At 38.0% G+C, this 72,089-nt stretch overlaps 2 protein-coding genes across 2 annotated transcripts; both read left to right on the forward strand.

The window, feature by feature from the left end:
- Positions 1 to 36,172: 36,172 nt before the first annotated feature.
- LOC145068678 (Protein kinase superfamily protein) lies at positions 36,173 to 40,025 on the forward strand. The gene is made up of 7 exons (XM_079015679.1): positions 36,173 to 36,509; positions 36,732 to 36,986; positions 37,582 to 37,739; positions 37,845 to 37,924; positions 38,134 to 38,269; positions 38,388 to 38,537; positions 39,643 to 40,025. The coding sequence occupies exons 1-7, from the start codon at positions 36,314 to 36,316 to the stop codon at positions 39,823 to 39,825; spliced, it is 1,158 nt and encodes a 385-aa protein (XP_078871805.1). The 5' UTR covers positions 36,173 to 36,313; the 3' UTR covers positions 39,826 to 40,025.
- Positions 40,026 to 47,501: 7,476 nt separating this feature from the next.
- Positions 47,502 to 48,452, forward strand: LOC145067230 (uncharacterized). Its single transcript, XM_079014416.1, has one exon. It carries the CDS (start codon positions 47,502 to 47,504, stop codon positions 48,450 to 48,452), a length of 951 nt encoding a protein of 316 aa, XP_078870542.1.
- Positions 48,453 to 72,089: the final 23,637 nt, after the last annotated feature.

The raw sequence follows: 72,089 nt of genomic DNA on the forward strand, positions 1-72,089 counted from the left end.
AAAATTAGGGTTTTGAGTCTGCTCATGTACACTGCGCGTACGCGCATCAACCCCCTGCATCCAATGCCATCACTGCCCCGTGTACGCCAAGCTTACGCCCATCATACGTCTTCAGTCCGCCCAATATACAACGACCCACTCACTAAGGCCCAACTCAACAAACCAATATTAATCTCATAGCCCAACAATTAATTATAAAGAAATTAAATAATTATCATTACCTCAAGTCACAGGTGTTAGAGTTCCCCCCCACTTGAATCAGACTTCGTGCTCGAAGTCCGTTGCCTTGAACTACTCTGGATAGTGCTCCCTCATCTCTTCCTCGGGCTCCCAAGTCCACTCGGACCCCTTGTGGTGCAGCTAATGCACCTTTACCAGCTCCACTCTCTTGTTCCTCAACTCCTTCGTCTTCCTGTTGAGAATGGCTACTAGTCTCTCGATGTAGTTCGGATCGTCATCAACCTGAATATCCTCTAAAGGCAGAATTGTGGAGTCATCCACTAAGCACTTCCGCGGCTGGGAGAAATGAAAAGTGTTGTGGATCTGGCTGAGCTCTGTTGGAAGATCCAAACGATAAGCCACCCGGCCCACCCGAGCCAAAACCCTGAGAGAACCGATGTATCTGGGGCCCAACTTTCCGCGCTTCCTGAACCGGATGACACATTTCCAAGGTGACACCTTCAAGATGACCATATCCCCTACCTGAAACTCTAGGTCTGAATGGCGCTTGTGAGCATAGCTTTTCTGCCGACTTTGAGCAGTCTAGAGCTTGCTCCGGACCTGCTGGATCTTCTCCGTGGTCTTGAGTACCACCTCAGGACTCCCCATGACTCTCTGACCGACCTCGCCCCAACATATTGGGGTCCTAAATTGCCACCCATAGAGCATCTCGAAGGGAGGTCGATCTATGGTAGCGTGGTAACTGTTGTTATATGAAAATTCCGCTAACGAAAGATACGTATCCCAACTCCCTCCAAAATCAAATACGCATGCACGCAACATGTCCTCTATATTCCGAATCGTCCTCTCACTCTGACCATCTGTTTGAGGGTGAAAAGCGGTACTGAAGTGAAGACGAGTACCCATCTTGTCATGAAACCACTTCCAAAATCTGGAAGCAAAATGAACGTCTCGGTCTGACACAACCGAAACCGACACTCCATGACGTGCCACTACCTCGCGTACGTAGATCTCGACTAGCTTCTCAGTCGATATACTCTGCTGGATCGGGATGAAATGAGCACTCTTGGTCAACCGATCCACGATGACCCATATCGAATCCACTCCGCGTGCGGTCCTGTGAAGCTTCGTGATGAAATCCATAGTGATATCTTCCCATTTCCACATAGGAATATCCAATGACTGCATCTTGTCATGAGGTCGCTGGTGCTCAGCCTTGACTTTCCAGCAAGTCAAGCACCACTCCACATACCATGCTATGTCCCGCTTCATGCAGGGCCGCTAATAATCAGGGCAAAGATCCCGATACATCTTTGTCGCCCCAGGATGGATGGAGAATCTCGACTTGTGAGCCTCATCCATCAGAACCTGTCATACACCGCCCCAGTAAGGAACCCAGACCTTATGATGCAGGTTCAACAACCCACGACTGTCATAATCAAATGAGTCCACCTGGCCTACGATCCACTCACACTTCCGGTGATCTTCCTTCAAACCCTTGACCTGCGCCTCTCGAGTGTGTTCCAGCAACGCAGTAATCACTATCATCCTTAGACATATGTCTCGAATCGGATCCGCCACTGCCTTTCTACTAAGAGCATTGGCCACCGCATTGGCCTTCCCCGGGTGATAATGGATCTCACAGTCATAATCCTTCACCGCATCTAACCACCGATGCTGCCTCATGTTAAGATTTGGCTAGTCCATCAGATACCTCAAGCTCTCGTGGTCTGTGTAAATGGTACAATGAACCCCATGGAGGTAGTGTCTCCAAATATTGAGGGTGAAAACCACAACCCCTAGCACCAAATCATGTGTCGGGTAATTCGCCTCATGAGGCTTCAGCTACCTCGAAGCGTACGCTATCACGTGACCCCGCTGCATCAACACTAAGCCCATACCCGTGATCAAAGCATCACAATAAACCATGAAATTGTTGACTCCCTCTGTTAAAGTCAGAATCGTTGCCTTGCACAACCGTTATCTGAGAGTCTCGAAGGCTGACTGCTGCTCGGGCCCCCAGCGGCATGTCACCGACTTCTTGGTCATTCGGGTCAAGGGAACAACAATCTTGGAGAAATATAGGATTAATCTCCGATAATAACCCGCCAGACCAAGAAAACTCTGAATCTCAGATGGATGCCTCAGAACCTCCCACTGCATCACAACCTCTATATTGGCCGGATCGAACAAAATACCCTTTTGGTTGACACGGTGCCCCAAAAATTGCACATCACGCAACCATAAATCACAGTTGGAGAACTTTGAGAAAATTATCTCCCTCCTAGGTGTCTCCAACACATCCCTCAGGTTCTCCTCATGCTGCTCCTGAGTCTTTGAATAAAAAACCAAGATATCGTCGATGAAGACTATCACAGACCGGTCCAACATCAGTCTGCACACGCGTTTCATGAGATCAATGAATGCGGCAAGAGCATTCGTGAGCCCAAATGGCATCACCACGAACTCATAGTGACCATAGAAAGTCCAAAAGACTGTCTTCGACATGTCGTCGTCCCTGACTCGCATCTGGTGATATCCCAATTGCATATCAATCTTGAAGAACCAAGATGCACCCTGAGCCTGGTCAAATAAATCATCAATCCTCGGGAGGGGATAATGGTTCTTCACCATTACCTTATTCAGCTTCCGATAATCCATACACATCCGATGTGACCTATCCTTTTTCTTCATAAACAGGATCGGGGCTCCCTAGGGCGAACTGATCGGCCTGATAAATCCCTTGTATAATAGCTCCTACAGCTGTGTAGACAACTCCTGCATCTCGGGAGGAGCCAACCTATATGGTGCCTTGGCTATCGGAGCCACACCAGGAACTAGGTCAATCCTGAACTCTACCTGCCTCTCGGGAGGTACCCCAGGCAAATCCTCTGGGAACACGTCTGGGTACTCCTGTACGATCAGTACATCATCAACGTTCGCCTTACCCTTATCTTGGGTATCCATAACATAGGTGACATAGCCTGCACAGCCTTGCTGAAGGTAGCACCTAGCTCTCGCTGTTGAACACAAAGTCGGCCCATGCTACGACTTCTCGCCCTGAATCACCAACCCTCCCCCACTTGGGGTCCGAACTCGCACTAGCTACTGCTCACAGTCGATCACTACCCCATCGGGGCTCAACCAGTCCATCCCCACAATAACCTTATTCCCTCGCAGGGGAATGGGGCTCAACCAGTCCATCCCCGATGAACCCTCGCAACCCGAACAGTCCTATCATCCGCTATCTCTACATCAAGTGGACAGTCCAGCTCCCCTAGAGCTCCCACAAATTGCTTGCTGAGTGCGAGCAACATAAAAGATCGGGTAGCCCCCGAATCGAATAATACCATAGTAGATATACCATTACAAGGAACGATCTTATAATGACACACATAAACATAAGCAGTAAATCAATATAAATAAATATATAAGGACAAGATACATACCCGTCACAACATCTGGAGCTGCATGTGCCTCCTCTACTGTCAGCTGAAAGGCCCTGCTCTTCGCCACAAGCGCCTCCTTCCGGCCTTGTCAGCCATCTATAATCCTCAATGTAGCAGGAGCGCGTGTCACCCCCTGTCATGTTGCTACTAAACTCGGGCACTGGGACCGCTTGTGTCCCCTTTGATTGAACTGGAAGCAAATTAGATCAGATACGGTCATGATGGTGGTGGTAGTAGTACAGTCACTGCTGACATGACCAATTCGGACGCACTTAAAGCAGGCCGAACTACCTGCCCTGAACGCCCCCTCATGCATCTTGCCGCACTTATGACAGTGGTTGCGGCCCTGCTGGCTCCTTGATCGGTGATCTGATACCTTGGGCTTCTTTCCAACACTCCCTGTCTGAACCCCCTCTGGTTTCCTCTTCTTCTCCATCTCCAAATCCAGCTCCCTTTTCTGAGCCCTAGCAATCATATCCTCCAACATCTTGTAGCTGGATTGACTCACAAACTGGTGGATATCACTCCGCATCATCTCATGGTATTGGTCCTTTTTCATCTCCTCGTCCGCCACGTACTGTGGAATAAGAAGGGCCCTATCCCTGAACATGGCGGTGATCTCAGTCACTGTCTTAGTAGTTTGTTGGAGATCCTGGAACTCCCTAGCAAGCTGTTACACCTCAATCATAGGTGCAAACTCGACCCTGAACCTGGCCGAGAAGTCGCTCCATGTCATCGCATCAAGAGTTGCATCATCTCCAATGGCATGCACAACCTCCTCCCACCAATCACACGCCATGTCCTTCAGAAGGCATGAATCAAGTCGGACCTTGTCCCCCTCGGGACAACGACTGTTGCGAAAGGCATTGGTGACATCAGGCAACCACCTGCTGCAAGCAATGGGGTCCCGAGCCCCATGATAGTCTGGAGCTCCACAAGCTCGGAACTCCCTGAATGTCATCGTGCGTGCCCTTATGATGGCCACCATATCGGTGCGGAAACCACTTAATCTATCATCAAGAATCTCCAGAATGCTCTCCTTGACCGTACTGAAGATCACAACAGTTTGGTCCAATATATTACGCGTGATCTCACATGAAATGAACTCCCTCATCTGATCATCGAGCTGTCCAACTCCAGAGCCCGAGCCTAATCCCTCACCGACGCCAGAGCTTCCAACTGGTCTAGTGCGTAGCATCACCATAATGAAAATACACCATAACAAACATCAGAATACTCATCATAACTTGAGGGATCACATACACTACAAGTTCCTTGGATTCATCTCTGCTCTCCTTGACTCGAGTATGGATCCTCTACTTTTAGTAGTACGGACCCATACTACCTTCCACATCTATCTATACTTTCCTCAAGAATTGCCTCAACTCCACCAAGTCCCTTTTACTACCGCTGCTCTTCACGCTAGTCTCATCTTAGGCTTGCCCTAGGGTAATCTCGGACCCACTCTCCGCCATCACCTGCATAAGAAGTCCTTGTTATCTCCACCTAACTAGCTCACAAATACCATTACATATCACTAAGACCAGATAATTCTTTGAATGAGAGGTCCTACCTTACAATGGTTAGACTCAAATAAGAGATGTGAAATAGAGCTAAAACTAACCTTCTGAGATTATTTAGTCCTCGTAATGTGTAACTTAACATATTCGTTTACTACTTAGTTAAAGATAAATAGAACTCCTAAAATCACAAAGCAAGCAACATTCGAGATTGAGTAAACAAAACCAAGCATATCCTAATTAGTCCATCATATCAATGACTAATCAGTACTAGCATGCAGTTCATAAAGCTCATATAGCAGGTATACAAGGCATCCTTCCTAGATCCTTAGCCCTAATCTAGCATGCAGTTCTCATACATATAACATGCATACAAGGCATCCTTCCTAGATCCTTAGCCCTAACTAGCATACAGTTCTCATACATATAACATGCATACAAGGCATCCTTCCTAGATCCTTAGCCCTAACTAGCATGCAGTTCTCATAATCATATCATAACAAAACAAACATGTATGGGTAATTTGGGAGAACTTACTTGATCTCGGCTGATTGTATGTATCACACCCTTTTCTCTTTTCAAAATATTTTTTATGAAAATGGTTTTCCTTTTAAAAATTTCATACCAAGTCCTTAGTTTGAGTTCATGCATACCCGAGAGTATGCCCGAATCCCTCAAACCAAGGCTTTGATACAAACTTGAAACACCCCAAAAATCATGACAAAAATTTTTCGATTTAAATTATTAAATAAACCATAGTAATTAAAATCAACTCATCAAAACATACATCATATTATCTCAAAACATCATATCAAAAACACATGTCAATATATCAGAGTAAAACGTCCCATGCTAAAACATCGTGGTGTGTGCAACGCAGTCATCCTGAGCTCTTCCCCTTGCAACCGGAACTACCTGAAACCGAAACTAAAAACTGTAGGCACGGAGCTTAGTGAGCCTCCCCAAACAACCACATACCATACACATAATCTCATAATAACATATCATGGGCCTTGCCTGCTTCATCGGGCCCCGCCTGACATCAGACAATGTCAGACATCGGGCCCCGCGCGGCATCGAGGAAAGCTCGATATACATATAAACATATCAACAAATACACATAAATAATCACATAACATAAACATATAAACATTCCTCGGGCCCCGCCCGACATCAGACCAAAATCCGGAAGCATAAAAAAATTCCTTGGGCATTGCTCGGCATCAAACCGTAATCTGGAAACATACAAAACAAACACATGCAAGAATCACGAAGACATCAAGCATACAAACATTCCTCGGGCACCGCCCGACATCGGATCGGAATCCGGAAACATATAAACCTACATCAGGCACTGCCAGGCATCGAACCTTGGTTTCGAACATACTAACATACATATACGGGCCGACATTGAATGCATAATCTCATGGTAAGGAATCTCTAATGGTTTCTCCAACGAATCCCTGAGCTATCATTACCACAACAACACTTAGCCAAAACTAATAATCCTTCTTAGGGTAAAATGACCATTTTACCCCTGATCTAATTTGGACCATAACCTAGGCCCAATTCCATAACATCCATGGTCCAATTCTATATAGCCTTTCCAAGCCCACTATTAGCCCACTTATGGCCTAATTTTCTAAATTGGGCCCAACCCCTCAAATAGGCCTTCCCTTAAGCCCAAACATGTCCTTAGCCCAATAACAGACTTTTGATGGCCAACTAAGGCCCAATAGCTAAGAAGTCCAAAGATTGGCCCAACCCGAGGCCCAAATGACGAAGAACCCAAATCCAGTGAGTACGCAGGGCGTACTCCTCTGTACGCTAAGCGTACAGGCTGCATGGCTTGTACGCTACGTGTATAGGCTTGTACGCCCAACGTAATACCCTGTTAAGCCATAAAATCCAAAAGGGCTTATTCCTTTAAGACCTTAAGCTCTAAACACATATCTGAGTCAACTAAAATGTCTTAACCCATAAAGTCGATTACTTGGTGGCTTGCAACCCACCAAATGGACCCAAACTTGAAATATGGAAACTAACTTCCATGGAAATGGCTAAAACTCATGCATGGTCACAAGAAGACCTTCAAGATGGAAACTTTTCTTTTCATGGGACTTATATGGCACTAAGGGTAGCAACCTCAAGCCTAGGAACGAATTTGGACCATAAAAATCCATTCTTGGGACCAAAAAGGTCTAAAACACCATTATCATAGATCAAAGCAAACATGAGGCAAATTGTGAGCTTTTTACCTCAAAAGAGTGCTAAACGGTGATCATATCTCAGATCCTTGAGATCATGCTACTCAAGTTCTTCTTTTTCAACTTCCTCTTTCTACTTCCAAGCTTCAAAATACCACAATGAGCTTCACAAGAACAAAATCACACAAAGATGAGGAATGGTAGGCTTTCTAGGGTTTTTGAGTTTGAGAGGCCGGTAAGGAGGCTAGGGTGTGGGACATAATGTGGTATTTATATGGCTTAAATCCTAAAAATTAGGGTTTTGAGTTTGCTCGCATACGTTGCGCGTACGCGCATCAACCCCTCGCATCCAATGCCTTCGCTACCCCCCATGTACGCCAAGTTTACGCCCAACGTACGTCTTCAATCGGTCCAATATACAACAACCCACTCACTAAGGCCCACCTCAACAATCTAATATTAATCTCATAGCCCAACAATTAATTATAAAGAAATTAAATAATTATCATTACCTCAAGTCACGGGTGTTACACATTCATATCTACATATAATCTTCATTTAGAAAACAAAAAATATTTACTAAAACTTTATCATGACAATGGTGGCATGTATTTACCTTTAGGGAGCTAAAATATTTATGCAATAAATACTAACCTTCTAACTGCTGGATAAGGTGTCTAAGTCCATAACTATTTCTGGTATGTACTTGACCCGACCCGGCATGGTCCATTTGGGTTGCATGGCACCATGCAATTGGATAAACTAAAATGAGAGAAATAACACTTATGGTTTAATAATATATTATAAGTTCTAATATATTAATAATATTTATTTAATTAGTTTGATCAAGAATTAATTATTTGATCAAAAGATAACTAATTAAATATATGGGTTAATTATGTAAATCATCCATAACTTGTATAGTGGGCTAAGAGGCTCCATGGATTATCAAGTTGGGTTAAACCCATAAGATACTGTGTGGATGCTCCATGGGAGTTACATACCCATGGGTCATGGAAATGAAGAGTCATGACACATTAGGGTTTACATGGTGTAACCCTAGATGTGTCAACACTATATAAGGAACCCATTCTACACCAAAATCGGCTACACAAGAACAAGTGAGGGCTAGGCCGATTTTTCAAGTGTGTATTCTCTCAAAAAGTTTACTCCTTTGCATTTGGTGTTGTGTGAAGCATTTGAGGCATCACACTTGGGGTGCTAGGCTCACAAGGTTTCAAGGATCATAAGCAACAACAAGGTATGTTATTCTATCTTTCATTCAAGTTAAAAATGTTCCCCATGTATGCTAGATAGGAATATAACCTTGGAATTCAAGTTTGCATGCTAATTAGACAAACATAGATCCAAGGTTATTAGGGTTGCATGTACACTTAGGAAGTGTTAGAATGCTCAAAACCCAGGTTTGTTTGTTGATTTTTTGTGCAAACTGTTGAAAAAAAATCATTTTTCTGTTTTCTGCTCGTATGAACTCACCGAGTCCATGGGGGGACTCGACAAGTCCATGAACAAATGCAAGCTACTCGTCGAGTCTGTTGTTGCACTCGATGAGTAGAGGCTGCAGTGTTCAGAAATTCGACATTTGTTGCTGGAAATGGACTAGAAACACTACCCTAAACTGTTTTGGTACTTGAAAACTTGTTTTAGATGGTGTAATGTTTATGCTAATCCATTTACAATGGCAATTATCAAAATTACAAGTTTTTAAGTGTAATTTTTTATTCTTGAAAGTGTTCATATTCATGTTCTTGAACTTATGAATCATAGGAATTGCTTGTAACCTTCATAGTAGTTTAATTCATGATCATAATGTGTTTTAATGGAGTCCATAACTTGTCCTCAAGTTATGGAAAACCAAAAGTCACACTTTTATTAAAGCCATTAAAAGAACACAAGAGTTATAAAAATGAAGAGTCTTCATTTTTATTACTCAATTAACTCATAAGTTATAAGAAATGAAAAGTTTTGAAAGTTTACAAAACTTGCCCTCAAGTTTTGGAACAAGTAAAGTCTTGATTAAAACTTTAGTTCCAACCCTTAGAATTTTAAAAGTTAAAATTCAACCCTTATACTTTATAATATTATAAGATAATATATATATATATATATATATATATATATATATATATATATATATATATATATATATATATATGTATGTATGTATAAGATCAAGTCGTCTTACCACTAGTACGCCTCATTCACGAAGCCGGTCTATAAGGGGGGTATAAGGTTGTTGCCTTTAAAATGGAAACTTAATGGGTGTCCACTCTCACCCACCGCTTCCTTGACCGGTGGAGGGTCGTTAGCCGAACGGGTAGGACAAGGACTTATAAATTCTCATTAAAAGTATGATGAATATTATAAAGTAACTAAATGTTTTATTAAATTCCCAATCTTAGTAACTTTAGGAAAAAATGTGAATAAGGTGCTAATCCATGAAATTACACTTTACACTTTGTTTAAGTCATTGGTGGTAGGAGTGTTCGTTTGGATGGATCGGTTTGATCCGATCCAATCAAGTAAATCCAAATTAATTTCGGTTTTCAAAACATGAATCCGAATTGTCCAAACTAAATTCAAATCCGATCCGATCCAATCCAATTACAATTCGGTTGGATCGGTTTTTATAATTCGGTTTTCAAAACCGAAACATTTTAAAACGACATATAATTATAATATTATCCAACTTTACACAAGAAGCAAAAACAAATAATTTAGTTGTGATATGAAATTTATAAACAACTAACAAAGATATATTATAGTTAAATATTTTATAGATATTGCATATTAATGTTTTTTTTATCGGGTGAAACATTTTGAACCTATTTAAAAAAATAAATTACAAAATTAATAAATAACTATAGATATATATTATAAATAGATAAATAATAAATCTTTATTCGGTTTTTTTGGACTATTCGGTTCTTATTTTAAAAACCAAAACCAATCCGAAATCCAAAATAATAATTCGGTTTTGTTGAAAACCAATCCAAAAATCCGAATATCCGAACCAAATAGTCCAATCCAAATTGTCCAATTGGATAATTCGGTTTTATCCGAATAGCGAACAGTCCTAATTGGTGGAGCGTGTGTGGTTAACCGACACACTAACTTGGACTTAACAAGGTAGGTAAAGGGTGACTTAAGGTTTATCATAGTATCGGTGGAGCGTGTGTGGTTTACCAACACACCGATTGAGTGATAAATTTTAAGGGTACCAAGTGATTTGCATGGTTACTTCACAACTCGTTTTGTGATCCTCGGTATCCCAGTCACAAAACTTGGAGGGTACACTCGAGATTGAAACATGCCTTTGAAAAGTTCCTTGAATCTCAAAAGAATCTAGGAATTTCTAAGAACCAATTAAAAACCTAATATTTATATTTCGTTTTTCATGGTGGATATTGGTGAATCGTCATTCACCTACCTTTCAAATATGTTATAGCTTAGATTACGACATACCTCTTTTAAGTTATAATGTATTGTGTTTGGATCCTAGCCTTAATATTACATTTGGGTGTTTTATTAAGGATTCTCTTAATATTTAAACTAATCTTGTTCTCTTCTTTCATATGTCTTCAAACAACGCTACTTCTGGCTCTAATCCTAATGGCTCATTTACCCTTATGAACTTGTGTGGGAAAGTCACTTTTGATGGATCCAACTTCAATGAGTGGGTCAGAAACATCAGGATGATTACCCGCTACGAGGACAAAGAATATGTACTTGACAAGGAGCTTAAGGAGATTGATGAGTCCACTGCAACTCCCCAGGAGATCGCTGACTTCCGGGCACATGAAAGGGATGCTACAAAAGTGGCATGCATCATGTTGGCCACCATGACAGCGGAACTCCAAAAGTCCTATGAGGACTTCTACCCTTTTGAAATGCACCAAGATCTGATGGAAATATACCATCAAAGTGCAAGACAAGAGAGGTATGAAATCATCTGCTCTATCATAACAACCATGATGAAGGATGGGGAATCCGTCATGAGCCACATGCAGAAAATGCAAAGGTATGTGGATCGGTTGCTAAAGCTTAATGTGGACTTCCCTGAGGAGCTGGAAATAGAAATTATTTTGCACTCCTTACCATCGTGCTATGATCAATTCCGCATGACATATCACATGAATAAGGAAGAGGTCACACTCAGCAAACTTCAGGGACTCCTCAAGACCGCAGAAACATGTCTTAAGGGTAAGTCGGTTGTTAACACTCCTACTCCAAACTCCGCCCCGGTTTTGGAAATCGGGAAAGGTCGAGGGAAGAAGAGGAATAGCTCTTCGAAGGGTACCAAGGCTAGGACCCTTGATGACTCTTCTTCAAGTGGAACCAAGAAAGGTTTTGTCACTCCTTATTCTGACCCAAAAGAGGCTGAATGCTTCTATTTCCATGAAAAATCACATTGGAAGCGGAACTGCCCGAAATACCAGCAAGATGTGAAGGATTGGAAAGTTAAACCCAACCATGCAGGTATTTACACTATCTTATCTAATAACTCACCCCATTCTAAATCTTGGGTCCTTGATACCGGTTGTGGTATTCATATCTGTTCTGATTTGCAGGGACTAAGAAGAAGTGAGAATGTGGAGCATGGAAGAATAAACTTAATCATGGGGAATAGGAAAGCTTTACCTGTCACCAAGATTGGAGTTTATACTTTATTTCTAAGTAGTGGGTCTAGTTTAGATTTGAATAAATGTTGTTATTCGCCAGAAATGGCAAGAAATATTATTTCCTTTCATGCATTGTATAAACAAGGTTTCACCTTTTCATTTGATAATGCAGTTGGTTCGATTAATGCTTTCTTTAATAATGTTCTTTATTTTAAAGCATTACCTTGTGATAGTGTGTATGAAACAGTATATGTGGTTGATAACTTAGGAAATAATGTATTGTGTATTGATTCTGTTAATGATAAAAACTTGGATAAAGCATCATTATGGCATTGTCGTCTTGGACATACAAGCAAGAAACGCATAGGCCAACTCCAAAAGGATGGAGTATTGGAGTCATTTGAACTAAAGTCAGATGATAGTTGCCAATCATTCTTACTTGGAAAAATGACAAAGTCACCCTTCACAGGTTCTTGTGAGAGGGGTGAAGTTTTGTTGGATCTTGTACACACGGATGTGTGTGGACCCTTCAAACATGCCACAAGGCATGCTAATCTTTATTATTTGACTTTTACTGGTGATTACAGTAGATATGGATATGTCTACTTAATCAAGAATAAGTCAGAGACTTTTGAAAGGTTTAAAGAATTTAAACAGGAAGTCGAGAATCAATAGGGCAGGAACATTAAGACGCTTCGATCTGATCGAGGTGGTGAGTATCTTAGTTCAGAGTTCCCCGACTATCTTAGGGAATGTGGGATTGTCTCACAATTGACACCTCCTAAGACACCGCAGTTGAATGGTGTAGCTGAGAGGCGTAATTGAACCTTGTTGGATATGGTTCGTTCCATGATGAGTCGAGCTTTGCTACCAATCTCATTTTGGGGGTATGCCTTAGAGACTGCCGCCCATATCCTTAATCTAGTCCCTACAAAGAAAGTTGCCAAAACTCCTCATGAGATGTGGACTGGTAAAGTACCCGAACTAGACCACATCAAGATTTGGGGTTGCGAGGATTTCATGAGACTCGAGACTCATGATAAGCTCGAACCTCTAAGTGAGAGGTGTATTTTCATCGGCTATCCATAACAATCCTTTGGTTACCACTTCTACAGACCTAGTGAAAATGTGGTATTTGTAGCTAGGAGGGCTGTCTTTTGAGAGAGAGAGAGAGAGAGAGAGAGAGAGAGAGTTCATAAGCCAAGGAAACAGTGGAAGGCAAATTGACCTTGAAGAAATTCAAGAGTCAAGAGGTGAAGGAACTTCAAACCCTAGCACTCAACTTGAGGCGGACACTCATGTTGAGCCAATTGACAAGTCTGTACCTCTGAGGCGTTCCACAAGGGTTAGGAATGCACCTGAGCATTACTATGGATTCCATATTACAACGGAAGATGATACACTTATCAGTGATGAGACACTGATAGGTATGGATGAACCTAACAGTTAAACGGAAGCCATGGCAGACCCTGAGTCAGCCAAGTGGAAAGAGGCAATGGACAACAAGATACTGTCCATGTATGACAATCAAGTTTGGAACTTGGTTGAGAATGTACCAGGTCGTAAGACTGTAGGGTGCAAATGGATCTTCAAGAAGAAGACCGACATGGATGGTAATGTACACACTTATAAGGCACGACTGGTTGCAAAGGGTTTTTCACAAACTCCGGGAGTTGATTATGATGAGACCTTTTCTACAGTGGCCAAGATTAAGTCTATTAGGGTTCTGTTAGCCATAGCTGCATTTCATGACTATGAAATATGGAAAATGGATGTCAAAACCGTTTTCCTTAATGGAAAGTTGGCTGAGGATGTTTACATGAGTCAGCCAGAGGGTTTTGTCAATACAAAGTACCCTAATAGAGTGTGTAAGCTTGATAAATCCATTTATGGGTTAAAGCAAGCACCTTGCAGATGGAATCTTTGCTTTGATGAGAAAGTCAAAGAATTTGGCTTTTCTAGGAGTGAAGATGAATCTTGTGTATATGTCAAGGCTAGTGGGATGTGACATCCCCAAAATCACGGCCAGAAAAGACCGGTTTGTTTATGCTTTATAAAAATCAGAGTACTTCATTTTATAAAAATGTTGCGGAATTTGTTCCCAGAAAAACACGATAAATACGTTATTAAAACATTTTCGAAGAAACGTATTTATTTCATTTTAAAACGTTTGGGATGTCATTGTTAATACAGAAACATAAGCATAAACAGAACTTACAATTATTTACACTAGTGATCTACATCTCTTTAAATCTCTCAGTGTAATGTCACTTCATATCGTCACCTGTGATGTAAATAAACTGAGTGGGTCAGGTTGGGAAACCTGGTGAGTACATAGGGTTTTCAACCCACAATAATATAGTTATTATGTTTAAACAATCAAACAATCAACCCAATTACCCATCCCCATTATCTTCTTTTAGTCTTCCCTAAAGATATTATCTCAAGGGTCATCTCCTATATCATATTTACTTTTCATCTCCTTACATCGTATTTCCTTATATGATTGTTCTTACGAACTTTACCTAAGGATCATCGCCTACATTGCATAGACAATACTAATCCGGGGATTACTCCCTCAATATGTGTCTAGCAAGAGTTAGGGTATCATCGCATGATTACGCAGCCACAACATCGCCTGGACTTGTAAATCATGATAAGGGTTAGTCTATCATCGCATGAATACGTAGCCACAACATTGCCTGAACTCGTACTTCATAATAAGGGTTAGACTATCATCACATGAATACGTAGTTACAACATCACCTGAACTCGTAATTCATCACCTACAGGTTGCTAGCCTGCTGGTGTTTCCACGGGGTTGTCTATAATAGTCTGTGGTCGCCATCTATACTCTGGTAGATGACTACATCTCCAAATTGTCGGACAAGGTTGTAGTATCCTACATCACCGATTCATAATCACCTATCTATCATCACCTTCCTATCATCACCTATCTCTCATTATTTTATTTCATCACTCACCAACTATTTCATCTACCCATGTTTTATCCCAACATATTTGTAGATATAAAATAAATATACAGTTTAAATCATTTAAAACATGTATAAATCATTCATCCAGCATAGACAACAAGTATTCAAACAATATGCACACATAGCACGTAATTTATATTAAAATACTTCATATCTATGTGTAAGATGAAAGGGACTATGCACCCACCTGAGTAGGTGGTGACTCAGCACTCGGACAGCGCTTCGATACTCTCAAAACGATATTCCTTCGATAAAACCTAGTACCGATACCACTAGGGTTTAGTTTAACGATAACCGCGACAAATTAATTAGTCTGACTATTATTAAGCGTTAATAATACTCGATATAACTCATAATAATAGCCCAAATAATTATTTTAAGGACCTAATAACATTCCTATAATTATTTGAAAGCTATATTAAAAATTGCGTAAGCGTAGCATACTTACAGCGAATTTTATCGAAAACCGGAACTTAATTGGAGCAGCGTTTCGAAACCGAAAAACTCCTTTTTCTTGGGACTCCGGGAGCCTCGGGGCTTCCCTAGGGTGCTAGGGGTTTAACTAGGGCTTAGGGGAGGTTTGGAACTCTAGAGAGAGAAAGAAACTAGAGAGAGAAGTGGAAATTGTGTGAAAAATGTGAAGGCCCTCGCCCCTTTTTATACCCTGCGAGGCCTCGGACTACGCTGGGCGTAATCCTTGGCTACGCGGGGCGTAACTTCGGATGGGGCTGCCACATCGAATCTAGCTGTCTCGCACTCGGAAGGGATAAGACCGAAGGGTACGCTGGGCGTACCGAACTCGGACGCGGGGCGTAAGGCGATGCTTCGTGGCATGATCCGAAGCGAGATCTGAGACTTCATCGGACGGCCCACAACGCGCCACGTCGCCAGTCTCGTATCAGATTTCGCAATTTGCACCCTCAACTTTAAAAATTCGTAACTTTCGCGTACGACCTCCGTTTTCGACGTTCTTTATATCCACGCGAAGGTGGGAACGTACTCTACAACTTTCGTTTAGACTCCGTCGGCTAATTTTGGCTCGATTTTAAATTTTATATTATTAACGGGCCGAGACACGATTGGTCCGTTAAATCCTCATAACTTCTTCATCCGACATCCGTTTTCGCCCATCTTTTTCTCGTTACGCTACTCTCAACGAGATCTTCGATTCTCGTTTAGGTCGTGTCGGCTAAAAACCGCTCGATCAAATATTCGAATTTCGGGCTGTACACTGCTAGTCCGAAACTTCGAAAAATCATAACTTCTTCATACGAAGTCAGATTTGGGCGTTCTTTTTATCAATGTTCTTAGTTTAACATATTCTACGAATTTCGTTTAGATCGCTAAGGCTAAATCTCGCTCTATCATAAATTCACTATTTACGCTTCCCGGTGTCGTGCCGGTTTTGCCGTAAAACTTCGACGGGCCATAACTTCTTCGTTATAACTCGGATTTCGGCGTTCCTTATATGTACGGAAACCTTGTGACATACTCTACAACTTGGTTAAGATTATTTATTCTAAATAATCTTTTGTCGAAAAGTCGTTTTCGACCCCTATTGCCTCTAAATTGACTAGCCCGGATTTGCGGGCGTTACATGGGAGTATAGTTAGCTTTTTGGTATTGTATGTGGATGACATAGTATTCATAGGAAATGATATCCCAACTCTGCAGGAAGTTAAGTCCTGCCTTGGGAAGTGTTTCTCTATAAAGGACCTAGGAGAAGCTGCTGAAGAGTACCTACTTGGATAAGGTGCTGAAGAGATTCAGCATGCAGGACTCCAAGAAAGGAGAGTTATCCATCCAGAGTAACACCAGATTGAGTAAGACACAAAGCCCTAGTACTGAGGCTGAGAGAGCATAAATGAGTCGAATACCTTATGCTTCGGCTGTAGGATCGATCATGTATGCTATGACGTGTACTCGACCAGATGTAGCCTTTACCTTGAGCATGGTTATCAAGTATCAGGGGAACCCTGGCAAGGCACACTGGACTGCGGTAAAGAATATCCTCAAGTACCTACGGAGGACTAAGGACTGGGTTCTTACCCTCGGTGGGAGTGATGACTTGAGAGTTGTGGGGTATAGTGATGCTAGTTTTCAGACTGATAGGGATAATTTCCGCTCTCAGTTAGGCGGGGTCTTTACCTTAAACGGAGGAGCATTTTCTTGGAAGAGTTCCAAGCAAGAGATAGTGGTTGATTCAACTTGCGAATCAGAGTATATAGCAGCTAGCGAGGCAGCAAAGGAGGCTATATGGCTGAAGAACTTCATTGGAGACCTTGGAGTTGTACCAACAATTAAAGAGCCAATGGAAATTTTCTATGATAGTGAAAGTGCAGTTGCCTTGGCCAAGGAACCAAGGGATCATGGGAGATCCAAACACATCGACAGAAAATACCATTTCATCAGACATCTAATAGAAGAAGGACTCCTCGTGACAAAGAGGGTATCATCGGATGAGAATCCAGTAGATCCCCTCATGAAGGGACTGACTCGGGTTAAGCATCTCCAGCATGCTCGGAGCATAGGGATGAAGGATGATATTAGATTTAGTAGTTAGATAACCTTGAAATTTGTAAAGTGTAATTGACATTAGATGATGAATAAAAGGTGTTTTATTTAGGAGTAAAGTGTTGCTATCTCTTGTCGATCATTTACTATATTTCTTTTGCATGTTTTGACTTACAAAATAATTATGTTTGGTATATCATATTATTCGAACCTCCACAGTCGGTCATATGTTGGAAGTAAGTATGAATCAAGACTGTCATGATTGGTTGCAGAGGTCTAAGTTGTTGGACATGGCTACAACATTCATGAGTGCTCATAAGTTCTGAGCATTGGACTCAACCCACGCTCACTGGAATCACTTCATGGAATTTATCTCGAGTGATCGTGAGACGGTAATATCATATAAGTCTTCAAACCTAGAGATATGATTTGTTACTTATGAGTTGGTTATGCATTGATTATACGAAAACGCATTGGTAACTCGATGTTATAAAATGTGCTCTTGTGTATAATTCAATGAGTAGTAGAACAAACATATGAGTCAAAGTTTATCTGTTCCTCTTGGATTAGAAGCTGATATCCGGGCCCCTCGATGATTTTGTTTTGACCTATGTACCGGGCCCAGTCAAAACTAAGTTGATGTGTTCAATTAAGTTCTTTGTCAAACAAATCGGAAATTGGGAAACAAACTGCTGGACAATAAGTAAGACATTGTTCCATGTAATTGTCCGGCTAATATCTAGAACAGAGGATTATATGATCACTTATCTTAAATGGTGTATCAACATCTTCTCAGTTCTGAGAGACCTTGAAAGAGCTACGATTGCCGATTGGTTCCTGAAGTCATACTTGCAGTTATATTTATTAGACTTATCCAAGTGGGAGACTGTTGGATAAGGTGTCTAAGTCTATAACTATTTCTGGTATGTACTTGACGCGACCCGGCTGTTGGAATAGTGTCTAAGGCTGTAACTATATCCGGTTGTGCATGGTCCTTTTGGGTTGCCTTCATCATAGCAACTTGATAGGATGATTTATTAAGAGAGAGTAAATATTATTAATATATTATGTGAATAATATAATGAATAATATATTGTTATTTGATTAATATAAGTCATAGAATTAATTAGAATTAATTTGGTGACTTAAAGAGATTAATTAAATAAAGGGGTATAAACTGTCAATTGTTTGATAGTTAAGCTTTAAACTGTAAATCCATTTGGATATACTTTGGACGGATTCTAAGAGCTTTAGGAAAGCTAAAATCGTCCATATGCTTATCTAGGAATGGATTTGGATAGCCTTAAGAGAAGATTATCTGATAGGGACTTATCTGTAATCATTAAGGAATCTACAAGTATAAATAGACCCCATGGCATAGGGAATTCGACACTTCTGAAAAAGCAAGAGAACTCTGGTCGAATTCCTCCCCTCTCCTCTCTCCCAAATCATCCTCCTTGCTTTGGTGTTTGTAAGCCATTAGAGGAGTGACATTTGTGACTCTAGAAGCTCCAAGACCTCAAGATCAACAAGGAACTCAAAGGTATGATTCTAGATCTGTTTTAATGTTCTTGTTTAACCTAATTAGTAAATTAGAAGTCTTGGATTCAAAGCATGTTTATTAGAAAGCCTAGATCCAAGCAATAGGGTTTTGCATGCGCACATAGGAAAGTTCTTATGGCTAAAACCCATCAGTGGTATCAGAGCCAGGTTGGTTTTCTGTAAATTGTTGCTTGATTAACTGAAACAAACCTGCAAAATTCGAATTTTTGGTTTCTGAGTCATGGACTCGGCGAGTCTCAAAGTGGACTCGGCGAGTAGGCCTGACTCGGCGAGTCCATTTGTGCACTCGGCGAGTCCAGGCGTCAGGAATGGCCAGATTCGGGATTTCTTTGTGTTTATCTTATCTTAACTTACCATAAACTAATTAGATCAACATTAATTCGTTTTTCTGATAAATATGACTATTATCTTGATCTAGTTAAGGGTAATTATCAACTAATTAAATATTTAATTTCCTTATATGATAATTAATTAATTATTTTAATTATTTTGGTAATTATCTTAAAAAGAAATCTTGAATAAATCAAATATAGATAATTAGGATATTAATTGTTAATTGGAATTATTTGTTATTTGATCCTCCATGTTTTAAATGTTTAAAACCTACCCTCATGTTTTGAAATTTACTTTTGTGATTAAAAGCTTTAATTTAGACAACTTAAATTTCAAACCCTAGATTTTAAAAGTTTTAAAATACAACCCTATACTAATATGATATTACTAGAATAATATATATGTATAACTAAATGCTAGTCTTACCGTTAGTAGGCCTCATTCACGAAGCCGGTCTATAAGGTGGGTATAAGGTTGCGGCCTATAAAATGGCGCTTAATGGGTGTACACTCACACCCACCGCTTGCTTGATTGGTGGAGGGTCGTTAGCTGAACGGGTAGGATAGGGAAACCTCATCCTCTCATTAAAAGTATAATAAGAAATACAAAGTAACTACACACATTTAAAAAAAAAAAAAAATTTCCCAATCCTAGTTACTTTAGGAAAAGTGAATTGATGCAATCCCATGAAATTACACTTTGCACCTTGCTAAGATGTTGGTGGAGCGTGTGTGGTTTACCGGCACACTAATTGGTTCTAAGCGAAGGTGGCAAAGGGTGATTCGTTGTTTATCATAGTTCGATGGAGCGTGTGTGGTTTACCGGCACGTCGAATAGGTGATTGTTACAATGAAGGCGCCATGTGAATTTGCATGGTAATTCACACCCGCTTTGTGATCCTCGGCATCCCAGTCACAAACAAGAGGGGCATATCGAGATTTAAACATGCCATTGAATAGATTCAATGAATCTCATCCGAACCTAGGAATTCTCAAAAAAAACACTTAGGACTAATAGTGTAAGCTTTTGATGGAGAATTAGTGAATCGTCATTCACTTACCTTCAATTTATTTGCATGTTAGATTACGGCATCCCTTTTCTAGTATGTAAATGTTATTGTTGGATCCTAGCCCTAATTTTCTTATTGGGTGATAATTAGGGATTCTTATTCTAATCTATCTTTGTCCTTTTCTAATTGTAGATGTCAAACGCAAACAACGCTGCTGCTAGTTCTTTCACATTGATGAGCCTTTGCCAAAAGGTCACCTTCGATGGAACGAACTTTAGCGAATGGATAAGATACATTCGCACCATTGCTCGCTATGAGGATAAGGAGTATGTCCTCGATGAGAATCTCGAGAAAATCAACCCCGAAATTGCTACTCCCGCCGAAATCACCGCCTTTGAAACTCATGAGCGAGATGCAACGAAGGTACATTGCATCATGATCGCCACCATGAACTCCGAATTCCAAAAGTCCTACGAGGACATGTACCCGTACGAGATGCATCAAGACTTATTGGAGAGGTACCACCAAAACGCGAGACAAGAGAGGTACGAGATTTTCACTAACATGATTTCCGCGAAGATGGGTCATGGAGAATCACTTACCGTGCACTTGCAAAAGATGCAAAGGTATGTTGACCGCCTCCGCAAGTTAAATGTTGACTTCGGTGAAGACTTGGCGATCGACATGGTGCTTCACTCTTTGCCTTCGATGTACAACCAATTTAGGATGACCTACCACATGAACAAAGAAGAGGTCACCCTAAGCAAGCTCCAAGGTCTCTTGAGGGTTGCTGAGAGCAACTTCAAGGACAAGTCTGTTGCACCCACTCCCAATCCGCCCGCTGCTCCTGTCTTGGCTATTGGACAAGGGAAGGGAAAGAAGAGGAAAGCTTCATCCAAGAACCATCGCAAGGTGAAAGCCCGAGATGGTGCCTCTTCTAGTGGGACCAAAGTTGATCCCGCCAAGCCCTGCTCTAACCCGAAGGAGGCAGAGTGCCACCACTGCCACAAGATAGGACATTGGAAGAGAAGCTGCCCGGATTACCTGCAAGCAATCAAAGAAGGAAAGATCAAGCCATCTTTCGCAGGTATATATACAATCAAATCTAACGATTCTAATCGTGCTATTTCTTGGGTTCTTGATACCGGTTGTGGTTATCACATTTGTTCTAATGTGCAGGGACTAAGAAGAAGTAGGGATGTGGAGCAAGGAAGGATCAATCTAATCATGGGGAACAGAAGATCGTCGCCTGTGACCAAGATTGGAGTGTACTCCTTAGTGCTTAGGAATAGTTTAGTTTTAGATTTGAACAATTGTTGCTATTCGCCAGAAATGGCAAGAAACATCATTTCATTTCATGGTTTATATAGACAAGGATTTAGATTTTCTTTTAATAATGAGAATGGTTCTATTTTGGCTTATCTAAATGGTGTCTTTTACTTTGAAGCTATACCATATAATGGAATATATGAAACCGTTATGATTGTTGATAACTTAGGAAATGATGTCTTGAATATTGATTCTTCCACTAGTATGGATAAAGCTTCCTTGTGGCATTGTCGTCTTGGACATGTCAACAAGAAACGCATAGCCCAACTCCAAAAGGATGGAGTGTTGGAGTCATTCGACCTTAGGGAAGATGACACATGCGAGTCTTGTTTGCTTGGAAAGATGACTAAGTCGCCCTTCACAAGTACTTGTGAAAGGGGCGAGGGTCTATTGGACCTAATACATACCGATGTATGTGGACCGTTTAGATCAACCACGAAGGATGGGAACCGCTTCTATGTGACTTTTACCGATGACTATAGTAGATATGGGTATATCTACTTAATCAAGCAAAAGTCAGACACCTTTGAAAAGTTCAAAGAGTTCAAGAATGAAGTGGAGAATCAATTGGGCAGGAAAATCAAGATGCTTCGATCCGATCGAGGAGGAGAGTACCTAAGTCTTGAATTCCACGATTATCTCAAGGAGTGTGGAATAGTTTCGCAATTGACGCCTCTAGGACACCGCAGTTAAATGGTGTGGCAGAAAGGCGTAATCGAACCTTATTGGATATGGTTCGCTCTATGATGAGTCGTGCTTCACTACCAATCTCTTTTTGGGGGTATGCCTTAGAGACTGCCGCCCATATCCTTAACCGAGTCCCTACTAAGAAGGTTGCCAAAACACCTCACGAGATGTGGACAGGGAAAGCTCCCTCGTTGGCACATATTAAGGTTTGGGGTTGCGAGGCTTTCGTAAGACGAGATGCTCACGACAAGCTTGAACCTCGAAGTGAGCGATGTATTTTCATCGGCTACCCGCAGACATCCTTTGGATATCTCTTCTATAGACCGAAGGACAATGTTGTCTTCGTTGCAAGGAGAGGAGTTTTCCGAGAGCGAGAACTCATAAGCCAAGGAGACAGTGGGAGGAAAATCGAACTTGAAGAGATTCAAGAGTCGATAGATGAAGGAACCTCTACCGCTGGCACTCAACCCGAGGAGGAAACTCCGGTTGAACCGATTGACGAATCCTTACCTCTTAGACGTTCCGATAGAGTTAGAGTTCTACCCCAGTTTTATGGTTTTCATATTACTACCGAAGGGGACACGTATATTAGTGATGGAACACTAGTAAATCTTGATGAACCTAATAGCTATAAGGAAGCCATGGCAGGCCCGGAGTCTGCAAAATGGAAAGAGGCAATGGATAGCGAGATCCAATCCATGTATGATAACCAAGTTTGGAATTTGGTTGATTTTGTGCCCGGACGTAAGACCGTTGGGTGCAAATGGATCTTCAAGAAGAAGACCGACGTGGATGGAAACGTACACACATATAAAGCGCGATTGGTTGCGAAAGGCTTTACTCAAACTCCTGGAGTTGACTATGATGAGACCTTCTCACCAGTTGCGAAGATTAAATCTATTAGAGTGATGTTAGCAATTGCCGCATTTCATGATTATGAGATTTGGCAAATGGATGTCAAGACCGCTTTCCTTAATGGGAAGCTGGCTGAGGATGTGTACATGGCTCAGCCCGAAGGGTTTGTGGATCCGAAGCATCCGAATAGAGTGTGTAAGCTTGAAAAGTCCATTTATGGACTTAAACAAGCGTCTCGCAGATGGAATCTTTGCTTCGATGAGAAAGTCAAAGAGTTTGGATTTGTACGAAGCGAAGACGAGTCTTGTGTATATGTCAAAGCCAGTGGGAGTATAGTAAGCTTTCTCGTCCTATATGTTGATGACATATTGCTCATAGGAAATGACATCCCGACTCTGTAGGAAGTTAAGTCCTGGCTCGGGAAGTGCTTCGCTATGAAGGACCTCGGAGAAGCTTCTTACATTTTGGGAATAAGGATAGTGAGAGAAAGAAGTAAGAGACTAATTGGACTTAGTCAGAACACTTACTTGGAGAAGGTACTGAAACGTTTTAGTATGGAAAACTCAAAGAAGGGAGAATTACCAATACAAAGTAATGCCAAATTGAGTAAGACTCAAAGTCCGAGTACCGAAGCTGAGATATCAGAAATGAGCCGAGTACCATACGCTTCCGCAGTTGGCTCAATCATGTACGCCATGACTTGTACTCGCCCTGATGTAGCCTTCGCTTTGAGCATGGTTAGCAGATATCAAGGGAACCCTGGCAAAGCCCATTGGATAGCGGTGAAGAATATCCTTAAGTACCTTCGGAGGACGAAGGAATGGTTCTTAGTCCTCGGAGGAAGTGATGACTTGAAGGTGCGAGGGTATAGTGACGCCAGTTTTCAAACCGACAGGGACAACTACCGTTCGCAGTCGGGCTGGGTCTTTACCCTAAATGGAGGAGCAATGACATGGAAAAGTTCCAAGCAGGAAACCGTAGCTGATTCAACGTGCGAATCAGAGTACATTGCAGCGAGCGAAGCGTCGAAGGAGGCAATATGGCTAAAGAACTTCATCAGTGATCTTGGAGTCGTACCTGCCATAAAGGAGCCAATGGAGATTTTCTGTGATAACGAAGGTGCGGTTGCCTTAACCAAGGAACCAAGGGATCATGGTAGATCAAGACATATCGACAGAAAATATCACTTCATCAGACATCGTGTAGAAGAAGGACAACTCGTAGTAAAGAGGATATCATCAGAAGATAACCCAGCAGATCCGCTTACGAAGGGACTGAGTAGGGTTAAGCACTTACAGCATGCTAGGAGTATTGGGCTGAAGGATGATATTAGCATAGATTAGATAGTATTAGAAACGTGTAATAGATAAATGTAAATTGACATTTGATGATTAAATAAAGGAGTTTTATTTATGAGTAATGATACTATCTTATGTTAATTGTTTAGCTATTGTTTCACTTTGCATGTTTTGACTTCCAGAATAATTGAGTTTATTAGGAATAATCGAATTATTCAAATAGTCCACAATCGTTCATATGTTGGGAGTAGATATGAAAGAAGATTGTCATGAATTGGTGTGTAGAATGTCTAAATGGTGTTAGACATAGCAAAGGATTGCTACAACGTTCATGAGTGCTTATGAACTAGTTTTGAGCATTGGAATAAACCCGCGCTTGCTGGAATCACCTTGTGGAATACGATATAGAAGGTGATCGCAAGACGATAATATCATATAGTCTTAAAACCTAGATATATGGTTTATTATTTGTTAATTGATTGTACATTGATAATGCGAAAACGCATCAGTAACTTGGTGTTATAAAACGTATTGTTGTGTATAGTTGGTTAATGAATAAGTAAATGCATATAAGTCGAAGTTTATCTGTAACTTTTATCTAAGAAGGTAAAAGCGATATCTCGGCCGCTCGATGATTTGATTTGACTTATGTGTCGGGCCCGGTCAGAACTGAATTGATGTGTTCGATTAAGTTCTATGTCGAATAAATCAGAGATCGAGAAACCTAAATGCTTGACTAACCATTCCATAGGATTGTCAGCATGATATCTAACAGAGGACTGTACGTTCCCTTATCTAAAGGACAAGATTGATTAGATCAGAGTTGACAACGTCTTTGAGAGCTATGATTGCAAACCGAATTGTACTTGTATAGTTACTAGACTTATCCAAGTGGGAGACTGTTGGAATAGTGTCTAAGGCTGTAACTATATCCGGTTGTGCATGGTCCTTTTGGGTTGCCTTCATCATAGCAACTTGATAGGATGATTTATTAAGAGAGAGTAAATATTATTAATATATTATGTGAATAATATAATGAATAATATATTGTTATTTGATTAATATAAGTCATAGAATTAATTAGAATTAATTTGGTGACTTAAAGAGATTAATTAAATAAAGGGGTATAAACTGTCAATTGTTTGATAGTTAAGCTTTAAACTGTAAATCCATTTGGATATACTTTGGACGGATTCTAAGAGCTTTAGGAAAGCTAAAATCGTCCATATGCTTATCTAGGAATGGATTTGGATAGCCTTAAGAGAAGATTATCTGATAGGGACTTATCTGTAATCATTAAGGAATCTACAAGTATAAATAGACCCCATGGCATAGGGAATTCGACACTTCTGAAAAAGCAAGAGAACTCTGGTCGAATTCCTCCCCTCTCCTCTCTCCCAAATCATCCTCCTTGCTTTGGTGTTTGTAAGCCATTAGAGGAGTGACATTTGTGACTCTAGAAGCTCCAAGACCTCAAGATCAACAAGGAACTCAAAGGTATGATTCTAGATCTGTTTTAATGTTCTTGTTTAACCTAATTAGTAAATTAGAAGTCTTGGATTCAAAGCATGTTTATTAGAAAGCCTAGATCCAAGCAATAGGGTTTTGCATGCGCACATAGGAAAGTTCTTATGGCTAAAACCCATCACCGGCATGGTCCATTTGGGTTGCATGGCACCATGCAATTGGATAAACTAAAGTGAGAGAAATAACACTTATGGTTTCTTAATATATTATAAGTTCTAATATATTAATAATATTATTTAATTAGTTTGATCAAGAATTAATTTAGAATTAGTTAAGTGATCAAAAGATACCTAATTAAATATATGAGTTGATTATGTAAATCATCCATAACTTGTATAGTAGGCTAAGAGGCTCCATGGATTATCAAGTTGGGTTAAACCCATAGGATACTCCATGGATGCTCCATGGGAGTTACAAACCCATGGGTCATGGAAATGAAGAGTCATGACACATTAGGGTTTACATGGTGTAACCCTAGATGTGTCAACACTATATAAGGAACCCATTCTCCACCAAAATTAGCAACACAAGAACAAGTGAGGGCTAGGCCGATTTTTCAAGTGTGTATTCTCTCAAAAAGTTTACTCCTTTTGCATTTGGTGTTGTGTGAAGCATTTGAGGCATCACACTTAGCGTGCTAGGCTCACAAGGTTTCAAGGATCATAAGCAACAACAAGGTATGTTATTCTATCTTTCATTCAAGTTAAAAATGTTCCCCATGTATGCTAGATAGGAATATAACCTTGGAATTCAACTTTGCATGATAATTAGACAAACATAGATCCAAGGTTATTAGGGTTACATGTACACTTAGGAAGTTTTAGAATGCTCAAAACCCATCACTATACATAGTAGAAAATCTTTTTACCATAACATCTTACTTTCATATGCAAAGATGCCAGATTTTGATAACTAAATTGGCAAATAGTTTTCGATTTAATCAAACCATTTAACTATCATTGGTGCTTAGCCATTGATTGCATACTACTAAAGCATTTTTTACCAAATATACAATTATTTTACCTTACAAACTTACACAAAGGCACATGTTGTGAACAATTTCCAAAACATATGCTTGTATACTCTTTACTGCCATTATCATGTATTTATCTTACTATTATTTACATAGTATGGAGCTAGATAACTTACTATTATTATTCGCAATGGCATGCACAAACGAACAACGCTCAAATGTGCGAGCACAAGCCAATGCACACAAAACAGCTCAGGTTTAGCCAATATAGTACCTAATACTAGAAAAGCACCTACAAAAATGGTGAGGTTTAATGAGATACCAATCTCCAATACAACCATTCTCACAACAAAATTGCCAAAACATTATCTTTTTTATCACTATCAAGTTGTGAACAAGCCACACAACACTATGTAGGAGTGTTAACTCTATTTCAAGTAAAGAGCTAAACTACATAACAAGTGAACGTTGTATATGATTATGCATCCTCGGGAAGACATTAGTGTTATAAATGAAGGAGCAACTTCAAGGCCCGACCCTCAACGACAGTGTTTCCTGGATCCCAGTAGCTGCATTGACTAGTTCTTGGCAGTCCTTTTGTCCAACTCTCGACATCTGTGTCGACCAGCCCCATGTAATCTCGCTACACAACTCTCAGAAGTAAAGCTAACCAGTTCTTGGCAATCTCTCTTCTCATCTCTCAGCAGTCGTGTTTACCGGCTCCTGGCAATCTCACTACACAAGCTCTCAGTAGTTGCGTTGCCTGACTCTCAACAACCTTGTTGTCTAGCTCTCAATAGCTTTAGCTCTTGGCAAATAGTATCATTGTGATCTCGACTTCCTCTTAGTGCATAACACTACCATTGTTACACAAATCATGTTTCTATCAAACCATTTGCATTATATATAGCCCAAGACAGTGAGGCACCAGTTTTCACTACAACCAATGTTGTAGCAAAGCATCAAGTGTCGTTATATTCTGGTTGAACCAACTACCTGGACCAGGCACATAAATTGAAGGTTGTTAAGCCCAATCTTGCTAAAGGTTCAGAAGGTTCATAACCCTTGCCTTGGGTCGTTTGGTTACTTAAACCAACTCCATTATAGTAGCAAGCTCTGCTTGCAAGATTTAGACATAACCTTTGGCTTGAGCTGCTTAGCTTCTCTACCCAACTCCATTACTATGGCATGCTCCGCCTATAAGGATCATAAGGTTCACATCCTTCGCCTTGAGTCGCTTGACCTCTTAGCCTAACCCCACTATCATGACGTGTTCCGCAAACAAGGCTTGAAGGCTCACAACCTTTGCTGATCCATTTCCACACGATGTCATTTCGTGTGACATATTCGCAGTTGTTGGCTGCTAAGCCTGATCTATTTCCACACGATGCCATTCTGTGTGATGCATTCATGATCATTGGCTGCTAATCCCAATCTTTCCCAGGCAACACTCTCCCGCATGACATCTCCATGATTGTTGTCATCTAAGCTTGGTCCATTCTGCTAAGCCGCGCAATATATGTTGCGTGTCGGCCTAGGAATGTCAACGGGACCAAACGGGAGCGGAAATAGCTGCCCCGGTCCCCGCCCCCGAAATCAGTTGTTGCCCCTGCCCCTGGATCCCCCGCTTACATAGCCCCCGGTCCCGCCCTCGGTTACCTCCATCACCCCCGGTCCTGCCCCTGTTCCCCCAGTTTCCCAGGTTTATAGGCTTAAAATTCGATTTTTTTGCTAAAAAACTGCTTTGTTTTAGGCTAAAAAGAATGTTTTTAATAACTTTAAAAGCTTAAAACCTAATCTTTTAGACACTAAAAAATTAAAAATCCAACATTACGAATCCAACATTACAAAACGACAATTCCAACAATCTTACAAATATAAAATACGACAAACCCAACATTGCAAATATAAAATACTTACATCTCCAAAAATATATGATCAGTTCACTACATCTTCAATATCCATTAATTGGAAACGGGAAAGTGAAACCTAACCTAAACCTAAAATTAGAAAATCTATTTTGTATATGTATTTTATATTAAATATACATTTTTTTACATAAATGTACAACCGGGGTCCCCCGCGGGAGTACGGGATGGAAATACCGACTCCTGACCCCGGTCCCGAAACTAAACGAAGTTTAATTATGTCCCTGCTCCTGCTCCCGCTCCCAGTTTTTTTAAAAAATTAGTCTGGTACGGTATCGGGGTCCCACAGGGGGGGGGAGGGGGGCTGACATCCCTACGTGTCGCCGTGCACTGTAAGGCACGTGTCACAAGCTTATGACATGTTTAGCACCACACATTTGGTGTTTCTTCTCTTATAATTGCATGGCCTTCCTATGCTCAGACGACCAATAAGGCATTTCATACATTACATCTTATTATGACAATGTTACTCTTCAACAAAGAATGATATCACGATAGCAACCTTGCTACTTACAATCCCTCAGTGTCACTATTTTCGGGCTCTTGGCAACAATCTTGTTTGTCGATTATCATGAAAACAACCTCGTTGCATATTCTTATAACAACCTTGTCATATACACCATAGTCTGATACAACTACCTACGTTAGCTATATCAGGCTGGGTGGAAATCAGCTAGGTATAGCCCGTGCAAGAACCACCTTGAAGATGGCTATCAATGCTCATGCAAAACAGACTATGTATTAATTTGTGACATCCCACCAAGACACGATAGAAACGTCACGACATCCAAGTTGCATATTCATATAGCATCCTCGCTCTATATGCTATCATCAGGAGGACATGTTGATGTCAGGTCCATTAGCATGGCCTAGACAACTCTGGCCTATCGTCCGGATAATGGAGATGCACCAGAACAGAGCTTGCGTCTTAGAAGCACAAGATAGGAGGCCCATCCCCCAGACTTGGAACACGTACAATTCGTGCCACTCTTACGCCTACAGCAAGGAAAAAAAAAGAATACGACACAGCAACGACGATGGCAATATGATCTAACTCTAAGTGGATAATTACACCCCAACAATTAGCTTTTGTTATGGGCCCATTTTTGTGTCGAAGATTACTCAAGCTTGATAACATTTCAAAAAGAGGGTGTGCACATTTACTTAGTGATAACAAGAACTGATCATACACATCACTTAAGAAAAATTGATGCGAGGATACAACCAATAGGCTTCAAAGACTCATAACCTTTCCCTAAACATGTCGGTCTAATCCAATAACCCGCTCCTAGCGCTCGACTGTCGACCCTAAGAGGCCTTACCCGACTCCATGCTAGTTGGGCCTGAGTTGGGTTGGCCTAAGGCCTGACCTTACTCTCCCTAAACCTAATTATCCCATATAAATAGAACATGATCTCCTCCATGAGGAGGGATCTGAAACCCTAGAGCTTCTAGTCGCATTCTCTAACTTAGAGCCTCCATGGCCAAACTTTCACCCCACACACCAAGATGGTTCTCTCCGGCTAGGGAGAACCATCTTATCTCTACTAACCGATCTAACTTGATCGCCGGAGCTTGCTCCCGTCGTACAGTCCCTGGGGCAACACTAACGACTTTGTTATGACTATAACTTAGGTATCTTGTCGGAAACCTGTTGATGGCACCACCTCCAAATCTCTGATCTGGATCCAACACAGAAGACTCAGCAGCCTAAGCACATGTCACAACAGGTACCAATACTATGATAACATTCATTAAAGTGCTTATATATATATATATATATATATATATATATATATATATATATATATATATATATAGGTTCCGTTGAGATTAAAAATAAAATAGAGATCTTGAGATTCAACCTCAGCCATGTACTTCACGTTTGCCGATCTAACCCCCCGACGTACCGGCACGACAAGCCTGGTATAATCATAAATGATTACACTGTGCCGCCTGTTCCTTTCTCCTCCGCCACCATCCCCACCACCATAACCGCCACTGCCACCACCACTACCACTACCTCTGACACCAGTTGACCCCACCACAATCACCTCCATTACTTATACCATCACCACCTTTGTCACCACCACCTCTTCTGCTACCAACTGTCATAATTATTTATAATTACTCAATCTGTGAATATACATATATGTATAATCATTTATGATTAGGCATATACGTATAAATATGTATAATCCTATATGATAATACCTCTCTGCCATATAATAATTTATGATTAGGCATACACTGTTGTTGCCGGTATGCTGGAGCATTAGAGTGACAAATGAGAAATTTGTGGCTGAGGTTGAATCTCAAGATCTTTATTTTTTTTTAATCTCAAGTGAACATATATATATATATATATATATATATATATATATATATATATATATATATATATATATATATATATATATATACGGTCCAGTAGGATATTATAAGATATTTTGAGACCACTAATAAATGTATATAAATAATGTTATCATTAATTTTATATTATATGGAAACTATATAAAATTGTTAATATAAAATTGTTGATGGACCAATTTTATTAATAAATGAAGATATACACTTACCATGTTTATCTTATATGTTGAGTTTCTGGTTTGACTCAAGATCTCCTAAATCACTAATATCTCTCACATTCAGTTATATCTCCATTTATATAAATACATGATTAGAAAACATATCGACAATACATGAAATACACATCTATATTCGTTTAGGGTTTGCATAGGGATTTTAGAAAGAGTTCTTGAGACCAACTGAAAAACCAACCCAACTCTTCAGATCTGAATATCATAATGAAACATGTATTATTCGTTCTTTCATGTTTAAGTTTTCTTTTAATCAGATTCGAAATTAAGATCTAAAGCTTCCGTGTTTATGTTTTGGTTATCAAAATAACCAACACTAAATGCGTATAAGGTGAGAAATATATATTACCCCCATTAAGTCATTTTTTTCGGTTTACGTGGAGTAGTCGATCAAAATTATTGAATCTATATAGTTAAACAAGTTGAATGATCAAATATAAACAAACAAAAAAATGTAAAAAAAATAAATAACTCATCAAACCAAATATATATATAAAATAAAAAATATATTACCTTTTTAAATCATTATCTCATATTAAATATATAAATCATGTAATCAGGACATTCATTTCTTAATCGTAAAAAATTACGAGCCTAAAAATATATATTAGGTATAAGATGGAGATCAATAATTTAATATTTTGAAGCTAATATTTAATGTATTACCAAAAATGCCCTTGCAAAGTCTTAACTAATTAAACCTACAAACTGATTAATAATTGAAAAACTATTTTGTAACTTTTCTATAATTATTTTAAAATTTTAAGATAGAAAGGGATGCAATAATTGGGAAATCGCTAACCTACCCCTAAACCTTCTCCAACTCACCCTCCTTCATACTCATTGTATCTAACCTTTTACCAAACCACCCCCCATTTAAACTTTTTTTTTCTTTCTTTTGTCAAATTTTAAACCTCTCTCTCTCTCTCTCTCTCTCTCTCTCTCTCTATATATATATATATATATATATATATATATATATATATATATATATATATATATTCAAATGAGATCAATTATAAACCTAAAACGTGAGAACAAATTCGGGCTACATATTTTTTTATTCAAAAACCTCTCGCATACCTGCGCGACGAAAAAACTTAATATTAATATGTGAATATAAATATAAGTTTATTATCACATGATACAAATTTGTCGTTTAAGCGCTCAAGTGTACCGGAAAGACAGAACAAATAATATTCATATATAAATAATCACTTTAAACCATGTATATACTCACTTCGGTATGTAGAAGAGCTTTGCAGCAATATATATATATATATATATATATATATATATATATATATATATATATATATATATATATAAAAGTAGGTTCATTTGAAAACATAAATAGTTTGTGAAAATGAGAAATCAAATTTTGTCTTATAAAAATCAAACATATATAATTTAGAAATTGAATTCATTAGCAATAAATCAAAGATAATAAGTTTATATGAGAGTTAGTTATTGTAATATAGATTTAAAGGTGGTTTTAACAATCGTTTTTTTTTCACGTCGTTAACCACTTTTAAATTCAAGTTTTCATAATAAAAATGTAAAAAAACACATGTTTTGTTAATATGAAACAATTTATTGTGTATCATCAATTATTACCATATAGTTCAAAATTTGGATGAATTCTTGTCCAAAATATAAGTTTGAAGTGGCACAATGTCATGAGTTTTCGTTATTTTCAAGTTTTCGCAAATTATTTGCATTTTCGCAAATTATATATATATATATATATATATATATATATATATATATATATATATATATATATATATATATATATACACACACACAAAACAATTCTAACAAAAAGTTGTTTGATGAAAAATTTCTAATCGCCAATTCCTTATTCCCAACTTATGAATTTGGCCGACTAGTTAAAAACATTTTAAATGTTGAAATTAGGGGGGAGTATGGTGTGGTTCAGTGCGGTTTTTGACCAAAACCGAATCGAAAACCGCAATTTCGGTTTTTGAAATTTAGAAACCGCGTCATTCGGTTTTTATGCGGTTCAGGTTTTTTTGCGGTTTTTTGTTATTTTTTTTTGTTTTCGTTTTGCTTTTTTACTACTCAAGTAACTCGATGAGTTACTTTGACTCTGATGAGGAGTGCTAATCATTTTTTGGAAATAAACCGATACCACCATCTCTTGGTTTGAAATCAAATTAAATAACTACTCAACTAGCATGTTTCTAATGCTTGAACATAATATGAATTTAATATAATATTTGTTTCACGTGTACATGCAATAATATCAATTAATGTAGTTATAAAAATGATACTATCATCACTAATATTCTTCATATTTAAATATTAGAAAATGTCATAATATTTGTTATTGTAAATATCATTAAATGTATGTTTAAAAATATACAATCATCATACAATAGATAAGATAAATACTTATATTTATAGAAATTTTAATTATCATAAGTTATTGATTATTACAAATATCAACAATGAATATATATATATATATATATATATATATATATATATATATATATATATATATATATATATATATATATATATGTGTGTGTGTGTGTGTGTGTGTTTGTTTTTTGCAGTTTTTGAAAGACTAGAAACCGCACCGCACCGAATATTTTCGGTTTTTATAAAACTAAAACTGCACCATCGGTTTTCATTTCGGTTTTGGTTTATGCGGTTTTTTTGGTTTGCGGTTCGGTTTTTGCTCACCCTAGTTGTAATAGTAGATGTGGTTGTAATCACGTCGTGTAAATTTTCTGTTAAATTTTATGGCCTCATATATTTAACACTAACAAAATTAGGTTGTGGGTTTTACACTTGTAAATTTTGGTTTTTTCGTAGAAAATAAAAGGTAAACATCACTCCTCGATGCATCAACTAGTTCTACAATCAAATATTATAAAATCAGGACAAAATCCATATTTATATAGTTAATTTTAAAAAATTTCTACGTCAATACCTCATCGATGTGACATATTAAACTCTTATAACAAGATAATCATAACTTATGGTAAGATTGAGTTATTGACATACAATTTTTTGTTTTTTTATATTGGATATGATGTTACGGGCTTAAAAGTATATATATTGTCAACATTTTTATTAAGGTTGGTTGTGTGATAGTTATTTAAAGTTTAAACCGATAATGACTTAACAAGTATGTTACTAGGAGTTTGTTTTTTTATATAATGCTCTCATATATCTATCATATATGTTACAATATCCTTTGATATTGTATCAAAGAAGATCTCACATTCTAACACACTTAGAAAATAGTAGTTTCTATTACAAATTATTCAATATCAAACTATTATGAGTATATATATATATATATATATATATATATATATATATATATATATATATATAATCTACCCTAATAAATAAGAATGATTTTTCCACATATCATTCTCTCATTCAATTGGCCACATGTCATTTTGTCATAATTTTGAGATATATTTAATTTCCATTTGTCATTTATTTTATTTTTTGTTTCCAATATACTGTATATCATTAATTTAGTTTTCATAAATTAAACCTACCATAATGACTATTAATTTTATATTTTAAATTTTAAATTTCAATTTCAAACTCAAATAAATTTACAGTTAAAACTTTTGTGTTTAATATCGTATTACAATTATCATGTTTAGTACACGGGTATGATAACTAAACATATAATTTTAATTTATTTTTTTTTGCATGTTTTTTTTCTAATAATTTTTATTTATTTCAAATTTCAAATTCAAATAAACTTCTCATTTAATCGTTCATATTCAACATTTGTTTTAATTAATCCGTATAATATACGGGTCTCACAACTAGTATATCTCTATGCAAACAACATTTATTGAATACTAGGTGTGAGACCTATGTATTACATGAGTTTATTTAAAAAAAATTAAATATAAAATTTTAACAATTTGAAAACTTTAAATTTATAAGAAAAATAAGAAATTTTTTGAATTATTAAAATTAATGAAACTTTAATGCATTAGATACATTACATATATAAACCATTTTCTAATAAATACCTTACATATATATTACCTTATATATTAAATGTGGATTTTAATTTAATAAAATCAAAAATACAATAAAATGACAAGTGGAAAAAAAATTTAAAATTTCTTGAAAATGTCATGTGTCCAAATGAATGAGAAAAAAACATGTGACAAAATCATTTTCATTTATTAGGGTAGATACGTTTGATACCATTGTACAAAAATCACTAAGTAAGTACACGGTAATTTATTCAAATATTTGTATCAATTTACAAATTATCAAAATGGGTTAGTTTTTGTCATGATTGGTACTTGTACAATCCGCATAGTACAAAACAAACCACGCCTTATTTTTTTAATCAAAAATGGAATAAGAGGCAAATAATTGATGGGTCCATGACCCGACTCAACAATGATTTGGATTTGCCACCACAAACTTAGAATTGATTTCTCATGGGTCCAAAAATTTGACCCATTGACCCGACACTTGAACAGCTTCATATTGACACAACTACTACTACTACCACCCCACCCCCCAATTCCACACACCATTTAAAACCCTCATCCAACCTTCCTTCTTCTAAAAACAATCTTTTATTCTCTCTTCAAAAGTTTCAAACAATCTCTGCACAATGTCCCCTTAATCCTAACCCTAGAGAGAGAGAAAGAGATAGACAGTTGAAGAAGAAGAAATGAGGTATATCAGAACAGGAAGTTTCAAGAGGCTCTTCTCTATGAAGCGTCATAGCTTGGAAGAATTGCCAAAAGAATGCATTTTTGTGAAACAAGATTCATTCAACAATGGTGAAACAGAGTCTTTCAAGAAACCCACCTGGAAATGCTTCTCTTTTGAAGAGATTTATGTTGCCACTAATGGTTTTTCCTCAGGTAATCCCAAATCTTTTCCAAGTATCAAAAGGGTTTGTTTTCATAGTTCTTTGCTCAAAAACAAGTGAACCATTAATGAAAGTTGCAAAGATTGAATCTTTATATGGATTAATGTTGTTAAATGATGAATTGCTTTCATGGGTATCTCGAAAATTTGAATATTTTTTGTGGGGTTTATTCTTTTTCTAGTGTCATTAACTTTTTTCTACATGGGTTTTTCAGAAAACATGGTTGGGAAAGGTGGGTACGCAGAGGTTTACAAAGGTGTGTTAGAAGATGGGCAAACGATTGCTGTGAAAAGATTAACACAAACATCATGTGACGAAAGGAAAGAGAAAGAGTTCTTGACAGAAATAGGAACACTTGGTCATGTAAATCATCCAAATGTTTCATCACTCTTGGGTTGTTGTATTGATAGTGGTCTTTATCTCATCTTTCAATTCTCATCCAAAGGTTCTGTGGCTTCTCTTCTTCATGGTAATACTTCCCAACTTTGTTCTTTGTTTTCTTTCATAAAAAGTTTCTTAATTATTACTACTAACTTGTTAAAATACAAAAAGAAAATGTCAAAATGAAGATTTTAAGCTTTTATAATGGTTACTAAAGCAAGAAACTAGAAATAAAATGGTTAAAATAATTCATTATGCACATTTTAGTGTTCTTTTTGCCTAGTTGTTAGTTTACGACAAAATTACAATTAGAATGATTAAAACATATTTACTCATAAAAAGAGTCGGTAACCATATTTAGAGAACATTTATTGCATAAATTTTAAAGCACATACATCATATGTATATGAGTTATCGATACTTAAACATTGTAGGGTCACTAATAACTATTTACTTCCAAACAACACTATATTTAATTTTTGTACTTGGAAGTTTTTTTGTTAATTGCAAATAAGACCATGCACATTCAATATTTGTACTTGAAAGATTTTTCATTTAAGTATCTAATATATATATAACAAAAACATTTATCCATGTTTATTTATGAAGAATTAAATTGATTATTGATTAAAATTTATGTTAAAATTATATTTATATTTTTTTGTCTTATCTACTTTTGGTAGATGAGAATTTACCGGTTATGGATTGGAACACGAGGTACAAGATTGCCATTGGGTCCGCTAAGGGGCTACATTACTTGCATAAAGTATGTCCAAGAAGAATTATTCATCGCGACATTAAAGCTTCAAATGTTTTGGTAACAAAAGATTTTGAACCACAAGTAAGCAATTTAAATTTAATACACTTTAACTAATAAAATTCTCAATTAAATTAAATTTCACAAGGTTAGTTAATGTCGTAATAACTTGTATTATATCATTCATAGATATCGGATTTTGGGCTTGCAAAATGGCTTCCTTCGCAATGGACACACCACTCTATTGCTCCAATCGAAGGAACATTTGGGTAATTTCAATTGTTAGATTTTTATTCTTTTTATTCTGATTTAAAATACATTCTATTTAAAAAACTGATTCATCCATAAAAAGCAATTGTTTTTCTAGAATTGTATGATACTTGTAAGACTATTATATTTTATGTTGATGAATCAATTTTTTAAATAAAAAAAATCACCTCCTTTAAAATACACCTACTAATATTATTTTTGTTGACAGACATTTGGCTCCCGAGTATTTTATGCACGGTGTTGTGGATGAAAAAACCGATGTTTTTGCTTTTGGTGTTTTTTTACTTGAAATTTTATCGGGCAAGAAATCTGTCGATGGGTCCCACCAAAGCTTGCATGGTTGGGTAATGCCAACATTTATGTTTGATTAAAGTTTTTAAATTTTTTTAGCCAACTATATATATCTTATATATACATTAATACATATAACATAGATATAATTTGAAATTTTTGATTTTATAGGCAAGACCAATATTAAACCAAGGTGAAGTGGAAAAAATTGTGGACTCAAGACTCGAAGGGAAATATGACTCTTTGCAACTTAATAGAATTGCTTTTGCAGCATCTCTTTGTATTCGAGCATCCTCCACGTGGCGCCCTACGATGAGCGAGGTGTGTATTCTTTTTTAATATTTTTTCAAATATGTTTCGAAAATCTAGTAAAAAATTAAATTTTATTAAGTTGGATTAATCTTTTTTAAAGGTTGTCGTTTTCGATGTTGCTCATTCTTGGATGCTTAAACCATGCGTAGGGGACCATGTCTGAGCTCAAAAAATACAACTATTCAAAAAATATATTTAACTATTCTGATTGATTTTAATTATTTTGTTGTGAAGAATATTCTTAGAGTTTAAAATGATGAGTAATGCTTTAATTAATTATAGATGAACTGAATGTAATTAACCAAAATTAAACAAATGGATAATCACCTTTAAATTTAATTTTGTGTCCCTTTATGATTCCAATTAACACCCTACCACGATATTTTACTTGTCTTTTCTACACATTAAAAATAAATAAAATATTATATCATAAACCGACAATAGGTCTTATATAAACACCACGTTTATTAATAAATAAAAACATAAAAACAAATATGCATGTTAAACAGTTTAAAAAAAGAGGCTTAATTTAAAAAATAGATTATAGAGCCGACATACATTAATTAGAGGTTAAATTTTCGTTCTCTTGAGGACCAAATTTCGTTATATAATATAAAAATAAGATTAAATGTATATAGCAAACATTAAATTCGTCCTTTTGTCATCTTCCCACCCGTGTGTTTGCGTGGACGCATATATATTTTGACAATCATGGACTTTCATTTTCTTTCTTCTAATAATCATAATGATTAAAATTACAATAAGGACGTTTTTAATTTTATCTAATATGGATTATTATTATTGATAATGAAAGATCACCTTGCTACATTGTCATAGTCAATATTGGGCCATTTTTGTCTTTTTTCTTATGTAATCAACTATTTTAGCACTAGGGTTAACCTTTTTTCTTTTGTCTTTTTGTTAAGAAATCGTATCCTTATTTCATTTATTATATCAATATTTTTACATAAGAGTTATTGTGCTAGGTTTAACAACAATTACTTGATTATGCATAATTATGCTTCGTAGTATATGCATAATTGATACTAATGTAAAAAGAACATATAGTAAATTAATGTTAAACGTAAGATTAATCTTTATTCTTATTTTATAGGTACTTGAGGTAATGATTGAAGAAGAAATCGATAAAAATAAATGGAAAATGCCCGATGAAGAAAAGGAAGAACACGATGAGTTTTGGGGTTTTGAGGATTTGGAGTTTGAATCTTGTGACAATAGCAGAGAAAGTACTTTCTCGGCTTCTCTCCAAGATTCAATCTCAACAAAGAGCAGTTAGTAAGTCATGTGTATAAATACTTTATCTTACATCAATAATACAGTTTGTAAGTCATATATATGATCGAGTAGTATAATTTGACTCCTAATAGTGTAATTTTGTGAGTAGGGTATATACACATTGGAACCACAACATACCTTATTATGTAAATGACAAGTTTTTGTCACATCAATATGATATATGCAAGATTATTTAGGTAATTCATTCTTTGATATTTAATGCAAACTAAAAAAAGAATGTTACCATAAGTAATTTGCATTGGAAAATTGTAAGATGTAAGAAGGTGGTTATTGGAATTGGATGACTCAATCATCTATCTACATGCACATGGCGGGTATCTATGAGATTGCACAATTATGGTGGCCAGTGGCCAACTCAGCTGTTAGAGTCCAGCTCATAGTAATAATTCCACGTGGGACAACACCAGCATGTAGGGCATGAGACAGAAATGAGAGAACATAACCTTTTTTACAACCTTCATTTACTAAGATTTTATATAAAAAAAACTTAAAAGAACTGCTCGTATCTAGGACACATGTGAAATTAAGAAAAATTTAGGACGATTAGATTTTTCGGATTAAAAAAATTGATACATTTAGTTAGATTTTTTTTACTGTTTTGGTTAAAAGAGATTTGGATATGCAAAGTGGCGGAACTCTATTAGGGCCAAAGGAACCATGACCCTCCATTTTTTTGGCTTTTTAATACTAATAAAATAGTACCTGGTTTAATCTCTTGAAAAATTGAAATACATAAGAGTTTGTAAAAGAGTAAATTACACAAATGGTCCCTATGGTTTGGGGTAATTTATGTGTTTGGTCCCTAACTTATTTTTTTAACTCGGAAGGTCCCTACTATTTGCTTTTGTTACACGTTTGGTCCCTACAGTTTATTTTTGTTACGCGTTTGCTCCCTGTTTAACCTAAAAAGACTATTATTTAAATAAGGAAAATTGATGAAGTAGGTAAGGTAAGGTGAGGGGGTGGGGTTGGGGGTGTGTTTATTTAAATAAATTAAAAAATCAAAGGCAAAATAGTCTTTTTAGTTAAAACAGAGACCAAGCGCGTAACATAAACGAACAGTAGGAACCTTCCGAGTTAAAAAAAAATAAGTTAGGGACCAAACGCGCAAATTACACTAAACCATAGGAACCATTCGTGTAATTTACTCAAAAGTTAATATATATATATATATATATATATATATATATATATATATATATATATATATATATATATATATATATATATATATATATATATATATATACACACACACACACACACACACAAACACACACACCAAAAATCCAATCTAGATATCTATTAGGAAACATAATAACGTAATCTTCAAAAAAAAATACAAAAACCCTAAAAATATACCAACATACCGGAAGCTCACCATCGGACCACCCCAGTAAACCAGTTCTTCTCAAAGTCTCATCAATCCTCAACGGTCCTCTTCATCATCTCTATTTTCTTCTTTTGCTTCCATTTGACGTAGAGAAAATAAGAAAGAAAAAAAGGTTATGTAAGCTTTTTCTTTGACCGGTGCGATAGACATGAAATGATTCATCTTTTAATTTGTTTCTAAAACCAATGTGATATAGATGCAATCGTGAAAGAGAGTAATCTCTCTTTTTTGCAAAGTACCGTTGAAATGAAATGTCAAAATTCACCTCCATTTTGCTTGTGGTTTTAGGGGATGTTTGGCTAAACTTATTAAACAACTTATTAGTTTATTAACGGTTTCACACTGCTATAAGTTAAAAGTGTCTGATTAAAAATAGTTTATTCCGATAGGAAATCGTTAAGAAGTCATTTTTTCATAAGTTACTTCTTCTAACTTATTAGCTTATAAGTCAATAATCTCATAATCTTTAAGATAATAAACGATAAGCTTTTTCACCGAACACCTTTACTGCAAAAGAGGAAAGCTAAGATCACTAGCCTTAGGGGCTGTTTGGTAGTCTCTTAATTGGTAAATTAAGAGACATTCTCTTAAAAATCCATATTCAGATTGTTTGGCAAGGTCTTATTTTTTGACTCTTAATTAGAAATTAGCCTCTTATTTATTTAGACTTCATCATACATCTAAAAATAAAAAGAGGCACGCGTTCTTGTTTTTTTCCTCGCCCTACCCTCGTTACCCCTATTGTCGTCGTTCCTACACTAATCAAACAACACCGCCTCCATCCTCTCCAACTTCACATCTCCGGTCGTCGCCACCTACCACACCTCCGACGCCACCTCTTACACCTCTAGTGTCGCACCTTCTCCCGCTGGTAAGCCCTTTCTCTATCTGTAAAATCGTTTTTTCCCATGTAACCATCTCTTCTCTAAAATCGATTTTTCCATGTAACCATCTTTGAAATTGAGAATACTTTCAAAAATCCTTATGCTGGAATCGAAAATATATGGATGTGTTCTAATGACCAAAACTTTAGGTCCCCATAGGAGTTGATTTATGTATCTATACATTGTCGCTTCTATAGAAAGGCAAGTTCTTATTTACCAAATCACATGTTTAAACTGTGAGATTTTGTATTTATACAATCACAATATTTTGTTTATTTTTTCAAGAAAAGATGCATGTAACATACAGGTTTGGAAATGCATCAACAAAAGAATCTTGATCTGGTATCATTTGTTGACGATTACAAAAACTAGCAATTAGATTGGTTGAAGATTATACGTGTTGTGATGCAATTGGAAACAGGTTTTAATATACATGTATGTTACATAATGTACATTTAGATATTACATTTACTAGCATATTAGCCATTTGATGAAATGCCTAAATGAAATCCTCTTTTGATAAACTGTTTGACTTTATTGTTAATACACCAAGACAGGGGATTTAACAAATTTCCTTACATGTAGGTTGTAGATATGGATTGATTGTACACTCTTCAAGTCACAAAGAAATCTTTCTATGATGCTCATTCTACTCAAATGAAATCAGAGACAATAGAAAATCAAGATAAATCAAAAGAGATGAATACTAAATGAGCACTAAAAGAGGAAGAGAAGAAAGGAGCCTAAAATGGAATCGTGAATACTAAAGATCAGATGGCGCACCTTTGATACATTTCTTAAGAGTTTTTGTATTTGCTATTCACTTTAATAATGTATTGTATGAATTTCTTAATTTTTTGATAGATTTGTTGTATATATTATTATTATTCTAAACAAAAGGGTAAAAATGGTTATGTGGGGTTGTGATCCTACTGACTAGGTGCATGGTACGAACTTAAGTACTTCTACAACTTAGCATACAATCATAGATTCACAACACATAGCAATTTGTTTATCATAACAAAACACGTAAAAGTTTACTAATATTATTCGCATCTGTTCCATGAAATTTTTGCTCGTAAGAGCATACATGAGTGACACTAGTTCGACAACATAACGACTCTATGAGTAGTGTAGTCACTTAAACATAGAGTCGGGGTACATAGCATAGTTCCTAATGACATAGTAAGGTAAGCCTATCCCTAACACTCCGTGATGCGTCCTAAATAGTGGCGGGGTCATATGCCGAAGTGTTGGGCCAGCAACTGAGCCATCTCAATCATGTCTCCAATAACCTCATCCCTCTCATGCTCAGCTTGCACTGTACGTGCTTCCATGGCATACAGCTGTTGCCGCAGGGCGGCGATCTCAGCTTCGGGAGAGCGGTTCTGCCTTGGGGGGTTCACTGGTGGGGGGGGGGGGGTGGTCTGGTTGCGCCTCGTCTACAAACGACGTGGCGTGATCTTTGTCCGGGTCTTGTCCTCCCTCGATGTCATCATCGGTCTCCTCGAACTCGTAGTCGGTGTCTGTGTATTCGTCAGGTCCGACGTCGTGTGCTTCCTCTTGATTCCCTTCTGGTTCATCTTCAAGCATTCCATGTGCCACTAGGACTTGATGGAACTGGATACCCTGCTACTCTCCCTCCATGAAGACTGGGGGAAGGTATAAACTATCGTTACTCCTACAACTCTACAAATATGGTATAGACTAAACATACGTTCTCTTTTTGGGTGATAAAGGGGTATGTTTTTAGGTTCTCTAGCTATCACGATCTCCTTAGGACGTGTGGTAGTGATACCTTGGTGATAATGTAGTTGATCAGGCTACATCCGTTCCTTGATACACTAAGAACAGTCCTGGATTAACCGAGATACTAGTATTATCTTGTTTGATTCGGTGTTAGGTTCTCGTTTCTAATACATGCAAGGATGTTTTATTGTTATGTTTTACTTGTTTTGTTCAGAGTTGTGTTAGTCCCTCTTTTGGTTTATAGTTGCATATCAATGTGTGGCTAGATATGGTAGTTCACTATAAACAGAGCTCTGATACCAACCTCTCACACCCCCGAACCAGACGGCGGAATCGTCCGAGGGCTGTTGTGACTCAATTGAATACCATCACAGTGAATATACATGAAACATAACATCAGTCATCACCGTGCATTGAAATATTACAATTGGTAGTGTTTACATTTAGTACATTGTTTCAAAACATTACATTCCCAAAAAGTAAATTGTTCAATACTAGTTAAACAAACAACAAGACATCACTGAGTACATTTTTCCTTCGATTTACCTGTTACCTGAGAATACAAGTATTTTGAAAAACGTCAACATATGAAATGTTGGTGAGTTCATAAGTAATGTTTGAAACACAATGTTTTGTATTATTTTGAAAAACCACCAGAAAATCCGATATTTTCTGAAAAGAATATTGTTAGTAAGAAAAAGTGTGAAGATCCGTAAGTATGCTTGTTTATTTCTACAAGTGTGAAAAATTGTTTGACTTGGTATGCATCACGTAGATGTAAGGGTTGAAATCTCTAGGAAAACCCGATGTTTTCCTAATACTTTAAATTACGTGTTTTGTTTATTATTATATCGTTGCGACGTGTGTATTCGATAATTTCAGGTGACATTGGATTAAGTATGGGTGGTGAGTTGTTATAATCACGCATTAATGAAAATGTCTAGCTTACAACTATACAAACGATCCCTTAGGCGTCGTCTGTACTACTCACCTAATCCAACCACCCTGACTTCCCATAGCCCCACAGCCTAGGAAGAAAGAGGGTGCGAAGCCCCCGTTAATTCCATGAGTCGTTAAAGGCTATCGTGAATGCGAAAGGCCCTTGGCCTGACTCGCATTTGACTTCTCGACTTAAATAGTAGAGCCAAAGGACCCTTGGGGCCCAAAAGCATAAAAGCTATTGAAAGTCCTTTTACACGGTATTAGGTCGTGTAAGACCCAACAACATATAAGCGCGTTTCCTTCGGGCCTAAAGATCATGTCATTGGGCTAGCTAGGCCCAACAAGCACGATTTGAAACTTTTGGGCCCAAAAATGGTGTATCGACGTCTGGTGAATTCCCATGTGTGTATTGACTTCCCGTAATTTCCGCGTGTGTATTGAAGTATCGTCGTGTATTGATTTTTGATTCGTTATTGATTCGAGACCGAATCAATTCGTTTGGTAACGATTTTGGTGTTGAAGGTGTATTATGTTTCATCGGTAGCCGTGGTACTCGTATTTTATCTTAAAGTATTTATTGTTTAAAACATTAGAATTTTTCTTTTTGAAGCCCCCTCTTAGATAAATTTACACTTTTTACCCTTTACATAAAAGAATTTCCATTTAAATCCTTAAACCATTTTTCTTGACACTTTAGTATCAAAACTTGTTGAAAAGGTATTTTTCAGCTCAAATTTTCTTGAAAAATAGTTTTAGTCCCTCAGAATGAAGTTTTCTCGGTTGAAAACTCTATTTTTGCAATTTTTACAATTTTGACCCAAAATGGAAATTTTTTGCATCTTTGGTCCCTTTTAAATTTGAAAAGCCTTTTTAACCCTTGAAATGGACTTGATATACTAGTAGTCCCCTGTTTTACAGAAAAGTGCAGTTTCAGCCCTTCTAAATTAAGAATCTCGCAATTTGGGCTTCATTGGGCCGAAAATTTCATTTTTGGCCCATTATGTTTAAAAATTCACATTTTAATCCTTCAAAAGAGTAGATTTTCAGAAAATATATTTTTGAAGCTGTTTTGACTCATCTCAACCTTCAGAATTTGTATTTTGTCATTTTGGGCCCTTTAATTTTATATTTTTAGCATTTTGAGCCCAAAAATGGGTTTTAAGCCCATAGATGTTCATATTAACCAACTTGGTCATTTTTCTAGAATTGATTTGTGTGAAATAACATAAGTTATACTTATTTCATTCAACACATTGTAGATCTCGGTTTTTAAGCTCTTTTTGACTAGAACCAACACCACAATCACATAAGAACATATATATAAGCATACAAATCACACAAAGCATACATATACTCATAGATCTACACATTTGCTTGTATTCCCCCCCCCCCAAAAAAAAAAACTTATAAAAACCGAAAAATAGGGGGTATGAAGCTCACCTTGAGTTGTGGTTTTGATTTGAAGAAGAAAAGGAAGAAAGTGAGGTGATTTTCGGCCCTAGCAACACCTTGATGAAGATCTCGAATTTGAGGTGGTTCTAAGATGCAAGGTCATGATTTCATATGAGTTAAGAAGAGATTTTTGTATAGAACAAGGAGTCTAGAGTGTGGATTCAAGCATCAACTTACCTAGATGATGATTTTTGTGAAGAATTCTCCTTGCAAGGTCCTTGAATCTCGAAAATATGGAGGAGGTATAGGAGAGTTTTCTTGAGAGGAGAGTGAGTGAAATGTGTGTGTGTGTGTGTGCTTGAACACAGCCGAGAGCAAGAGAGAGAGAAAGAAATAGATCTTGAAGTGATATGTGCATGGATATATGAGATAAGATGCATGGAAAACCATGATGTAAAAATGAGGTGGCCATGAAAGTCAAGTCTCCCTTTTTACATGGGCTTGGGCCGAGAATTTTAGAGGAAGAGAAAGAAATTTGGGCCTTGTAAGCTTAAGCCTTATTCATGATTATGTTAAGTGGTGTTTGGTCCAAATAACCATAAATATGATTCTTATGACCTATTAGGGCTACATTAGGTTAAATATGGCCCAAAATGGTTCATATAATTAATTTATTTCATTCTAGGCCCAATATGGCCCAAAATGTTGAAATAAATGGGAGTGGGTCCAATTAGAGCCCATTTATGAGTTCTAAGCCCAAGATGGTCAAATTGGAAGCTTATTGGTCCATTGGGCCCAATAAGGAAGTCCTAGTCCAAAATGGACCTAAACAAAACTTCTAGGGTTTCCAATTGCTTGTTGACCATTTGTAATGCTTGTATGGTGTATCTGATTGAAATTTTGATGTCATAGAATAAGCATCATACATGCTCTTATGCTTTTGGATTCATAGTTTAACTTAAGTATTGTATTTACAAGGCACAAAAATTCTTGATTGTGACATCTACCATAGAGTTCCAACTTCTTGTCGTTCTTGTCGTTGTCAGGTATATATATAATTTTTTTTTCAAAGTTCATATGTATAGTGCTCACAAGTTATATAATGCTCACAAGTAATTTTATGATACTTCTTAACTAACAATCCTCTAATATACAACTCTTTATTTTGATTAGTACTTTCACTATGGCAAACCTTAGCAAACTTGAGTTTATGGCTCTTGACATTAGCGGAAAAATTATTTATCATGGATCCTTGATGCTGAAATCCACCTTGATGCTGAAATCCACCTTGATGCTATGGGTCTTGGAAACACCATAAAGGATGTAAATCCTTTAAATGAAGCATCAAGCCAAGAAAAGGCTAAGGCGATGATTTTCCTTCGCCACCATCTTGATGAAGGATTAAAAGCTGAATACCTCACTGTCAAAGATCCAACTGATCTTTGGAATAATCTGAAAGAAAGGTATGATCATCAAAAAATGGTGATACTTCCTAGAGCTCGTTTTTATTTGTTACACCTTTGGCTACAAGATTTTAAATTTGTGAGTGAGTATAATTCAGCCATGTTCAAAATTACTTCCCAACTAAAACTATGTGGTGAGACTATAACTGATGAAGACATGCTAGAGAAAACCTTATCTACTTTTCATGCCACTAACATGCTCCTGCAACAGCAATATCGTGAGAAAGGTTTTAAAAAATATTGTGAATTAATCTCATGTCTTCTTGTGGCTGAACAAAATAATGAGCTCTTAATGAAAAATCACCAATCACGTCCGACCGGTTCTAGTCCATTCCCTGAAGTGAATGCGACATCATCTAATTATAACGGCCGTGGGTCTAACCGTGGCCGTGGCCGTGGTCGTGGACATGGTGGAAGCCGTCATAATAATCGTCCCAACAATAATAATAATATAAGTAACCACCATAAGTGGGAAAATAACAAAAACCCACATCCTAATGATAAAAGTGGTCAAGGCAAAAAGAAAGTTGAAAATGTTTGTCACCGATGTGGAATGACCGGTCATTGGTCGCGTACATGTCGCACTTCAAAGCATTTTGTTGATCTTTATCAAGCTTATCTAAAATATAAAGAAGGAAAAAATGCGAAAACAAATTTTTTTCAAAATTATTTTTCCGAAGATCAACTAGAAATGGGACATTTGGATGTCGCCGATTATCTTGCCTACACAGAAGGGACAAACGGTATTATGGATGGTGATGGAAGTACCCAATTTTTCCCATAAAAGGAGATGGATATGCCATATCATGAAATTGTTGGTTTTCTAGTATCATTTTATTTCTGCATTATGTTTGTTTAGAGTCATTGTCATTGTCAAGAATAATATGTAGTTTTGTTTAATGTCTTTTATGATTTTTATGTCATAGTCGTTTCATGAGAAGAGATCTCGATGATTCTTCTCAAAATAATAATAATATATGACTTTATTTCTCTAAGTTGAATATTTCTTATTTCTTATTATTTTTATTATATATATTTATTTTGAAGAGAAATATGGATATTCGCAAAAGAAATGAGGAAGATATATGTCTTGCAGAGAGTGCAACAACACATAGCATTTTTAATAATGAAAAATATTTTGTTTAATTATCAATTGGAGAAGCAAATGTTAATACAATAACGGGTAGTGCAAAAATGATTGAAGGCTCCAGAAGAGCGAATATCATATTACCACAAGGGACAATAATTACAATTGGAGATACATTATTTTCATCAAAATCACCAAGAAATTTATTAAGTTTTAAGGATATTCGGTCCAACGGATATCATGTTGAAACAACCAATGATGGTGATAAAGAGTATCTCAATATTACAAAAATGATATCAGGTAAGAAATGTCTTTTGGAAAAATTACTCGTATTGTCCTCCGGATTGTATTATACAAATATTAGAATTATTGAATCTCATGCTATTGAAAATAAAAGGTATGATAACATCTACAAAGTTTGGCATGACCGGTTGGGCCATCCCGGATCAATTATGATGCGCAAAATAATTGAAAGTTCAAGTGGTCATTCCTTGAAAAACCAGAAGATTTTTCAAGCTAATGACTTGTCTTGTGTTGCATGTTCTCAAGGAAAATTAATTTCCCGTCCATCATTGAATAAAGTTGGGTATGAAAGTCCTAGTTTTTTAGAAAGAATTCAAGGGGATATATGTGGACCAATTCATCCACCATGTGGACCATTTAGATATTTTATGGTCTTAATTGACGCGTCAACTAGATGATCACACGTGTGCTTGTTATCTAGCCGTAATCTCACTTTCGCAAGATTACTAGCACAAATAATCCGCCTAAGGGCACATTTTCCCGATTACCCAATTAAGAAAATTAGACTTGACAATGGTGGAGAATTTACATCACAAACTTTTAATGACTATTGCATTTCGATTGGGATAACTATTGAACATCCTGTTGCATATGTTCATACACAAAATGGTTTAGCTGAGTCGTTAATAAAACGCATTCAATTAATTGCAAGACCATTACTAATGCATTCTAAACTTCCTAGTTCCTACATCGACATGGGGGCATGCAATTTTACATGCATCATCACTTATACGCATCAAGCCAGCTAGTTATCATAAGTTCTCCCCTATTCAACTGGTTTGCGGTCATGTACCAAATATTTCCCATCTAAGGACGTTTGGATGTGCAATTTATGTACCCATTTTTCCACGTCACCGCACAAAAATGGGTCCTCAAAGAAGAATGAGATTTTATGTTGGATACGAATCTCCATCTATAGTAAAATATTGAGAACCATCAATTGGAGATTTATTTACAGCTATATTTGACGATTGTCATTTTGATGAATCAGTTTTTCCAACATTAGGGGGAGAAATAAAGAAGCTGGAGAAAAATCTCTTGGAATGAATTGTCACTTTCACTTTTAGATCCTCGTTCAAGTCAATGTGAACTTGAAGTGAAAAAGATAATTCATTTACAAAATATAGCAAATAAATTGCCAGATGCATTTACTAACCCTAAGAGAGTAACAAAGTCTCATTTACCAGCTGTAAATGCTCCAGTTAGAATTGATATCCCAGAAGGAAAAAAATACAACTACAAATGAATCAAAGGCACGCCTGAAGCGTGGAAGACCAACCGGCTCCAAAGATAAAAATCCTCGAAAACAAAAGGGAGCAAATATAATTAATGGTCCAAAAGAGAAAACAAAATCTTTTGAAAAGATTAATGAAGCTCCAAAAGAGCCCAATGACATACAAAAGAAACCGGGGTACCCGAAAATTATGAAAATGAAGAGATCTCAATAAATTATGTCATGACGAGAATAAGATGGAACCGAAATAAGATAGAAGTCGACGATAATTTTTCATATCATGTTGCGTGCGAGATTATGAAGAAAATGAGGATCTTGAACCTAAATCTATAGATGAATGTAGAAATAGAAAATATTGGTCAAAATGGAAAGATGGAATCAACAAAGAGCTTAATTCTCTTACTCAATGAAAAGTTTTTGGACATGTAGTCCGTACACCAAACGGAGTAAGATCAGTGGGACACAAATGGGTATTTGTGCGCAAAAGAAACGAGAAGAATGAAGTTGTGAGATATAAAGCAAGACTTGTTGCACAAGGTTTTACCCAAAGGCCCAAAATTAATTATGAAGAAACATATATATATATATATATATATATATATATATATATATATATATATATATATATATATATATATATATATATATGGAAAAGTTCAATAGAGAACCATAATTATGGGTTCTTCAAGGAACCAAATCTTTTTTTTAAATTTCTAGAGCTTATTCTTTATCGAAAAAAAAAATCTAAAAATATCTAAATTCATATATTAACATTATGAATGTGAAAATATTTTTCGGATTCACCTTGTGAATCCAGATTCATGTTGTGAATTTTCGAAGATTCACATTGTGAATTTGACGTAAAAAAAAAATTCGAATTTTATATCTTTGGAAAAAGGATAAAAAGTTATGAATTTCTGTATTTTTAGTTTTTTTTTTATAAAAAATAAGTTCTAAAAGTTGAAAAAAAGATTGGTTCATTGGTTCCTTGGTTAATTATGGTTCTTTATTGAACCTCACCATATATATATATATATATATATATATATATATATATATATATATATATATATATATATATATATATATATATATATATATATATATATATATATACGGGTTGTCGGGTTGACCCGCGAACCCAAACAGATAACCCAACCCAACCCATGAAATAAACGGGTTGGTGGGTTGACGAGTCAAAAATCTCAACCTAATCTCGTCTATTTTCGGGTTGGGTCGGTGTCGGGTTACGAATTGAGTTGAGAGTTGTCACCCCTAGTTTCATCTATGTAAATACTACTCTATCACACATATAAACACACATTAGTTCCTTGCTTGAAACTTACGGTTCATTCCCTTATTGAACCTTGAAATTCCTTAAAGTTTGTGGCCCATGTTATTGCATTTGCCATATCTAATATTTAGAAATCTCTTGTTAAGTTTTTGAGCTTTACTTCCACCATGAAATTGACTTTGACTTTTTTTTTTTTGAAATTGACTTGAGTTCCTTTCATATGCACAAGACTTTATCCTTTTCTTTCATCTCCCACGTTGATTGTGATGCGGTGGAGATGTTAATGTGATGGTATAACTGCTAAACATGGATACATTTGTGCAATAACATGTATGACACCTTGTTAAACATTAGAAAAATTATTAAAATGTAACATCCCAAAAACTCAAGCTAAAATTTTCATTTTTAAAATAATATAACATCTATTTTTAATAAAGTTACATTCAAGATAAATCATTTGTTCATAAACAATTATTCAGAAAATCAGAGTTATAAGGAAGACAGTACAGAATCTCGAATCATAAAGTTGTTGTTGTGTGTGTACAAGCATTCTTTCGCAATCCGATGAGTACCTGCAAAATATTTAATCCCTAAATGTAAGCATAAAGCTTAGTGAATTCTCTAAATATTGCATACACCACAACATAACAATCAATTATGGGTTATCAGCAACCTGGGGACTATTAGCACTCTCAGTGGGCTAAAAGCACGCCATGTGGATTAACAACACATCTCACGGGTTATCAGCAACGATTGGGAATATCAGCAGTCCTATAGGATCACAATAGTCTAGGAGTTATCAGTAACTCAGTTCACATATAACAATAATCAACAAAATAGGACTCAGTTGGTCAACAAGCATATACTACCACATAGGAAAGTATAGTGAGAAGACTCACCTCGCAAGTTGCAGCTAAACACCACAACTCTCACCCAACAAAGACTGATCCTGCATGGCCTCTAACATCAAAAAAGAGTATCCTCTCAATTTGCACTCCAAAACCCTTAATTTACAAAAATTTAACCTATGTCGATAGTCAATGGTTAAAGTCAAAGTCAACAACCAACAATACTAACAGATGACCCTCATGTCGTGACCAGACCTTGGTCACATTGTGAGAACACACCACGAATTGAAACCTTATTGGTCATGTCGTGAACACAACGGAACAAGATAGTCAACAGGATCCTCCATCGTCACGTCGTGACACTCTCCAGGTCTCGACGTGACCACAATCTGAAGCAACATCCAAATGGTTGCGTCGTTAGTCCATTAAGTCTTCACTTCCAACTTTCTAGAAGGCTTTTCCCAACCCAAAGGACCATAAAAACCATATCTTTTTAGTCATGCATGTCCAATACATGACTTGAACATTAACAACGTCAAAATAAAGGAAAATGAAGCCAAAACCCATGCTTGGAGTCCAAACCACCACCAATCCTGAGATTTAAGACATATGTTAAGTAAAAGACCTCAATAATCCTTAAAGTTAATAACTTTATAGATCCCATATATGCTACCCAACCCAATCATGAAGAAAAGTGCATAAAACTTAGATTTAGCATGCTTAAGTGAGAAAGGCAAGAACTTTAAGACTTACAAAGGTCCATAAACAATACAAGGTGGTGAGGAATATGCTTAATTGCTTAAACAATGTGCCAAAGGGACCATCTTCTTCAACAAGGAGCACCAAAACCACTCAAATGGCCAAAACCACCAAGATGAGCTAGGTTTATGGTTTTAGAGGTTTAAGAGAGGTAGAGACTGAGAAATGAACCATGAGTTTAGGGTGATTAAATACGAAGCAAACCCTAAATGATCATGGTATTGGGTTGCAACCCATTTCACATCGTGACTCGTTATGTGTCACGTCGCGCTCTTCCAATGCGCGTATTCCTTAACTCTGCTTGTCACGTCGTGACCACCCTATGGTTATGTCGTGACAATCAACTTTCCGTAAAAACCAAGTTTTGACTCCATAATGCCCTAAACCAATCCAATCTAGGAAACGGATGTTATAATTTCCCCCCACTTAAATTAGATTTCATCCTCGAAATATGCCGTTACCAATCATCCTATAACAACCCCCTCTGAAATCCCGTCGTGGGATCATCCTAGACCAACAATTTCTTACTCGAGTCATCGCCACACCGGGTGCCCAAAACTGCTACCAAAAGACCAAAGATTTCCAAAACCAGGCATGTATGCCAAACCTAGGCGGAGATTTCCCAAGATCAAAATCACTTCCCCTAACAGAGAATGAAGATCAACACATCACAACCAACTGAATCGAGAAGAGCTACCTCCCTCACCCTTAACTTAAAATTCCACGAACATGCTTGTCTTCCCGACATACACGAACTTCATCATACATCACCCATGCTGGCAAAGACTTAAAGGTATGAACCCAAACAAAACCTTCCCGACCTTACACCGTCCCACTGACAACAATGGACAAGAATCCACTACTAACCGCACAAACTGCCAACCTCGCTTACTGAGATCAGAACGAGAAGGAAAAAACTAGAGCTAATTGAGTCCACACATCCCCCCCCCCCCTTGGTTTAAGAAGCCTGCATCAATACATGGAGATAATCAAATGGAACAACAGTGGTTCCATTTGATTCAACTCATCCCGAACCAAAATTAGATAACATGATCGGGGCCTTAACTGCAAACCTGACTTATTAACAAGTCACAACTAACCAACTATTCCCACGATCGCAATCATGGAAATATCAAAACTCATGTGACACTTAGGTTCCCAGAAAAACAGAGGTGCACAATTATCTGCTAAAATTCCCAAGGGTCTTATAACCACCTACCTCACCGGCCTCATGGTATTACCAGCTAGCATACCACTACCCTTATGTCAATCTAAATAACTATTGGTTATCAGCAACACTGGGACTACCAGTAGTCCTGAAGTTATCATCAACTCAGAAAATCATCATAACAACCATCAACTACTAATACTCGACTAATATACTATGCACACCTCTATGAAATATGTAATATAGGGAGAGATCTCACAAGACACCTCTTCATAAAACAAATACAAGTCTAACATGTCACACCCCGAACCAGACAACGGAAACGTCCGAGGGCTCGCGTGACTTAAATTGAATATCATCACAATGAATGTACATGAATCATAACATAAACATCACCATGCATCAATAAATTACAACTGACGTTGTTCATATCAAGTACATTGTTTTAACATTACAAATCCATAACATAAAATGTTTGATAGTTTTCAAAAGCACAACACACTAACATACTTGGTACTACTCCTCAGCTTACCTGTTACCTGAGAATACAAGTTATTTTGAAAACGGTGAACATATGGAATGTTGGTGAGTTCATAAGCAGGTTTGATATGAAAATGTTTTGTGTAGTTTGAAAGAAAACAACCCAGAAAATCCGATATTTTCTGAAAAGACTGTTGTTTATATAAAAGTGTGAAGATCCGTAAATATATGCATGATGATTTCGAGATGTGTATAGTTGAAAAACTTCGTATTAAAAGTACCAGTAAAAAAAATGTTGAACTTCCCCGGAAAACCCGATGTTTTCCGAAAATAAAAAAAATATCCTATAACGGTTCAAATTGTTATCCCATCACGTGAATGATTTTGATTTACCTTGATTACTTGATTTATATTGGATTTATTTATGTGAGTCGTTATAACCATGCATGATAATGACTAGTTCGTATGTCTTGGCACTCTAGTGAACGCCAGAATTGATCTTAAGATTTTGTCACCCTAGACTGGCCGAGTCTAACTGTAGCGAACAGTTGAGGTGTGAGGGAGTAACCCCCGTATAGATCTATACACAAACTCCCGGTCTCCCTCCAGGAGACTTTGATTATAACTACAGACTACGAGCGAAACACGTTGGTGCCACCCGTTATTACTCACTAAATCCCAATTGACTTTGATTACTATTGATTATTGATTTGTATTTGTTTACTTGGATTGACGATCGGCCTAATAAATAAGGAGAAGAGGATTACAAGATCCTACTATCAATACTAATGAGCCACTAAGGTCCAATAACACTTAAAAGCCATTGAGGGTCCCTTAAATATGAAATTGGGTCGTAGAAGGCCCAATAACATTTATTATTATCCCTTGGGCCCAAAAATCATGTTAATGGGTCACAAAGGCCCAACAAGCATGATTGGACTTTCAAGCCCAAAGTTTTGAATATTTACTTGTTTTAGGAATTGTATAATTGTTGGTAGGTTTGATTGAACGATTGTTATTTTTGTATCAACATGAGACCGATCGATTTGTTTATAATGATATTTGGATTATACGTATATTCATCTCTCTATTTTCATGAGTTGTAACTTTTGGTATTTTTGACTCAAATATCTTAAAAATAAAATAATTGGTTCAAAATGTTGGTTTAACCCTTTTCAGCCTTTCTTTAATAAAAATAACAATTTTAGTCCTTTATACAAAAAAAGACATTTTAAGCCCTTAAATCATTTTCTTGACACATTTGACCTTTAGACTTATTCAATTGATATTTTTAACTCAAAAATTATTCTTTGGCAGTTTCAGACCTTCCAGAAAAGTGTTTTTCGGTTAAAGATCAAACTTTTGCAACTTTTACAATTTTGGCCCCAAATCCAAAAACTTTACATTTTGATCCTTTTTGGAAAAGAAAAAGCATTTTAACCCTTGAGATAGTTTTGTTTAATTTTTTATCCCCTATTTTGAGGAATTTATCATTTCATCCCCTTGAAAATCATGTTTTTCGCAATTTTGGGCTTAGTGGGCCAAAAAGCCCAAAAATTGGCCCTTTAAGCTACAATTTACATTTCAAGTCCTTTGAAGAGCATAATATTCATAAAAAAATTTATTTTAACTGTTTTGACTCTTTTGATCCTTAAGAAAAACCGTGAATGACAATTTAAACCCAACGTTTGTTTATTTGGCAATTTAAGCCCAAAAATTGGTTTTATGTTGTAATATGTTGATTTTAATCTTAGATGGTACTTTTCTTGACTTGTTTAGTGTAATATACCTTAGATCATGTTTTTTTCCTTATTATGTCATAGATATCGAGATTTCTTTCCTTTTTGTTTACATATTCAACACGTAAGCACATAAATTCATACATACATACATGAAATCATACATAGCATACACATACACATAGATCTACACATTTTACTTGTATTCTCCCCCATAAAACTTGTAAAAACCGAAAAGAGAGGGGTATGAACTCATCTTTTCTAGTTGATCATGGTTTTGAAGAAAAATGGAAGAAGTTTGATGCTATTCTCGGCCTAGTAAGCTTCTTGGAGGATCTTTGGTTTAGATGTGTTCTAAGAGGCAAGATCACGAATTTTGTATGAGTTAAGGAGAGATTTTTAAAGAAATCAAGAAGTTAGAGTATGGATCAAGCAACAACTTACCAAAGATTTGTGATATTAAGAAAAGATCTTCTTATAGCCCTTGTGATTCTCGAAATTTTGAGGGAAAATGTGAGAGTGTTTGAGAGAATTTGGAAGAGTGTGGGTGTGTGTGATGTGTTCTCGGCCAAAGAAGAAAAGAGAGGGGAGAAGAGAGAGTGTGAAGTGATAGATGTTTGGAAGTATGGGATAGTTGCATGGATATCCCATGTATAATTGTGAGGTGGCATGTAAAAAGTCAACTCTTCCTCCCTTTGTTTTGTGGTTGGGCCGAGAGAGGGAGAAGGAAAAAAAAAAGAATTTGGGCCTTTTCTGCTTAAGCCCATATTATGGACCAATTTGATGATTTTTGGCCCACTTGGTCTTTGGAGAGGGTTTACAGCCCAAAATAGATTAAGGGATGGGTTTTATGGCCCTTTAGAGCTAATTAAGTTTGTTATGACCTAATAAGGGTATTTTATTTCATTCTAGGCCTATTATAGCCCAAAATGTTAAAATAAATGAAAGTGGGTCCAATTAGAGCCCATATAAGAGTTTTAAGCCCGGAAAGTCAAGTTGGAAGCTTATTGGTCCATTAGGCCCAATAAGAAAATCCTAGTCCATAATGGACTTAAACCGGGGTTTCTAGGGTTTCCAATTCTTGGTTGACTATTTGAAGTGCTTGCACAGAGTGTTTGATGGAAAATTTGTTGTAATTGAATAAGCATCATACATGCTTTCACATTTTTGGTTCACAAATGTTATCATTGTTGTTGTTACAAAGCATCAAAATTCCTAGTTGTGACAATAAAGAATCCCAACAATGAGCTACCAACAAACTTCCATGACTTTCCCAGCGAGTCAACATTCTGCAACAGCTTAACTCAACCTGTCGGTCACTGAGACACTAATGACGACACTATATTGTTCAAACACCTGCCAATGCCACACGATTAACGAATCCTCACACAGGTCTCCGCTACTCAACTACCGTCCTCATTCACAAAAGTGAACTCCACGATGGCTTATGTCGTAACGTCATCCAACCATTGGGATGAGAAGCTCACGACTCCTTACCGTTCTTACCATCACCCAACCATAAACATGAAGACTACCGACCTGCATCCAACATGCCTAAGGATATACTTCCCTTATTCCACTGACTGATAAGAACCTAATCAACATTTCAATCAACATTCTGCCAAAATACATGAGCCATACCATTCTGAGACACACAACTTTCCACAATCCCACTATCATTGGCATATCGTCAATCGAAACATGTCTGCACATGTAACGACCCAAAAATTAAGACCAAAAATTTTATTTTAATTGTAACAAAACCATCAACCAAAACATGTTTATAAAAACCATACAAGAAAATCAGTGTATGTCAATAAAACGTCCCAATACATCAGATTCATATAAGTCAAAAATCGTGTGTATGTGATGTGATCATGCCGAGCTCTTCCCCTTCGATCCGGAAATACCTAAAACATAAATTAAAAAACAATAAGCACGAAGCTTAGTGAGTTCCCCCAATATACCTCATACTATACATATCAAACATACAATGGGCCATGCCCAACAACCGTCGGGCCCCGACCGACATCGAGCCCCGCTTAAAACAGATCTGTCAGAACATGAGATGGGCCCCGCCCATCCCATTCATTAGGCCCCACCCAACATTTATACAGACACATAAACATATGCAAGACTCACGAAGATGAATAGCATACAATACGCCCATCAGGCCTCGCCTGGTAGCGGACCCTTCCTGGTATACATATCACATACTACATATTCAAGAGTCATACAGACAACTAGCATCCTAATCATAATAAATCATGGGCCGAAATTCGTTCCTTCGACCTACTAAGTACGGTGAGGGGATTGTAATATCCATGATTCCAAGGTATTACTAATTTATTTAATCTTGCATTTATTTTTTTCGGGCCATGAAGTTGTTTGGACTTAGAGGTTGGGCCTCGTTGTGTTTAGGCTAGCTGAAGCCATATGTTGGGCGTAAGCTTAGTGTACGCAGGGCGTAGTAAGATCGATGAAAACGTGGAGCCAAGCACGTACCCCCAGCGTACTAAGTGGTGCATGCAACATACGTGTGCTGACTCAAAACCCTAATTTTTAGGGTTCAAGCCATATAAATATGTCATTATGTCCCATGCCCCAACCTCCTTAACTCAGAAACCCTAAAATCTAACCCTTATTATCCTTGTGTGCTCTTGACCTTGTGGAGTTCATTTTTCGTAGCTTAGAGCTTTGGAAAGAAGAAAAAGGAAGTTGGTGAAGGAGAGTTATTGAATCTTGAGCTTGAAATTCCGAAACATCATCATCATTTAGCACTGATTTGATGTATAAAGTTCAGAATTTGCCTCATGAATGCTTAGATCTCTTGTGTTTGAGTTTTTGGACCTTTTTGGTCCCATGGATGAGTCTTTATTGATCAAAGTCGTTTCTTAAGCTTAGGGTTGCCACCCTTGGTGTTATTTGAGTCCCTAAGTCATAAAGTTGTCATCTTGGAGGTCTTGAAGCATCCATGTATGAGTATTGTTCATTTTTAAGGAAGTAGGTTGTCATATTCCAAGTTTGGGTTCATTTGGGAGCATGCAAGCCACCAATTGGTCAACTTTATGGGTTAAGATCCTTCATTGGACTTAGATCTGTTTTTGGAGCCTCATATCTTAAGTGATTAATAGGAGAGTACGTTAGGCGTACAAGCTCGTACGCACAACATACAAGCCATGCAACCTGTACGCTTAGAGTACAGATGACTATGCCCCGCGTACTCACTGAATTGGGCTTTGCATTGTTTAGGCCTCGGTTTGGGTTACTTTCATGGATTAGTGACTTGGGTTGTGGTAGACCATCTAGAATTGGAACAATGGGCTTGAGAAACATAATTGGGCCTTGGGTTAAGGCCCATGTAAAAGGAATGGGCCCAATTGGAAATTGGGCCATATATTGGGCTTCATGGGATTGTTTATCTTTTGTGCCATGGGTTGTGATTTAAGGACCAAGTTATGTTAGGGGTAGAATAGCCTTTTACACCAAGTAAGGATTTTTGGTTAATGAGGTAGATGTCTTTGTTGATTAGCTTTTATTTGGAAATTGTTAGCTCAGAGAGCTGTACGACCAGTAGTCAAGGATCATTCGTTTCAGTCAGCTTATTGAGGTGAGTTTCCTTACTGGGTTCAGCGGGTCGAAGGCACCAATGTCGGCCCATGTTTATGATATGTTGTTAGTATGCTAGCTGTTTTTGTGACTCTTGCATGGGCTTGTGTTTATATGTTTTCCGGGCGGGGCTTGATGAATATTTGTATGCTATGTATCTTTGTGATTATTGCATGTGTATATGTTCATTTGATATATGTTATTGTATGTTAGGCAAGGCCCGTTTACCGAGCTTATCTCGATGTCGGGTGGGGCCCACTATATGTTTATTATATGTTTGCGATGTGGTATTTTGGGGGAACCTTATAGATTTTAGTTTATGTTTTAGGTATTTCTGGTAGTAAAGGGAAGAGCTTGGGATGACTACATCGCACACACCATTGGGATTCCGCTTATGATGTTTTACTTTGATTTATATCAAATTGATACATTGGTTTTTATTTAAATTTTTTGGATGATGGTGGAAAATACTATTTTATCTGTTATAAAAATGAAATTTTTGGGACCATATTTTTGAATGTTACAAGTTGGTATCAAAGCCATGGTTTGAGGGATTCGAGCACACTCTCGGGTGTGTCTGAACTTAAACTAAGGACTTGATGCGAATTTTCAAATGAAAAACATTTTTATAAAAAGGGTTTCTAAAAGAGAAAAAGGGTGTGGTGTATGCAATCAGTCAAGCTCAAGTAAGTTATCCCAAAATACCGATACATGTTTATCATATGATTTAAATTGTGAATCTGTGAATCACATGCTAGATTAGGGATAAGGATCTAGGAGAGATGTCTTTGTATGCCTGCTTTTTGAACGTATAGATTTGCATGCTAGTGTTTATCAGTCAGTAATAGAATGGCATGATTAGGTCATGTTATGTTCTGTTTACTTGATGCTCGAATGATGTTTGATTTGTGCTTTTAGGAGTTCTTGCTAATTTCAGCTAGCTAGTATGCAAATATGATAAGTTACATATTATGAAAACTAAATAATTTCATAAGGTTAGGCTTAGCTCTATTGCGCAACTCTTGTTTGAGTCCAACCGTTGTAGTGAGAGACCTCTCATTGGAAGAATTATCTAGTTTTGTAATATGTAATTGTATTCGTGATCTAGTTAGAGGATGTTAGCATGTGTTCCTTCTGCAGCTGATGGTGGATAGTGGTGTGGAATTTGCCCTAGGAAAAACCTAGGATGAGATTTAGTGTTGGGAGCCTTAGCTGTGAGGGATCTGTTAGTTATAGGCGAATTTGGCTAAGTTAAGGCATTCCTTGAGGAAAGTACGGATAGATATGGATGGTGGTATGGGCCCCTACTATTGGAAGCAGAGGATCCGTACTCGATTCAAGGAGGGCTGCAATGAAACCAGGGGGCTTGTGTAGTTGTGATTTCCCCGATATGCGCATTGATTCTTATTCTGATAGTTTTATGGTCTATTTTCATTATGGTGGTATTGCGAGGAAAGCCAGTAGGCAGTACCGATGTTAGGGAGGGTTTGGGCTCAGGCTCTGGAGCCGGTCAGCTTGTTGACCAGACGAGGGAGTTCATCTTGTCTGAGATTATGCGCAATATCCTTGATCAGACTCCTATGATTTTAGGCACGGTCAAGGAGGGTATTCTGGAGATTCTTGAAGAGAGATTAAGCACCTTTTGTGTTGAGATTGTGACTTTGATCGGGACGCGCTCTCTGACCTTCAGGGAGTTTCGGGCATGTGGAGCGCCAGACTATCATGGGGCTAGGGACCCCATTGTGAGCATCAGGTAATTGGCAGATGTTGCCAATTCCTTTCATACCAGCCGTTGTCCCAAGGGGGACAACATCAGGTTAACTTGTTGCCTTCTGAAGGAAAGGACACATGATTGGTGGGAGGAGGTAGGGCATGCTATAGGATATGATGATGTTATTGATTCGATGACCTGGAGTGATTTCTCGACCCAGTTCTGAGCCAAGTTTTCATCAGTGATTGAGGTGTAGCAGTTGGCGCGAGAGCTCCAGGATCTCCGTCACACTACTGAGACGGTGACTGAGATCACCACTATGTTCAGGGAGAGGCACTTCTAGTTATTCAGTATATGGTGGACAAGGAGATGAAGAAGGCCCGGTACCATGAGATGTTGAGGAGTGATATTCGGCAATTTGTTAGCTGATCCAACTGTAAGACGATGAAAGACATGATAACGAGGGCTAGGGAGAGGGAGATTGACTTAGAGATGGAGAGGAAGAGGTAGCCAAATTCTACTGCGAGTGTTGAGGGTTCAGGAAAGACGCCCAAGGTATCTGATTCTAGACCGAGAGGCCAGCATGGCTGTAGCCGTTGTGGAAAGTGCGGCAAGATGCACAAGGGGACATGCAAATGGGTGGGTTCTAGCTGCTTCAAGTGTGGGTGGACTGGTCATGTCAGCAGAGATTGTACTGCTACCACCCCATCACTTCGGTATTTGATCTGATTTGCTTTCAAAGCAATCAGAGGGGCCACAAGAAGGCCCATTATCCGAGTTTGGCTGCAACAGGACCGGTGTCATCACCCGCTCCTACGATATTGAGGATTACTGACGGCCGTCAGGGCTGGGCAGATGTGCTTGCGGCGAAGAGCAGGGTTTACCAACTGACGGTGGAGGAGGCGAGTGCAACTCCTGATGTTGTGATGGGTATGTATCTTCTCCTTATCATTTTATCTGTATTAAATTTTGCTTATGTTTATGTGTTTTATTTTAGGATCATTCCTCGTGAACGATATCTCTGCCTTGGTATTATTTGATTTGGGGGCTACCCGATCTTTTGTATCTCTTGCGCTTGGCAAGAGATTTTATGGATCTCAAGGGAGCTGGAGTTTCTTTTAGATGTCGAGATTGTTGAAGATCGGTCGATTCGGGTTGCGAGGGTTCATTGAGGGTGTACCATTCAGTTATTCAGCGAGCAGTATCCGGTGGATCTGGTTCCCATTCGTTTGTGTGGGAACAATGTTGTCGTGGGCATGGATTAGTTGAGCCCTAATGGGGTAGTGATCAAATGTGAGTAGCAGTTGGTTCAAGTTCGGACCCCAAGTGGGGGAGAGTTGGTGATTAAGGGTGAGAGACTGTAGCGTGGGCCGGTTATGTGTTTTGCAGCAACGGCTAGACGCTACCTTCATCAGGGTTGCACGGGTTTTTTCGCCTATGTCATGGATACCTGGGTTAAGGGTAAGGCGACCATGGAAGATGTGCCGAATTTGAGAGAGTATCTGGATGTGTTCCAGCATGATTTGCCTGGGGTACCTCCGGAGAGACAGGTAGAGTTCAGGATTGATTTGGTTTCAGGTGCGACTCTGATAGCCAAAGCATCGTATCGGTTGGCTCCTCCTGAGATGCAGGAGTTGTCTACACAGCTGCAGGAGCTGTTAGACAAGGGAATTATCAGGCCAAGCAGCTCACCTTGGGGAGCCCCAACTCTGTTTGTGAGGAAGAATGATGGATCTCATCAGATGTGTATCGACTATCAGGAGTTGAATAAGGTAACGGTGAAGAACCGTTATCCCCTCCGAAGGATTCATGATCTTTTCGACCAGCTTCAGGGTACATGAGACATTGAGGAGCAGGAGCAGCACGGGGAGCACTTGAGGGAGGTGCTTTAGACATTGAGGAGAGAGTGACTTTTTTTCAAATTTCTCCAAGTGCGAGTTCCGGTTGTGCGAGGTGCATTTCCTGGGGCACCTAGTCAATCAGAAGGGTATTTTGATCGATCCAGCCAAGGACAAGGCTGTAATGTAGTGGGAGGTTCCGAGGTCTCGATCTGAGATTCGGTGTTTCCTTGGTTTGGCTAGTTATTATAAGAGATTCATCCGGGATTTTTCCAAGAATGTTGTTCCATTAACCCGATTGACCAAGAAGTTAGTGACGTTTTGCTGGGGGCCTGAGTAGCAGGCAACTTTCAAGACTCTAAGACAACATTTGTATGAGGCGTCGATTCTGACCTTGTCGGAGGGTGTCGATGATTTTGTATTTTATTGGGATGCCTCGTTCATGGGTTTAGGAGCGGTGTAGATGCATTGGGGTCGAGTGACCACTAACGCTTCAAGGTAGCTGAAGCCTCATGAGGTGAATTATCTGACGCATGATTTGGAGCTTGGCGGTGTGGTCTTCCTCCTCAAGATTTGACAACATTACCTCTATGGGGTTTATTGTACTATTTACATTGACCACATGAGCCTGAGGTATTTGATGGATTAGCCGAACCTGAATATGAGACAACATCGTTGGTTGGATGTCGTGAAGGATTATGATTGCGATATCTTTTATCACCTGGGGAAACCCAATGGGGTGGTCGATGCTCTCAGTCGCAAGTCGGTCGCATCTCTGATTCTTGGTATATTCTTGAGGATGACAGTGATTACTCTATTGCTGGAAAAAATTCAGGAGGCACAGGTTGAGGCTATGAAGGAAGAGCGCCGGAAGTGTGAGCGGATTGTGGGTAGCTGGCTTCCTTCGATTATGATAGCCGCGGATTGTTGATTTTGCATCGGAGGGTTTGGATTCTGTGTCGGAGCAGGGTGAACCAAGTTTTGATGGAGGAGACTCACAAGTCGAGATTATCCATTCATCTGGAGGCGAAAAAGATGTATAGGGATCTTCGCCCTGATTATTGGTGGCCCTGCATGAAGCAGGATATAACATGGTTTGTTGAGTAGTGCTTGACTTGCAGGAAAGTCAAAGCCGAGCATGAGCGACCTCACGACAATATGCAACCATTGGAGATTCCCGAATGGAAATAGGAAGATATCATGATGGATTTTATCACAAAGCTTCCTAGGATTGCACACGGAGTGGATTCTATTTGGGTCATCGTGGACCGATTGACCAAGAGCATGCACTTCATTCCGATCCAGGAGACTATTTATGCAAAGAATTTAGCCAAGATTTATGTTCGTCGGGTGGTAGCACGTCATGGGGTGCTGGTGCCGATGGTATCAGACCGGAATGTCCGTTTTACTTCCATCTTTTGAAAGTGGTTTCATCACGAGATGGGCATTCGTCTTCATTTCAGTACGACTTTTTATCTGCAGACCAAAGGGCAGAGTGAACGGACGATTCAGATTCTTGATGATATGTTGCGTGCGTGTGTATTGGATTTTGGTGGTAGTTGGGAAATGTATTTTCTGTTAACGGAATTTTTGTATAACAACAATTATCACGCTAGCATTGATCAACCTCCTTTCGAGATGCTCTACGAGAGGAAATGCAGGTCCCTGATTTGTTGGGGCGAGGTCGGTCAGCGAGTCGTGGGGAGTACCGAGGTGGTACTCAAGACTAATAAGATGATTCAGCAGGTTCAGAGCAGGCTCCAGACAGCTTAGAGTAAGAAGAAGAGGTATGCCAATAAGTGTCGGTCAGACTTGGAGTTCCAGGTAGGAGATATGGTTCTCCAGAAGGTGTCACCTTGGAAAGGTGTCATCCGGTTCAGGAAGCGGGGGCAATTTGGGCCCCAGTTATATCGTTCCATTTAGGGTTTTGGCTCGGGTGGGCCGAGTTGCGTATCATCTATAGAGCTCAGTCAGATTCATAGAACATTTCATGTCTCCCAGCTGCGGAAGTGTTTAGTGGATGACTCTGCAGTGGTACCCTTAGAGGATATTCAGGTGGATGATCGCTTGAATTTTTTTAAGAGACCAGTGGCAATATTAGATCGAAAGACAAAAACCTTGAGGAACAAGGTTGTGGTGCTAGTGAAGGTACAATGGCTACACCGCAAGGGGTCGGAGTGTACTTGGGAGCTCGAGCAGGAGATGAAAGAGTATTATCAAGATTTGTTCAGGGCACCAGACTTTGAGGACGAAGTCTGATTCAAGTGGGGGAGAATTGTAACATCCGTGATTCCAAGATATTGCTAATTTATTTAATCTTGCATTTATTTGTTTCTATCCATGAAGTTGTTTGGACTTAGAGGTTGGTTCTCTTCGTGTTTGGGCTAGCTGAAGTCGTACGTTAGGCGTAATCCTGGCATACGCGGGGCATAGTAAGATCAAGGAAAACGTCGAGCCATGTACGTACGTGCAGTGTACTAAGTGGTACACGCAGTGTACGTGTGCTGACTCAAAAACCTAATTTTAAGGGTTCAAGCCATATAAATATGTCCTTATGTCCCATGCCCCAACCTCCTTATCAACCTCCTTAGCTCAGAAACCCTAAAATCTAACCCTTATCATCCTTGTGTGCTCTTGACATTGTCGAGTTCATTTTTGGTAGCTTGGAAGAGGAAGTTGGTGAACGAGAGTTAGTGAAGCTTGAGCTTGAATATTCGAAACATCATCATCATTTAGCACCCATTTGATGTATAAAGTTCAGAACCTGCCTTATGAATGCTTAGAATTCTTGGGTTTGATTTTTCAGACCTTTTTGGTCCCATGGATGAAGCTTTATTGATCAAAGTTGTTTCTTCAACTTAGAGTTGCTACCCTTGGTGTTATTTAGTCCCTAAGTCATAAAGTTACCATTTTGGAAGCCTTGAAGCATCCGTGCATGAGTATTGGTAATTTTAAAGGAAGTAGGTTGTCATATTCCAAGCTTGGTTTCATTTGGGGGCATGCGAGCCACCAAGTGGTCGACTTTATGGGTTAAGACCCTTCATTGGACTCAAATCTATGTTTTGAGCCTCAAATCTTAAGGGTTTAAGTGCTTTTTGGGATTTTAGCTTAATAGGAGACTACGTTGGGCGTGCAAGCTCGTATGCTTAGAGTACAAATTACTACGCCCCGCAAACTCACTGAATTGGGATTTGCGTTGCTTGGGTCGTTTTCATGGATTAGTGAATTGTGCGGTGGTGGACCATTTGGAACTGGACCAATGGGCTTGAGAAACATTATTGGGCCTTGGGCTAAGGCCCATGCGAAAGGATTGGGCCGAATTAGAAATTGGGCTATATATTGAGCTTCATGCGATTGTTTATCTTTTGGGCCATCGGTTGGGATTTAAGGACCAAGTTATGTTAGGGGTAGAATAGTCATTTACCCCAAGTAGTGATTTTTGGTTAACGAGGTAGATCTCTTTGTCGATTAGCTTTTATTTGGAAATTGTTAGCTCAGAGGGTTGTAGGACCAACAATTAGGGATCATTCGTTTCAATTAGCTTATAGATGTGAGTTTCCTTACCGGGTTTAGCTGGTCGAAGGCACAAATGTCGGCCCTTGTTTATGATATGTTGTTAGTATGCTAGCTGTCTTTGTGACTCTTGCATGGGCTTGTGTTTATATGTTTTCCGGGTTAAGCCTCGATGCCGGACGGGGCTTGATGAATATTTGTATGTTATGTATCTTTGTGATTATTGCATGTTTATGTGTTCATTTGATATATGTTATTGTATGTTGGGTGGATCCCGTTTACTGAGCTCAGCTTGATGTCGGGCAGGGCCCGATACCGGGCGGGGACCGATGACAGGGCGTGGCCCAATATAAGTTTTTTTTATATGTTTGCGATGTGGTATTTTGGGGGAACTCACTAAGCTTCGTGCTTACAGATTTTAGTTTATGTTTTAGGTACTTATGGTAGTAAAGGGAAGAGCTCGGGATGACTGCATCGCACACACCATTGGGATTCCGCTTATGATGTTTTACTCTGATTTTACGACAATTGATACATTGGTTTTTATTTAAATATTTGGATGATGTTGGAAAATACTATTTTATCTATTATAAAAATGAAATTTTTGGGACCATATTTTTGAATGTTACAGGGACTCGCCTCAACTGTTGAAAATCATAGAAATGTTCGGACTGCTGATCCAGAAAATCCCCGCACTAAACAATCAAACAATACCCTAATTAATAATTAGGTCAAATTCATAACCGGGGTCCCCGACCCAACACCCTTAACCTCCAGGGTAAAAGACTATCCTGCCTTTTTCCTTATTGGGCCCAACTAGCTTGGCCCAATAACCCTATAGTGGTCGAAGGCCCAATAATGGCCCAACCTATAAACCTAAGTTCCAACTATGACCCAACATATACAAGGCCTAAAATCCAGCTAAGGCTCAAAGTCCAAAGGGTGTTCAAGTCCAAAAGAAGGCCCAAAATGAAAAGAGCCCAATCACAGCGTACGCCCTGCATACCCTGCGTACGCACATTGACCTGACCTTCGACCTGCTGATCTAGTACGCTCAGCGAACTATGGAGTATGCCCGGTGTACTGGCCAAAGTCCCCAACTCCAACTTAGGGTCTTATTCCCTAAAGACCTTCTCGTCCAACTTCATAAATAAGTCTTGTGAAACGTCTTAATCCATAAATTCATGAACTTGGAGCCTTTGCATGGCTTAAAAGAACCCAAACCTTAGTTTTAGCATTCTACTTTTACAAAATGGACATAAACACTTGCATGGTTGATCCACAACCATCAAGATGCTAACTTTATGGACTAGGGACCTTAGAAACATCAAAAGAAGCAACTCATAACTTCTAGGGTGGAAGAAAACCACTAGATATCATCATAGGACCAAAAAGGGACCAAAACCTCATAAAGACTTGATCTAAGCATACAATGAGCAAGTTTCGAGCTTTTTACCTCAATGAAGTTGGAAATGGTGTGTGAAGTCTGGATCTATAAGGTCTCCGTTGATCAAAACTCCTTCTTCCAAGCTCTCCTTCCTCAAATCTCACCAACACACACAACAGGTTCAAATCTCATCAAGACGGGCTAAGGTTTCGAAATGGGACTCAAAGGACTATGGAGGCTGAGAAATGAGAGGATCAAGGTTCATAATGTTGTTTAAATATGGTCCAAACCCTAAATTTTAGGTTTTGTCCCCTGCATTCATACGCCTCGCGTACTCCCATGATTTCTGAAATTGGCAAAACTCCCCTAGGGACCAAATCCGCAAAATATTTACATGCCAAGGGTAAAAAATGAAAGTACCTTGAATCGGGTGTTACAGCGCACCACTAGGACAAGCTAGATAATCAACCTTTGATCCAACATGAAATCACAAAAATTCACACCCTCTAGGAGGAAACACAACGCTCCCCAGCCAATTGTGTTCCTTTTTAGTAGTGATCTTACCCAAAAATATAACGTACTAGAGAATTGAGCGAAACGACGAACCTCAACCGCTACTGAACATATTCTACTAGCAACCACAACAAGGTCTCATACCTTGAGGAAGTTGAAAATATCCCATCAATGAGCAAAAGACTGATAAAACCTCTAATCTCGGAGAAGAACTAAAAAATTATCCATAAATGATGCCATACATCCTATTCGAATCAATCCAAATACCAACCCAACCAACGCGACCTACCAAAACCGCACTTTGTGTAACCACGATGATACCTAAAAACTAAACAACTTTTCTCCAATATCCGATCTTCTAATAACCAAGGACAGATGTTATCTCAAACCCACTAGGGACCAAAATTCCATAACCAAGAAGTCGAGAGAACACCTAAATAGAGGCCATTATACAAACTTTATTGAATTTACCTAAGGGTTGACGCATCAAATGCAACCTCAACTGATACCACATGAAACCTTCGAATAACGTCAACGAACCCTGAGACAGATCAACCATTGGCCAAATCAACAAAAAATAACAAACCCTATCATGGGCTAACCATGATTCCCATACTCGATACACAATTAGTGTGGTTTTAACTCTTCCATCTAGGTCCATGGATCTAGCATAAAGAAACTGACCGCAACAAATTCCTTACCCACCAGCTTCCTGCTATGAGGATAGCACACACACCTAATGGAAACTTTCTCTACACCCACGATCTGACCAAACATTAAATTCTCCGCATCTTTGGAGGACTCCAACAGATACCTGAGGAATGCAACGAGAAACTTCCAAATCACGAACACTTCGATGATAGCCCACTTCTTTCCACCACGCAAGCATAAACCTAAACTAAAATCTAACGTCCCTAAATTGCATATTACTCTATCTTATCATGATGAAACCATAAAATCAGACCGACTGATGATTCTCCAAGCATAATACTCAGTTCTCCCCCACTTAGTGTTTGAACCATCATCGACTGACGTCTACAACACTAAAGCCGCAGACCGGTTTAACCATGAACATACTTGACTTGACTCTTAGAATGCATATCACAACACAAGATGATCCTTAGAACAATAAATCTACGAATCTCATATTGAGACTTTGGAGACCTTTCTCCCAACATCTCCCATTAAACATAGCAAAATCGATCGGAGCACCTTCTGAACTGAACTTATGCACATAAAACCTTAAACTTGGAGAGTTGATCTACACCCTCATCCTCCTCTTGAAGCTTCAAGAATACCCTACAGATGCTCAAAATATAGCTCCGACATACCCAACATAACTACCAAACTATTTCGGGTCCTAAAATAGGAAACACTCGATGCCCTCTCCCCCCCCCCAGCTCGGATACACCTGACCATCTGGAATCTTCGATACATATTCCATCTGTAACATGGACTTCACCTTGGCCATTTAACAAAAAGAACCATCAAGTACCAAATATCCTTTTTTTCTTGTGACACAGAAATGATTTGGTACTAACCAAAATCCATCTTCTTACAGCAGAACCGATGAGGAGATCACCATATCCTATCTTAAATATCCATTAACCCACATCTGCTCTCTCTACCTTGAGCACAAGAGTCAGGAAAACACAACCCTGATGGAGAAATCAACATCCACTACCACTGGAAGCACAAGATCCATACTCGAATCGAGGAGAGTTTTAGGGATTCTAGGGGCTGGTCGGGAAAGATAGCATGTATTGATACCATGATTCGTGGAAGTGGTTATGTATCTGTCGATCTTTTGACTATGGTTGATCGGGCTTGAGGATAGGTCTGGTAATTTTTTGGGCCCTAGTGGCGATATTGGGTTGGGTTGAATGGTGCAGACGTTGATGAGCTTGTCGATTCTGGAGGTTTCGAGGGTTTTACTCGAGACTGTGCATTCAAGTCGCAGAACTCAAGAAGGAACAATGGTTTTAATCGACTTGGTGTTTTCAGATGGAAGCGTGTGGTTTATCGAAGGATTAGGATATCTCTATGTTTAGTAGGGATTTTTCCTTTTCAGTCTTCCGGATTCAGAGGAGGAGTGAGCAAGTTTGTGACTTTTGGTGTTAGGATGTAAACCATGTTGGATTAGGTGTCTAAGCCTATAACTATAATTGGTATGTACTTGAATTGATAGTAGCAATGTCCTTTTGGGTTTCCTTCAAACCTGGCAATTGAATAGGATAACAGTTGGAGAGAGAAAAATGATTTATTAATTTATGACTTGGTTAATAAATTAATTTGAAATTAAGATAAATGCTTTATTAATGTATTATGGATATAATATATTAATTAGAAATCATATTGTTTAATTAATATTTAATCAAAAATTAGTTTGGAATTAATTTTAGGATTAAAGGAATTAATTGAAACTGCAGGAATTAAAGGTGACAATGTTCAAAAGTTGAGCATTGAGCATTCTAGAACCTCCCTTAAAGGTGGGGAACGAAATCTAGAGGATCCTATGGTTCCCTTGGGCTCTAAGGGAGCCTTGGAAGCCTTAGGGGGGATGTTAAGGGATTAGGGTTATCTAAGATACACCTTCCTTATCCTAAACCTTCCTTATCACCTATATAAACCCCTATATGGTTGGATTTCGTCCAATGCACTCCAAGAAAGGCTAAGGGCCAAAAGTTCAAGATCTTCAAGGATTTGATTATTATTACAATATAACAATAAAGGTATGTATCCTAACCCTAATTATATGTTAATTTCAAAAATTACATGTGCCTCCTAGGGTTTCTAGTTTTTTTGTTCAACACTTGTATGTCTAATAGTGAAAACATAGATCCTCAAATTAGGGTTGCATGCACACATAGGATTGTTTGCTATGTATAAAACCCATAAGTGGTATCAGAGATTTTTTTTTTTTTGTTGTTTTCAATTA

Source organism: Lactuca serriola, chromosome 8, assembly GCF_051521515.1.
Source record: "Lactuca serriola cultivar US96UC23 chromosome 8, Lser_US96UC23_V15, whole genome shotgun sequence".
NCBI lineage: Eukaryota > Viridiplantae > Streptophyta > Magnoliopsida > Asterales > Asteraceae > Lactuca > Lactuca serriola.

Excerpts from the sequence above, each read along its gene's own strand:
- LOC145068678 (XM_079015679.1), top strand. The coding sequence starts at position 36,314 with ATGAGGTATATCAGAACAGGAAGTTTCAAGAGGCTCTTCTCTATGAAG. Across the intron at positions 37,740-37,844 it reads CAAAAGATTTTGAACCACAA|ATATCGGATTTTGGGCTTGC; the intron begins GTAAGCAATTTA and ends TATCATTCATAG. Across the intron at positions 38,270-38,387 it reads ACCAAAGCTTGCATGGTTGG|GCAAGACCAATATTAAACCA; the intron begins GTAATGCCAACA and ends TTGATTTTATAG.
- LOC145067230 (XM_079014416.1), top strand. The coding sequence starts at position 47,502 with ATGGGTCTTGGAAACACCATAAAGGATGTAAATCCTTTAAATGAAGCA.